The sequence below is a fragment of the Myodes glareolus genome, chromosome 3 (genome assembly GCF_982192425.1).
Source record: "Myodes glareolus chromosome 3, mMyoGla1.1, whole genome shotgun sequence".
NCBI classification, from domain to species: domain Eukaryota; kingdom Metazoa; phylum Chordata; class Mammalia; order Rodentia; family Cricetidae; genus Myodes; species Myodes glareolus.
In genome coordinates, this window is record NC_142028.1 from 102,275,949 (window position 1) to 102,348,037 (window position 72,089).

Consider the following 72,089-nt stretch of genomic DNA (forward strand, 5'->3'; position numbering starts at 1 on the left):
CAGAAGTTGTGATAAATGTTAAGTTGACGTTTTTAATGGTGACTGAGAAGTTACCACATTCCAGAAAGAAATGAATTATATGAATTTTACTAGATTTCTTTCCAGAGCTCTACTTCGTCTCTCTCTCTCTCTCTCTCTCTCTCTCTCTCTCTCTCTCTCTCTCTCTCTCTCTTTCTCTCTCGCACCCACACTAAAATATTGAGGCAAGTCTCAGAGTCAGTCTTTTTAGGCCCCAGTTCATACCCACAATTACATTTTAAAGTTTGTAGTTTTATCAGAGAAACAGAACTCCTCTTGATTTATTTATAACCACACTTGGAAGAATTTAGTTAGTTTTTTTTTCTTTTCTTAAGAGTGAAGTTCAGGAATCTTATTTCTTCTTTTTTTCCTTCCTTCCTTCCTTCTTTCTTTCTTTCTTCCTTTCTTTCTTTCTTTCCTTCCTTCCTTCCTTTCTTTTTTTAAACGTCAAACTGAAAGAGAAACTAAATCAGGAGAGGGAAGTTCTGCCCCTTAACTGCAGCTACAGACAAACCCGTCTGTGCAGCTGAGACTGTTCAAATACTTGGTTGTACTTTTTGAAGCATTGTAAACAAAATTAAAACTTACAAATACATTGAAATGAATACCATAGATCTATGGAAATCTAAGAGTTTAAACCTTTATATTTGAAAGAGTTATGTGAATTAATAACAAATCAATAAAACCATCATACATGGAATGAGAAGAGAACCGGGTATTTAAATAAAAGCAATAGAAGTGTTTTAACAAACAGATTTTTAAAGTTTTGAAATTCATAGTAGTTAAAATAAAAGTTAAGGCAAAGATATCTTTACAGTGCCTCAAAGCAATATGGGAAATTTTATTTGACTTTAACACATATACACAGGCATATGTTTAAATTTGCCAGGCAGTTTGATAAGGGAAGTTAAGAAATGTGTAAAACAAGCTTTCAGTATATGTTTAGAGGCAACATGAGGAAACATTCTTAAATACAAACAAATATTTACATAGAAGGGCCACCTCTGCACATTTTCTTCTTTCTTCCTTTTTCTGTTGTTGTTTGAGACGGGGTCTCACAGAGTCTAGGCTTGCCTTTCAGTTCTTATTCCCCTGCCTCTGCTTCCTTAGTGACAGGGTTATTGGCGTATGCCATCATGCCTGGCAGTCATTTTCCTTATGAAGTTAAGAACCGGAGAACCCTAGTATCCCAAAGCAAGAACACGTTGAAAGGATCATCGGATGACATTTGAAGATAGATACCTACGACCTAACAATAATAAGCTTCCATGCGGGCTATAAATGCATATGACGGTGGCTCCCAAGCACAGGGGAGAAGCCGTGTAAGTGATGTAAGCTACAGCCATCTCAGTCTGAGTCGTTATTTTAAGTTGTTTATTTCAAAATATTTTTCAAGTTCATATTTAGAAAGAGAATTAAAGAGAGGAAAACTCCACTGTAATCACAAATCTCTGATCAGATAGACTATATATAGTGAGAAAATGGAAGAAAAATTAATCATTTCTAAGTTCGACCTGGGGGTCTTTTGTAACTAAACTCTGTGTAGCCAACTAGGATCAAAATGCCAAATGAAAGCAAGGACTGGTTTTCCCTGACTACAGGTCTACACAGCACAATCCAGAGTGGCAAGCTGACCATTTAAGCATGAATCCTTAGGCTGTGACCATCAGTTGTGAAGAGCAAACACAGAGGTGACCCAGCTTATGGTGGACTCCTGGGGTCCTCTCTGGAGGCAGTGCTTGCTGCTGTAACCACTGAATCAGAAAGGCAAGTGTCTAGCCTCTAACCAGAACTGTGTGTCAACAATGGCAAAGTGTCTAAAATCTTCTGACTCAAAGCTTAAGTTTCTCCTCTGGTCTCCTAGTTTTATCCAGAGTAAAGCTCAGAACCCAGCACAGCCCTGATTCATCCTGGAAGACTCCCCACCCCTTGCTCCACACCGACAGTTCTTGGGTGCGCAAAGTTAATCCCATTGCACACAGATCCAGCTGACAGGATAGGATAATCTTTCTCGCGCTTGTATTTCTCACTTTGCTACAAACCCTACAATGACAATATTGTGTGTATTATCATATATCCCTCGAGCTTCTTGCAAAGCCTTGGCTCATAGCGTGATCTAGGTCATAAGTGAATGATTGAACCACGTTATTACCACATAAGTATGCGGCACACATTAGCTAGTGTAAGTGCTTCAAGATCTAAGATCACGAGGAAGAACTTTCTATAAACTAAGTCAAATGGGCACCTAATGTGCTAAGAAATGCTCTCCTGCGAAGAATGTGCATATAATCACAAGCTGAAGTTTCTGTGAGAGATTCCTGTGTTGGGAATTGGGTTTGAGGACTCTTGGTATTTTGCTATCTATCCAGTTCTGTGACTTCAATATCTCTGGCTGAAGAGGCACTGCCTCAGAGAAAGAAGATGTCAGACAAGGTGGGGCTATCAGCCAAGAAAAGCTTGCAGAAGAAGAGCCAGTGTAACACTGTCTCATCATTTGGGATCTTTGAGGCCAGAGTTGGCAGGCCTCCCAGAGACACAAAACAAAGCAACTTCACGGGAAAGAGACCAAAGCTGGGAGATGGGGATCTGATAGCCATGTGCCCACAATCATTGAGGACAGGGGGAGGGGGACCATAAAGGCAAGCTTTCTCTTCAGGGCTGTTTTCCAATTCATTTAAAGGCACACCTCTGAGATGACTGTCCTCAGCGTCAAGAGGACACTGCCCTAAATCCAGAATATGGGAGTTACTAGCCAGACTGTGGGGAGCTCTATGTGACCGCCTTCTCTATCTTCGCTATTCTTAACTCAAAGCTGTGTCATCGGTCTGGAATGGACAATGTCTGCTCAACAAACCCAGCTTCTCTCTCTCTCTCTCTCTCTCTCTCTCTCTCTCTCTCTCTCTCTCTCTCTCTCTCTCTCTCTCTGCTTCAGAAATTGGCCAATGGCTTTCTTACTCTCTAATCAAGGGAATTAATACAGTAATGGAGAAAAAACAGCTTCCATTCTGCTTAGAGACGAAGAACCACAAGTTTCTGCGAGAGTGCGAAAGAAAAACAACCGAGTGTGTTCTGTAAGCGCATCCCGTTAACAAGAGACGTTCCTTCTAACCGCAGCATGGGGACTGCTTGGGAGAAAGGATACAAATTTCTGATTTTGATCACTGCTCCAAACATTTACTATTTACAGGCAGCTCACTGATTCAGACAGAGAACAGAGTAATTAGAATACGTATCTTCCAAACGCCAAGAACAGTTTGGACAGAGATGCAACGATAATCTTTTTCCCAGTAAAGGTTAAAAGCAGGTGTGTTCCTTACTTCAAGTCTGCAAGAATCAGAGGAGAATATATATTTGTACATCACATGGGTTAGTTCAGCATGGCACAGTTATTATACGAAACCACAAACACAGTAATCTTTTTCCTTCTTTGCTCATTGTGGACAGAAGTGTGCCCAGCAAGGAAAATGCTGCTCATAGGTAGTGCACACTGCAAACTGTACTCTCTATTACTTTAAGAATTAGGACAGTGTGATGGTATTAAAGTTGTAAGCATGTGCATGTTAGTGGGCACATAGCCTACTCCTCTTCATTATTGCTCTCATCGACAGCATCAGCAGAACCTGGATCCGGGTTAAAGACTAGTCCTGTAGCTAACCAGCACATGGCTCTCACGAGAACCATGCATGAGACTGTAGTCAGGTATCAGTTGCTCGGCACACTCTTTTTCCAAACTCTCTATTATGTTGTTATGAAACTAGTTCTGTGGGAAGCTATTGCAAATGCTCATTACTTTGATGGCTAGTGAAAAAAAAAAAAGCACCCGGCCCAATAATCACAGCATCTTGAGCACAGGGAAGCCACGCAGCACGGGCCCCTCTAACACAGCAGCTGCTGCTAATATCTGTAGGGAAGGGGTCTTTTTGGCCATATCCAAGGCAAGGTCCTCTGCTCTCAATCACTGCCATCTTGCTCACACAGTTCTCCCACCTGGTCCAGCCTATTTTCCAGTGTTGTCCCTTCCTCCATTCATCAGTGCAGGATCACTTACTCTGAAGCTGGGTAATCTCCTTTAACTATCGTGTTTCCGATTGAGTCTCAGCAGAAGCAATTATTCAATAGCCCACAAAACAGGTTATTATATAATATACGCTGTCATGCATGCTAGAAATATGTAAATGAATAAGATAGCATCTCTCCCTAGGGAACTTAGAATACGATGGATCCGGGTTTCAATCTTCCAACTTCCCTCACCAACACCAGCTTGTGGGTGAGCCCTTACCTGGTCGATTTCTACTTTATAGAGGTGTCTGTCAAAGCAGCTCTCTGAGCGATCACCATGGAGGGAATTATGCTAAATTTCATCTTCACTAAACAGTTTTAAACAGTTCTACCTAGTGCATGCATATTTATAGATATAAAACAACTCTGGACACTTTTTAAGGAAACCAAACTCAGTGTGGTAGACTACCCAACTACAGTAGAAGAGAGATAAAGAATTCTGAATCAGAACTGATTGCATGCCCAGCATCCACAGAGGGAGAGTTCTTCTTATAGAAATGGCCTCCAATTCTGCAGAACATCTGTAGGAATCCATTATTTCTCTTTTTCTCCAACACCATTTCTCAGCCTTTTTAGTTGTTCTATTTTAAAAATGCTTGGCCACAGTGAACTGTTGTCTTCACTTTCAACAAATGCAATTTCAAAGGCGATTTAAAATTAAGCGCCATGAAGAAAATAGGGCAGTCAAGCCAGTTGTGCAAACTCAAAAACAGTTTCCTGGAACTAAAGGACTGAGGCTCTTTAGGCGTAACTGGCATCTGCCATCTCAAGATGCCATCACTAGAGGCGTATGGTTGCTGTGGTCCCTCTTCCCTTCCAGGAAACTGACTTCATCTGCCTTTCCCAGGCCTTCCTTTTATACTTGACAGCGAACTATGAAGCACACTGACATTGTACAGAGCTGCCTTACCTCACAAATTCCTGATGTTAAAGCAACATGCATGATTCAGAGATCAACCCCCAAAATAGAAAGGGACTTGATCAGAGTTCCAGCTCAAGTTCTGTTGGTAAAAATGCGTGCACAAAACAGATGAGCCTGCGTGTGAGGCCAGGAGGAAGCATGGGGAACAGCAGGCACCCCCAGCAGACGCACAGTGTTAACCAAAGGGTGAAAAACTCCAAATACCATCTGTCTGGATCTAGCGGATAGTGGTATAAATTCTGACCCAAATATGTAACAACTCTTAAATCCATTTAAATGCATGCAGCCTGGAAACATTTAAATATTCAAGCAGAATATGTTGGTTTGAAGACACTGTCTAACTCTGTGACCCTCAAAGCTCGTGGCTTTAGGTAAGCTTCTCTTCAATCTTTTTCATCTGGAAATGGATATAACAGGCACATCGACCACTTGGGGATGTCGTGGGACCCACTTATGTGAGTTCAGACAAAGCCATGGCTCACTGGTCAGATCTTAGCGTAAGCTCTGAAAGGACTGAGCGTGACTTCAGGCTCTACTGCCACCCATATTAAATTGGTATTCTTCTCAGGGACACTTTTCAGGGTACCCTTTATAAAACTTTCTGTCATTCTTTGTCCTCATCCTGCCTTATTTTTTTCCTTAGGTGCGTCACTTACACCATACTAAATATGTTTATTCCATTTTAAAACTTTATTTTGTTTCACGTGCACGAATGTTTAGCCGCCATGTACACATGCACACCACGCACATACATAGATAGCTCCCTCTACATTCAGAAGTCGGCATCTGATATCCTGAAACTGGAGTCAGGGGTGGGATTGAGCCACCATCTCAGTGCTGGGAACTGAACTTGTGTTCTCTGCAAAAGTAGAAGTGCTCCCGATCAGTAAGCAACTCGCCAGTCCCAATATCTGCTTATTTTTAATTATGCATATGAAGAATGTAAGGTTTTTGCTTGCCACGTGTCTTCTGTAGCTAAAGTAAAAGGTAGAGTCCGGGTAGGTGCCCAACAACCAGGTGACAGACGAGTAAGTTGCTTGTCCAGATCCTCTACTCAATCAGTAGCTGAGCCGCACATGAGTCCGGTTTTATAGCGTAGACTCCAATTTGAGCACTTTTCGCTATAACGTAACCTGAAATTTACAAATTTGTAGGTTATTTACACGGAGAGCATGTAATTTTAACTTGGAAAACACTGTAACTAGAAAGAGTGCCACGTACTTAGGAACCCGGTTTGCAGACGTGCAGTCTGGTTGGGCGCTGGCTGTGTGACCCAGCTCACGTCGTCGCATCTGATGGGGCTCTGTTTCCTCATTTGTGAGGGGAAGAATTTAAATACATGATTTCCAAGATTTCTCTCAGTTTTCTGATTCTGTTACAAACAATAAGAGAGTTGAATTGACAGTAGTGGAGTTTTGGACACTGGCATATTTTTATTTTCAGTAGCTATGAAATTTATATTGGGAATTTTACAGTGGGGAGCAAGCTTATTGTCCTATGGGTTATATTAAATTTTTTCATCTTTTGTAATTGTCCTTAAAAACCTAAGATATTCCAGATCAGTCACTCTGCATATATTTGGGTATTATAAGGGTCCCAGTGGCCAAGGACTGTTTGGACTGGTGGCAGGGACTGAAGACCCAGCACACTCTCAAGTCACAAGTCTGCACGCAGCTCTCTCTCTTTGAATTCTCTAACTTAATTCTGGACTTTAACACTGAACAAAGAACACTGTGCATCACTGTTTACCTAGCTAAGTGCCCTGGCAAGTTAAGTCCACTAACTAGATGCTAAGTGATTGAAGGGTGTTAGTTTACAGATCTATACTCAGAATGTTCTAGATGTCTAGGGGGTAAACAATCCCAAGTGATTGAGTGAGTCTTATGCCTTGTGTCCATCTGGGGTGTCATTTTGGTAACGCGTTCCTACACTCTCCTTTTCTGGTTCTTCATTTGTTGTGTTCTCCTTTGTCTTTGCCTGTGGATGCTTCTGGGGAATACCTCCTCTCACCTGCCCACTTACTCTCAAGGTCCTCTTTCCTTCCAGGGGTTGGTCGGACCCTTTGTTGATGGGAGTAGCGCCATTCTTCCTCTGCCTTTTTAATTCTGGTTCTTCTAAAGGAAACTATGCTATGCTTCAGATTTTCTTGACGGGGAGAAGGAAGTTCCACTGTTGGCAGTAAAGATGAAATCTTGAACAACACGTGAACTTTAAACACATTCCTTTGAAGTTCTGTCTCTCACTGTTTCTGGGTCCCGATTCTGTTCCATTTCCTCACTTAGTCATTGCACAGACAGTCAAAGCCCTCATGTCTCCATTTTATATCAGCAAAGAGTCCTTTCTCCAATAACAGCAGCAAGGAGGGGTGTGCACTCAGCACAAAAAGGACACTCTAGCTAATTACATTTGTACATTACGTTGGGCAGCAGAAAAGGAAATGGAAAAATATCCCAACTGTGAGAACTACTAGGGCTTAGGGTAATTTCTAAAATCCTTAAATATACAACAAAATAAACTCAAATGACACTGTTCTACACAGAGGAAATTCCATTTGGCAAGGGTTTGGTTGTCAGATGGTTGGGCTGTCCCGTCTCCATGTTTCTGCAATTCTCTAACTAGAAGTCTTTAACAATGACCTTGTACTGTAAATGCATCTTAAAAGATTTTGTTGAGAATAAGCTGACAAGGCAGTGTGAGGAGAACACATTTCCAAGAAAGCACTTAAAAACCAGCATTTGTATTCCAGTGGAGAACAAGAGTGATGTCATATTAGTTTAGCACGCCCTACTTTTCCTAAGTGACAGAGAAAGTGATCTCTTACTAAGAACACATTAAGCAGAGATTGTTGACTAGTATAAAATCAGTGACTCAATCTGATTAGAGAAAAGCTTTAACATATAAATTACAACATATTGAAAAAGACCAAAAAAATCACTAATATTAATGTTCCAACAATTACAGTTTGGCTGCTCAGATGTACTTAAATAAAATGGTGAAAAATTAGAGCTATTTTCCATTTTAGGACCTGTAGTTCTTTCTTGCCACAAATTTTAGAGCATTGATCAAGGCAGAAAAAAAAATTTCTTAAGGAAATATATACACTTTATCAATTTATACCCAGTTTTATTTTCTAACTACTTTGAAAGCGTGATGAGTGTTTATACAAAGCAGTATTTGTGTGTAGCAAAATTGGGAGCTTCCAAGAGAAATGAAATGGAATGAGTAAATACATAGTCTTAGTCTCTGTTGTTTGGAACGCTAGAAATGCCCTCTTCCTAAACTTCTAGGTTCCAATATAGCTCACTAAATATGTGAATCCAAATAAATCCAACCTGTCTCAGTTTTTGGGCTACACCTACTAAAGGTTCTCTCTATTATACAGATGTTCACAAATGTATAAAGTAAAATATTCTCTATCTCTGTTTTAAAAAAAAAGCTGTTTTACTTGACCTTTTTGTAAATGTTTACCCATACCATATATTCTGTCAGCTAGAGCTTACTAATATATTCTTAGCCCTCTTGGGGTACTGAAATACTCCATTATTAAAATGATATGTCTATGGAACATTAGCATTTAAAGGGCCCAGACTGATGGTTAATATAAATGAATAACTCTCTGAAAACCAAAGGGTTTCCCAGCTATCATCTTGTTTGTGCATCATTCCTGATTTTTATCTACAAATAGCTTGTTTGTGGTCATTCTTTCTCAAATGTCATGGATTCTGAAAACCATAGAGGATGTTTAAGCTCTTTATTGTTTTAATAACAGCAACCGTTTGCAAACAAGGTCATCGGTTACCTTCTTAGATCTATCTTTTTATCCTAAGCACTAACTCTATGTTCGCTCAGCTCGCAAATAGTTTGATCTTTTTTTTACCCCTCAAAAGAGTGTCTGACTTCTATTTTTTTGTAGCTCACATCTAAGAAAATAATCACAGATGATCTATTGCAGGAAAATGTTGTAAAAACTCCGCATCTGTGACATGAGTCTATGCCTGTTCTAAGACAGCCCACCCAGATCTAACAATATCCACTTGGATATCTCTATAGACTTAGCACTGCCTGTCAAAGGGGAAGCTAGAGCAGGAAAACAAGGGAGGCTCTCCTGATCTCTCTCTCTCTCTTACACGTGCAAACACACACACACACACACACACACACACACACACACATGCACGTGTGCACAAGTGGGGGAGAGGGACAGAGAGAAAGAATTTGTGTATTGTGTTGTTTGTGTTGAAAAGCCTTAAGTTGCTTCCAACTTTCATGACACGAATTTCACTCTTTTATTACATATGCAACATACAGTGAATTAACCTTTTAAAGAAGCACCAACTCTCATATGTATCAGGGTCCACTTCAACTCCCAAACCTACCTCAAGTATGTGGTAACTTGTAATAATTGTACAGTAAATTGTAAGCATATATTGTGCCTCAGTTTATCTCAGGGTGATTTATTCCAATAACAGTGATATAAGATAAAACTGAGTATTTATTTTAAATATTTTTAGGGAAATGTCATAAATTTGTTAGCAAAAATCCACTTATCAGTAATTCCTTTGCTTGGTGTCCTCTGAGTATCACAAGACCCGGATTCCAATCTCCACTTTGCCACTGGCTGTCATCCTTGATAGCTGCCCAGGATACTTTAGCTTTGGATTCTTCTCCACAATGGGCTTTTGATATCAATGTGCAGCGTTTTCCTGAGGTTATGTGTGAATAGATCTTGAATTCTACCTGGAAGTGTTCGGGTTTTTCTCTTCAAAGCTGACATGAAGACAGTAGGTTGAGGTTTCAAAGTGTAATTTAGATAGATTTTCTTTTTAAAATATTTTACTCATTTTTTGATAATGTTGCACATGCATATGATGTATTTTGGTCATACCAACCCTATCACACTCCTCCCAGACACCCCCTGCCATGTCCCCCTCACAACTCCATGTCCCCTTGTCACACACAGACCACTGAATCCTACCAGTACTGTCCACATGCGCATGGGCTCAGGCCATCTACTGCAGCATGAACAACCTACTAGGGGCCACTCCCTGAAGAACGCTGACTCTCCCTCTCCCAGGATCCTTACTGTCCTTAGCCAGTGATGGGACTTTATAGGCCTTTGTCCAATCCACGCAGGAATTTGAACTGACGTGATTTTAGACAGGCTTGGCCGTGTGCAGGTACCCACAGCTGCTGGGAGTTCACAAGTGCAAACAGCAACATCATCTCCAGGAGATGCTGTCTTGTTATTTGTTTGTTTGATTGATTTTTGGTTTTGATTTTTTTCTTTCATTTTTTTTTAAAGACAGGGTTTCTCTGTAGTTTTGGAGCCTGTCCTGGAACTAGTTCTTATAGATCAGGCTGACCTGAAACTCACAGAGATCCCCCTGCCTCTGTGTCCCAGGTGCTGGGATTAAAGGCGTCCGCCCAGCTAATGCTGTCTTGTAACAATTCTCCCCAACCTCTGACTCTTATAATCTTTGAGCTCCTTCCTCCACAATGTTTCCTGGGCCATGCATGCAGGAGTGTGATATAAATCATCCATTAGTGCTGCATATTTCACAGTTACTCATTCTAATTTAGAAATTACTTTCATTACAGAAAAAAAAACAACTACCGAGTGTGTGAATTCCTTTTGTTTTGTTTATGGCTGAGTTTGCAAACTCTCCATTACTCAAGAGCAGAAAATGTGGGAGAGCATCCAATAGGGAAAGGCATGGACTATAATGCTTGTTAGGATATGAATAAAAATCTGGGACTCGTATAGTATTGAATACCTTAGAAGCGTGCAAGGTATCTCGAACCTCTGTTTAGTTCTCTTCATCTTCACCTAAAATAGAACACTGAATTTGGAAACTAAAGTGCTGGACAGGATATTTGCTTCTGAACTTATTGAAGGGCTGTTTGAAAATGGGACAAACTAATCAGGCAAAGCAAAGTAAGAAAAAGTGCTTTTCGGTGACCGGCGAGCAGGGGACAAGCAAAGCAGCTGGAAGAGTTGTTTTAGTTTGTTTTCCAAATGCGAGATAACAGGAGAAAGAAACACTGAGCAGGAATTCAGAAGGGGGTGAGGACCGCTTGTGGAAAGTCCAGCTTCAAGAATGCATCAATGTGTGTGACAGGTAAGAGAGACTGATTAAACAGGCGGCACTGGAGGAAAGACTCCTGTTAGGTATTGTTTGTTTTCTTTTTTCCTCCCTCCATTTCTTCCCCCCTCTTTTCCTCCCTCCCTCCCTTCTCCCTCTCTTCCTCTCCCTCCCTCCCTCTTCTTCTCCCTCCCTCTTCTTTCTTTCTTTCTTTCTTCCTTCCTTCCTTCCTTCCTTCCTTCCTTCCTTCCTTCCTTCCTTCCTTCCTCCTTCCTTCCTCCTTCCTTCCTTCCTTCCTTCCCTTCCTTCCTTCCTTCCTTCCTTCCTTCCTTCCTTCCTTCCTTCCTTCTTTCTTTCTTTCTTTCTTTCTCTTTTTCTCTCTTTTTCTTTTTCTCTCTTTCTTTCTTTTTTCTTTGAGGCAGGGTCTGACTATGTAACCATAGCTAACTTGAAACTCTATGTAGATCAGGTTGGCCTTTAATGCACAGAAATTCACCCGCCTCTGCCTCCTGAGTGCTGGAACCACACATCCAAACAATAAGAATGCCTTCTGTCTCTGGATATCATCCCTAAAGACAGCAAGCTCACATTTTAGATAATTCCTTGAATGTGTGGGGATAGTGGCCATAAAGAAATATAGTCTGCACATTTCTCTAACACACACATACACAACGCGCGTGTGTGCGTGCACACACACACACACACACACACACAAACTTGGGGGGGAGAAAGAAAGAGGCACACACATAAATTTGTGTCCTAGTTGGATATCTACTTAGATTCTTGCTCTCTTCCCATGGCTGGACAAGGATTTAAGGAATGTGCCAGGTTTCCTTGGCTATGAACTTGTTTTTTCTTGTATTCAACATGCATATTGGCGTGGCCTTTTAACTAGTCATTCACTGGATGAGGAGTGGGAATAGAATGGAATCCTTGATGTGGTTCCAAATGTTGCTGGCTTTTTAGCCTTAAAACCAACAGCCCAAAGACATCTGAAGGCTTTGATGTGCTCCATACAGTACAGCACACTTGGGTCGCACAGCAGCACCGTTTTAGAGTCTCCTCTCTCTGTGTCTGTCTCTCTGTCTCTGTCTCAGTCTCTGTCTCTGTCTCTCTTTCTCTCCTTCAGAAACATGATTTAAACTCTGCTAAACAATTTACACACGGTATTTTGTTTGATTTTTGCAGTGATTGCAGAATGTCAGCATTTCAGTATTTTCACCATTCTTTTCCTGCTTGACAAACTAAGGGACAAGGATCTTGGGAATTTATCCAAGATTAGTGACATAGTGGGTCTAAAATATGACATCTGCTTAGTATGAGGCCTGACTACATTTACCACTGTACCCTGTAATGCCAGCATAAGAAGGTTCTTAAGACTCATTGGTGTATTCCTGGTTTAGTTTACAAACACAAAAACATTAATTCCTTCCAACATGATTTCTAGGATTTCCTTTTCACAATGGAAGCACCCAACCATCATTTATCCTGTTTAGAATGGTTCCAAGTACAATGCATTGCTTCTGTATTTTTTTATTTTGCAAATAACTGCATTATTTAAGTGAGTGATCATTCTTTTTGCAAAAAAAAAATAGTGAGTTGAATTTAGGGTGATATTTAGAAACCTTCAGTGACTGTCCTGACAGTATTGGAAAAAGCCCATATGTCCCTTGTTTTTGTCTTGGCGTATTTGTTCTCATGCATACATTAAGAGATGAACAATCCAACATTTTTGTGAGCTTAGCTTGACCATTTTCTAGTTCTTCAGAAAAGACTTCTTGACAGAAAATATTTTGTTCAGTTGAGTTTGAGGGGGGTTCTTAAGTGTCCTAAATATCATGCTACCAATAACCTGAGCAAAAGATTGATTAAACAGGCAGGGTTTTGATTGGAAATAAATAAAGCAAACGGTAGTCTGAGGATCGAGTTGATGATGGAGGGAAAGGGAGGGGATGCACGGCTCCTAAACAGGTAGCAATGGACCATTTCAGAAGCCGATACTTGATCCCTTTTTAGGAAAGAAAGCATTCAGAGTCACGCTATATAGTCAGCTGGGTTTCTCAGTCTCTCAAACCTGAAATAAACTCAACCCAGGATGTTTCATAGAATTCTGAAGGACTTGAAGCAAAATAGAAAGTTGTCTAGAACCAATAGCAAAGATCACATGCACCCTCCTGGCAATTCTATCTAACTAGCCCGTAATCCTAGCGATACAATTTTAGAAGACTCTTCTAAAACCCTTATCTTGAGAAATCTTTTACCATATCTGAGGCCTCACTTAAAAAAAAAAAACCAGATTTTTTTTTAATGGTATGAGTATTTCTCTGTTTTTCCAGTTAGAGATACCAGCAGTCAAAACATCAGACAGGCAACATTTATCTCAATTCTGTGATCTCGGCAGTCAGCATTTCCCAAACGTTAATATGCCGTCAGATTGAGCATCTTCTGGAAAGACCAATTTTGGCTCAGCAGGCATTTCAAACAGGTTTCTGGGTGATGCCAGTGCTGCTTGTCCTTGGTACACTCTTAGTGAGCAGGAAGTCTCTAGCTGTGAATCCAATTCTGTATGTCTGTTGCACAAAGCCCTTGCTGGCAGCCCTTCCCATTTTCTCTCCTATATATCCATAGGCCACTCTGTGTCGCCTCTCACTTAAACCTAAATCTAACAGACTGGAAGCCATCAGTAGGTTGTGGAATGAGAGCAATAATTCCTTTTCTTTGGAATGATCTTAAGTTTATTACAGTCGGGTTTCATTGCTTCTCTGCTTTTGTGATTCAGCGTTTGATGTCTCTGTAAGTTGTGAAGTGAATTACAAGTAGTGAATATGATGGTTTGCATCTGTAGCCGAGAGTCAGGCTAAAGCTATTACAATATTGCTTTCAACAGATGAAATCAGAGTTAGATGGTCCTGAAAATTATACTGTCATAGCCCAGTTAATAATTGATGTTGAGCCTGTGTAGATACACTCTTAGTTTTCTGTGTGTTTGGAGTTGAGAACTAACTACCTCTTTTTCTCTGTTCTTCTTTGTTAATTCAACATGTGGATGATTCAAAGATGAGCAACACCATGGATCAGAAAGATTTGTTTGTGAGAAAGATTCAGAGGTTTCGACATGTTAGCTACTGTGTGTTAGCAGTTGGTGCTGTTCGTTGTATTTTCAGTAAAGAGAAGTTTCCTGGCAGTTTCTAAAGTAGGAGCTGAATGAGCAATGCTGAGAAAGTCTGGAAACTAACAGAGCATTTAATACGTTTTGCCTGTCCAAAGGTAATCCAAAGATGTCATTTCAGTTTTTAAAATTGTTGCTACATCTATTTATTTATTTAGCGTGTGAGGTGTGTGTGTGTGTGGTGTCTGTCTGTCTGTCTGCCTGCCTGTCTGTATGTGTGTGAGAGAGCCACGGCACACTTGTGAAGGTCAAAGGACAACTTGCAGAAATCGGACTCTCCTTCCCCCGTGTAGGTCTGAAGGAATCAAGTTCGGGTCATGAGCCAAGTACCCTTATCCACGGAACCATCCGGACGGCCCATTTCATTTGTAATGAAATGAAACAAACATTTTTTGAACATGTTTTTATTTAAAAAAAAAGATTCATACAAGGAACAAAATTGGATATGGTTTTTTTTTCTTCACTCAGTTTATTTCAATAATTTATTTATTTATATACTATTCTTCTGGATGAAAACTAGATGAAACAAACTGTTTTTGAGTTACTGTTTAGAGAACATGACCTAAGTTGTGTAAAGTAACACTCTAAAACTCAGCACGGAATGAAAGATGCAAAGTCAGGTACCCCCCTCGGCTTGTTTCTATTTACCTGTGAGATTTAATGTGAAAAGGATGACATTGTCTCCACGAGGGGTTTTCATTTCTCACTGCACACATGACCCAAACCACACTCCTTCTGCCCCTCTTTTTATGTCTAATACTACTCAAAAGTAGAAGGCACGGGACTGGAACTATCCAAAAATTAAAACCGGAAGGTAATTCTTTCCGTTGTCTGGCAAATCCTTAGATTTTATAAACACAAACAAGGAACCACGGTTGTTTTTGAAAGATTTCCATGTTTTATTCATCGTTGTTACATTTTTTTCATTTTCTTCAATCTTAACTTTAATTGAGGCATTTCGAAAATACACTCAGATATTTACACGCCACTCAGTTTTAGCAGATGCTAACACTATGCACAGATAGCTATTGTGTTGTTCTTAGGTTTTTCCACTAAAGAGAAATATTTCTTAAAATCATGTCTAAAGTCTAATAAACTGGCAACATTGCCAATCGGTTGGGTGAATGACCAACACTGAAATCATTTGGCATGTTCCTTTCAGCCCATTGGAACTTTCCTATGCTTTGTTCAGCACTTTAATGTTCAAAATTATGATGCCATCAATTTCTATTTGTTTGGGGACAAACAACAGGTTTGCCTGGATCAGATTCCGAAAGACAAATTTTGTGTTTCTTTATGTTGATATTTATTATTTGAGATTTATTATCTCTTCTTTGGCTACTTTCTACTTAAAGTATCATGATACATAATTTTGGATAAGCAATTAGTTAATCTTATCTATAATATTATTTTAGACGTCTGTCTAAAACCTTTTTTAAAAGTCCCACAAATGAAGTGTTTGCATATACTTATCTGCAGGGTATGCTGTTGGATGTTGACACTCTTTCTTGGGGTATTCATATAAAAGGACTTTCTCCCCACTTCACCAAAACAACTGTGTTAAATGGCTACCTACATTTGATGATATCATGATTCAATAAATAAATTTAGAATAATACTTTTGCACTTCAAAGGACACTTTTGGGTTTTCTATAAATAGATTTACCTACATGCCCCCCAAAAAACGCTTAGCTCTTTTGGGGTTCACATTTTAAGGCATGCTCTTCACGATTTGGAAGTATTTGGTTTTCCTCTGCATAATGACTATAAACTTGAAAGCTTATTTTCTTTCAAAACATTTCAGGACGATTTTAACAGTGACAATGTCTTTAATTGTTGATTCTTATGTTTTGATCAAGGTAGTTGAGACAGCTTAAGGATTTTCAGTTCTTCAAAATAAGGTCATGATTTAGAGCTATCTCGTGTGTAATGGCTCCTACCATTGCGTACTGAGCACTATTAACTATTAAGATGACCTCCCAGCACCTGGTTTATAGAGAAAAATTAAACTTCAGTCTCATACATAAGTCTTGGGCTCATATATATGCTCAGGTTAGTGAAATTTGTGTAATAAGCCAACCCCACTTGACTTGTCTTTTCTAGCTAAGTAATGAGTACCATTTCATTAGCGAACATCTGGTGAATAATTGCCACCTGGGTTGAATAACTAATTTTTACACTGAGATGTTATCACATAATTAATAAAATATCACCGTGAATCTTGCTTGTTTCCTTTCTGAAACTCACCTGTATAATTTTAGGGGTGGGGGTTGGGGGGCAATGGAGCCTTTGCTAAAATGTAAATCGTATTTACTTGAACAAATACAATTCTACCCTCTTACATCAGGATAAAAGACCTCATGCTCTGCCTTCAGAGACCATAGACAAAAACTTGTTAGTGTGTATATAATTCTGCATTTATTTGAAAATTTCCAAGATGGGCAACTTAGCCTCTACCTTCAGGTAACTGAAATTTAGTTGTAAAAGATTAGGGAAGCATATATCTCTGCTTGTGTGCTATAGAAATAAAAATGACGTTCTTGGAGGCACTGGCAGTGCAAAAAGGAACATTCATCCAAAGAGAAGGCCAGTAGAGAGATTTAGAGCGAGCGTGGGTGGGTACCTGGAAAAAAACCATCCCGGAAGGCCTCCAGGCTGCCAGGCTCCGAATATTAGGGATGGGAGAACTCCCCTCTGGCCAGAAGGCCATTTAGACATCCCCCACCGCGGGGTGCAGGGGGCGCCCCCCGACAGGGTTTCGGAGGACCCCGGCCAGCATAGCCGTCAGCCCGTCCTGGGCGCTCTGTCTCACGCAGGTGACCGCGCAGTGGCTGAACAAGGGCGGTGGCCATCACGTCCCTCTCCGTGCTGCGGCGCTCGGGTGCTGCGCGGTGTGCAGCTCCTGCTGGCCCGGCGGAGGCGCGGCCGGGTCCCTCTCGGGGCGGGGCCGAGGCGGGGCGTCGGGCCGCGCGGCAGGTGTGGGCGCGCGGAGGTGGCACAGCCCGCTGCGTCTTCGATCTGCGCACAACGCGGGACGAAGACACGCGCGCGGGGGCCCGGGGAGGCCGCAGGTAAGCGGGCCTGGGCATGGGCGCACGGCGGGCACCCGGGCCACAAGGCGGCCCCGTAGGGCGCGTGGGGAGCGGAGCGCGGTCCCGCACAGCCGCCCGCGCTCGGCCACACGCCCGGGCCGCGCGCGATCCTCGAGCGCGCAGGAAACCGGAGCGCGATGGCCACTAGCGCTCTCCGCTGGGGAGTCCCCGCGCGGCCCACGCGCCACTTCCAATTCCGGGTGCTCGGAAACTTCCCGGGCTTCTCCGGGAGAGTGAGCAGAAGCCAGGCGCGCGAGGAAAACCCACACCAGGACGAGTCGTTTGCTTTCAGTGCCTACAGTAGGGAAAGGATGTTCCTAAGCCCCCACTCTGCTCTCGGTGACCCCATCTGCAGAGCCCTCCGCTTCTCTAGGGAGACAGCTGTTGCAGGGTTGCCTTAGGCAGGCAGTGGCAGCGCAGACGACAGCGAAACAGGCTCAAGTGGCCGCCTAAGAAGCTTCTCAGGGGACAGCTTTGTCCCTGTCCTGAAGCCAATAGGACTAGGAATGAGGGCTCAGAACCTACACCTAGTGTTGGAGCTAGTGTCTGTGGCTCAAGCCAGACACCCTCCTGCCTGGGGACATCTTTTGGAATCCGAAGCTGGCCTTTCAGCTTCCTCACTGAAATCTTGGCACCTTTGATGTGGAATTAGAGAGGAAAAAAATGCAAGACTTTCGTGCGGCGTTTATTACCTGTGGATTAAAATGCTTAGTAGACAAAAGTTTTGACTAGACTCAATTTTATAATTTGTTTCGAGGGAGTTTTGGTTGACTTGATTTTTGTTTTTAAGTGACTTAAAAGTGACGTGCAACTTTAGGTTTAGAGAGTTTGTGTTCGGCTGGAGTGGGCGCTAACTTTCTAAATTGTTTCCCGCTCTAATTCTCGTTATTTTTCAGTGTCTCCAGAGGCAATTCCTTAGACAAGGCCTTTATCTCGATTTTTTTTTTTATCATCAGGAAGGGTCAAAATAATAATGTTTAGTCGTTCCCTACTAAGAAAGTAATATAGTTGGCCCCCTTTTTCCTTTGTAATTTGTACAAAGCCTCTTGAAACCTAGGTTGGGCCCCAAACAAGCATTTTTGGTTTGTGTCTGTCTAATAGATATTTTGGGGGGATGGGCCTTATGGAAGTTTTTCTTTTCTTTACATCTTATTCGGTCTTTATTTTATATGTAGCTGCTGGTTTCATGGTAGATGTGAGAGAAAACAAGAACATTGAAAAGTACCTAGTTAGCCTCTGGTGACGTGTTCTAAGTTCTGACGCGTATGTACTAGTGACAAGATACTTGACCGACAGCACAGAGTCGGCGAGTTTTCAGATTTTACATACGTTGTCATAAGAAGAAAGCTACGAAATGTTTAATATTTGAACATCTTTATAAAAATGGAAGTGGAGAAAAGTGGAAAGCCAAAATAACTTTTCCGTGTTACCGTTTTCTCTCAGTTTAAAATCAGATTTAATTCAGCCCAGAATCGAAGCTGCAGTTAAAGACAGTTGTTAACTATTTAGGGTAATTTCAGAACACAGTTGATTTGCTTTAGTGATTCTTTTCATCAGTGCTAGGTTTTTGTAGGAGGTATTTGCTGGGGATATGGACATCCTGAGGTTGGATACCATTACATTTCCCCCAGTTGCCACAGTTCCTCTTCACTGCTTGTGTCTAAGTAGTTTTAGCATCTGGACATGGTGGGGGCTCTTACATTTAAACTGTAAAAAGGCTACAATGTAGTCAGTCACTGGTTATTCATATTTTAGGATAAAGTGTAGTATTAAAAGACAATTTAGAATTTGAAGACATTTTAGGACAGGTAATTCTCTAATCATAGATAAGAAAGGACTCATAATAAAACTTTAATATCCTCTTGAGGTATTTAATGACTACAAGTGGTACTTAAAAGTTACCCCCGAAGATTTCAAAAGTTTTAATGAGAGAGAAGTTCTGTTACAATGTAATTCTGTATTGTAGAAAAACAACAACAAAAAAAACCCTTTTGTTGAATGAGAGCAGATCCAGCTTAAGTAAGAAATGGTGAGATTTGATCTTTGAATGTGAGCTACATTTTCACTGGGGACTTTTAAACAATGGTAGCAAATGTGTAGAAAGATCAGCTATTTAATTTTTACGTGTAAGTGCCTAACATGCTTGCTTCGTTTGCAGATTCCCTGGCTGGTTTTCATTCCATGTTTTGCTATGTGGGAGACCCTAGGAAGTTAACAAAAAAAAAAAAAATTGGGAGGAGGTTTGAGATGAGGGGGAAAAAAAATCTAAGCATGGCAATGGGGAAAATGTGTGTTGGCTTCAGTAGCAAGGAGGTTAAAAGTGGAGTTTAAAGTCGAGATTTACTTGTAGAGTCTGTAGTATTTTTTACTTTATTGGAGAATCAACATTTAACTAATATATAGTTATTGAATGTATGACATCAGATCTGATAGGGGGGACCTCATCCAAAATCCTTGAAATGTTGATGATGGCTTTATCAGATACACTCTGTTCCTAGCTACTGAGCACTTGAAGGCAAGTTACACATTACACAGAATTAACCAAGTGACTTCCATTTTAAAGAAAACCTCCTTGGAGACACCATTATTTCAATATCACAAATAGCACCACCCTTTTGAGCAAAACAATAGCTCTAGTAATTTAAAAAATACACTTTTAGCAGGGGAAATACAATTTATGTTGCCTCTCAGTGCTCTTACTTTGAGTATTTTTGGCCCACTCTACATTTTTGTATTTGTGCCATCTCTGACAGATCAGTCCAGTGCTAGAGAGTACAGGGAAAAATTAATAAGACAAGTGATGTGTGTTGATCCTCTTTCTTCCCTAACCTGCATCTACATGCAGCGAGGACCACAGGAAGTCTTAGAGTTTAACCCATGGCCCTTTGCTGATTCTGGGAGCAGACAGTAGCAAGAGAAGTCAGCTCTGCCATTTGCAAATGGGCTTCGTGTTCTATCACAAACCAAGCCGATAGACTTCCTAGCCCTGTCCAACTCAGCTTCACTTCCTTGCCCTGGGCGTAACAACTGGAGTTTAAAGACTTAGACCCAAATGGAAAGTGAGTGCCATTGTGCCTTTGTGTATGTATGCCTTCAAACTAACTGGGAAAAAAATCAAGACATAGCCTGATTTAATTATAAGTCCTCCAGGGTGGGTAGTGTGTAGGAGTCTGTGGCTCAAGAATACATTTCATTTTTTCACTTCTTTTGAAATGTTTTTAGTTTGCATTATAGTTCACGTGTGTGTGCATGTGTGTGTGATTTTGCTTCATATTATACAATTTGGAAAATGAAAAAACTATAATGAAGTAGTACATTATAATTTTCAAGTGGGCATAAATTTTCTTCTGGGAGGTGATGCTATGATGGATTGTCTCCATTCTGTTTTAAGTTGGTGTTCTTAGGAAGTAATTCTGCTTCTGAACCAGGATGGCAACAAAAGGGGGAAACCCTAATCTAGCCTGACCGTTGATATCTTTAATCTTCTCTGTCAATTTCAGATAGACTTGGGCCGTGTCAATAAGTTGAATGTATGTTGAATAACTTAGAGAGTTTAGCCCTGAAAACCATACTCCTGAACTCGTGGGCTGAGTGTGTATGTGCGTGTGTGTGTTTCAGATTTAAATGTGACGTGGAATATCAAGACCAATATTGTTATGCATCTAAGCTGAAAACTGTTTAGAACCTAGGGTTTTAGTACAGGCACAGGACTGATAGCCCAGAAGTCAAGCTAACGAGATGCACTTCCTAACAAAGCCCGAGATTGTTAAATTATAGTGCACACTTCCTTTCAGAAATTCACTATTGACTCACCTGTGGGTTTTGTAACTTTTTCTTGGCTTAAGCCCGGCCATTTAGTGATTATCTCAACTCCATTAGCTTCTTTTTTTTTTTTTTTTTTTTTTTTTTTGGTGAGTCTTAAATAAGCGCAGTAAACTTGCTCTGCACCACAAAGTGCAGAGTCCAATCCCCAGCTATGAAATAAAACAAAACCAGATTAAAAATAAGACCCAGGAGCAGTAGGTGGATGGAAGTCAGAGCTCTTCTGCCCTGCATGGCGAGTGGGGCCTTTTAAACCAGGATTCCTGTAGCTTTAGACTTTCACATTCCTACTGGTCATTCTGTAGCCTGGTGTTTCCGGGACTGTTCTGTGCTGTAACTCAAAATGGTTTTCCTTTCTTTGTGGGTAGACGGTGGAACTCAACCAAACTTAAAAAAGAAAAAGAAGTCCACCCTAATTTTCAGCCTGACAGATAATTCAAAAGCAACGCCCTGTACTTAGCCCTCAGTGACATGTTAAAGCCACTAGCTCTGCTGTTATTTTTTGTCTTTGAAGTTGGGATTAGGGTGATGTTTTAGGTGCAACATGTGCATGCAAAGAAAAATATATTCCAAAGTAAAATTATCCCCAGATTGGTGTATGATGACAGTTTCTAATTGCTTCTAATAATTAAGTAGTTAAAATTTTATAGCATTTTAACTTCTGGAGACAAATTTCTAGTTTTATATAAAAGGAAAATCTCACTTACACCCTCTTGATCTTATTAAACATTAAGTCAGATTATCCCAAAGATGTTTTCTTCCAGCCATTTGTCATCTCCAACTGGCAGTAACTGAAAATATTTTGATAAAAATAGAGAACTACACAAAAATAAGATGAGAAAAATGTAAAATAAAGACCAAATGGACTAATTTTTAAAGCACTGAATCTTTCATATGATATTTTCCTATTTGTGTGTTTTCATGTTCTGGAGAGATAGCCATACCTCTAGAGTAGTGACGGAGGATGAATTCGAGAGACCCGCTTCCCTTTAAAAATAAATGGGTTTGGTAATTGCTCAAAGCAAATGTCCAGAATTTCCCTTTTCAATTAACACATGATCAAAACAATAAATAAAAATGAAAAAGCAAGTCTCAGTGAAGAAACACATTTAAAAACCAGTCAAAATGAAGAATTCATTTTTGCCAAAGTAAGTGTTGGTAGGTTTTTAAAGAACTATGAAGATGGAAGGGTTTGGCACTAATTAGCTAAGCTGAAAAGAATCATGCTGCAAAATTTAAAATATAAATACAGTCTAAGTCATTATTATTCACTTGTAATCTAGAACCTATCTTCAGATATTAATTGCCTCCTTGACTGGTCAGGGAATCAACTTCATGCAGACCTTTTTGTCAACACCAAATAAAATATGTGCCTCACCTGTCCTGTGCTCAGAGCCGTCCCGACTGCAGCGGTTGCCTGATCTGTCAAGGCTTTCCTGTACACATTGCTTTTCTGCCCTGTGGGAGACCAGTCCATAGCTCTCGTGTGTTAGCTGCAGGGACTGACTGTTTTATGGACCAGAAAACTGGCCTGGCAAGATTAGAGGCACCAGAAATCTCCTAAATGGTGCAGCCTCATCTTTTGAACCTGTGTGCTTCCTATCCCATCTCTGCTTTTGATTTGCTGCATATCGTGATATTTAAACAGATTATTTGTGAAGCATAATTTTTTTAAAAAAATGGTTTGAGAATCATTATATCATGTTCTTTTTTTTTTCCAATAAAAATTGGTTCAAGATCATGTCCACATCTATCCAAGATGCAGGAGATAGACATAGGTAATTGCTTTTATGACCAAACAAAGTTGAACCAGTATGTTAGGGAGCAAATAAATTTTCTCTGGAGATTACTCCATGAAAACACGTGGAAAAAATTTCCCCCTGAACCTTGACAAATGAATAAAAGAATAACTTTTTTTTTTATTTTGAAAGTTCTAATGTTTCTGTGGGTTGTCGTGTAGTAGCCCAGCTTGTGAGATGGCTCAGTATGTAAAGGTGCCTGCTGGTGCCAAGCCTGGAACCCACATGGGGGAAGGAAAGGACCGAGTCATGCCATATGTGTGTTGATGCACACACCGACACACACCTGACTCTCAGGTCCTGCAGGAGTTAGGGATTTAAGTTTCTTATCTTTAGCTTCCCGCTGGTGTTGATCTGAGACAGAGTGGTGGTTGTACAAGTACAAGTTAGTTCATATTCTGTGGTGGTTTAAAGATCTTGTCCAAGTGCAGAGCCCGCAGTCAAGGCTAACTAACACTTTGTTGTGTCTGGAACTCAGTGTGGGGGACATGGCAAAACAGCAGGAACATCCCACTAAAGAGTGCACAGAACTTGCAGGCTTCATAAGACAATGATTACAGTGCAGATAAGTCTCATAATGTAAGATGGTAGTTAGACAGCAAAAATACTGAGAACTTTAGCGTGTTTTTATTTGAGCACCTTGTTGATACTCTGCCTCATAATGGCTGTTTCCCAGGAAACCATGCCTCTGTAAGAGCTTGAGAGCGGGGTTTTAGAGAAACAAGTTCCAAGGACCCCCAAACCAAGCACAGATGATTCTGAAGTGGTTTGCAATGGGAAGCCATTATTTCTTTTTGTGTTTGCCCTTGGATATGAAAGAAAACACTGAAATAGCCAATATTATTATCAGAAATGGAGTTCCCAGAGCACATGGCGTTCTAGAAAGTGATACGAGGCTATGCCCGTCATTTATGAGGATGAACAAGGAAATCATTTGCTACCAGGGTCGCTCAGTCTGAGCAGCAGTCCAATTAAAAAGGTTGCTGGGGACAGAGCTGCCTTGGCATGTACCTAAAGTCGCTCCCACCGCCCCTCGGAGATTTCAAATAGAAGTTAGGGACTAATCACAGACATGAGACTCTGACCATTGGATTCCAGTCCCAGCTCAGCACTTAACTTCCTTGTGTATTAACTTGGGTAAGACTCAGAACTCCCTGCCTTGCCTTCCTCATGTGTAAAATGAGATTAAGCTAAACTAATGTTCTCCTCACAGAGAATATAATAAGAGCAAAAATCTGCAAAAACTATATACATGCACAGTTTTGCTCCAATGAAAAGAAATGAGACAGGGCAATGGATCTGTGATTTTGCTCTTTTCGTTATTCAAAGTTCTTGAGCCTTCATGAAATCATCTGAATTCAAAGTTTCCTACCTGTAGTCCGTAGATGATGGTGGATTGTGTGGATAGGATTCAGGGTGGTGTGAGGTTGGTAGAACTATAAAATTTGTATTGATTTTTACTAGTCCCTAATTTGAAGCTTAGCATTTTTTTTCAGTACTCAGTCAGATTTGTCATAACTGTGACTGTATCATGAGTGGACTAGGATACTTGGATATCACATTATAGTTGTTCCTGATATTTGAAATGATTTGTGCATCACATATCTTTGACATTATGGTAATCACGAGAACTGCTGTTAGACCTGTTTTTAATCTATTAAGAATTCCACAGAGAGACTTGAGAGATATCTCCGTAGGTAGAGAGTGCTTGCTTTTTAAGCATGAGTACCCGAGTTCAAACCCGAGGACCTACATTAAAAAAGAAGCCAGCCATGATCGTACATACTTGTAATCTTAGCCCTTGGAAAGCAGAGGCAAGGTGATCATAAGTTCAAGGCCCGTGTGGACTGCATAGTAAGATCTTGTCTCAAAATAAAATTTAAAAAATAAATAAAATCTCTTGGTTTTGTAATATAATAAGAACAGTGCGTTGTGTGATGTAAGGCGTAGCGTCTCATTCTGTAGACCGGGAAAGCACCGGTGCTGTCATCCTGGAAGGTGTAAGTCCAACTGTGCCAGCCCACTCAGAGCGGGGAGGAGCGTAGTGAATGCCAGGCGATGCACACAGCCTTGCATTAATACCTAGACAATGCTGGGCCATCAGGGAGATCATCTGGAAACACGTACAAAAGGCAGATGTTTGCATTTCACTTTTAAATTTCGTGTATTTGCCATCATACATTTTAACCTTAAAAATGACAGTGACTGAGACTGCCCTACCCCCTGGGACCTTTGCTCAGCCCTCCTCGGAGCACACCCTGGGAGCCCATACGTGCGTCTGCCCATAACTGTCTTGGTTCCTTCGCTTCTCACTCTGGTGCCATACTCTCTGCTGACTGTACTTGGCACCTAACAACATAAAACTGAGAAGTTTATTCCGGGGTATCTTTTGAGTCTTCCCTCCTAGTTTGACTTTGTGCCTGAAAGATTGGGATCCCCTTACAAAAGCACAGCAAAGAAACTCGTATTTAATTTCGACATTGCGTTCATCTCCATTTCCAGTGTTGGCTATTTGAGCTTCCTTCATCATAGACATTTAGAGGAATGATCTTCCTGGGAATTGACATTGTTCTTCGTTTTATCTGATCATGGTGACCTTACCAGGGAGTAAACACATGTTTAAGGTTTTAGTAACATGCAACAACCTCGTGCACCAAAGACTTTTTTGTACGACTGAGGACATGGCTCAGTCGGTAAGTACACTTGTTACGAAAGCAGGAGGACATGGGTTCAAATCCTTAGCATCCACATAAGAAGCCTGGCCTGGCTGTGCAGCCTGTAACCTCAGTGTTGGGGACAGGGGGATCTGAATAGGATTCTGGTCAGCCAGGCTCGTCTAAAGGCCAGTTCGTGTTCAGTGGGAGACCCTGTCTTTAAAAATATCATTAGAGCCGTGTGGTGGTGGCAGCACACACCTTTAATCCCAGCCCTTGGGAGGCAGCGGCAGGCAGATCTCTGTTAGTTTGAGGTCAGCCTGTCTACAAGAACTTGTTCCAGAACAGGTATCAGAGTTACAGAGAAATGCTGTCTTGAATATAATAATAATAATAATAATAACAACAGAGCAACAGAGGAAAATACCTAACATGCTCCTTTGCTCTGTGCATATGTGATCATGATCACATGTACCTGTACACACATGTGCATCACCCGTACACACATGCATGTGGAGACAGAAAAGAGAGAGGAAGGAGGGAGAGAGAGAGAGAAACTTTCAAAAAGGGTAAATGATAAACTCAAGAGTTTATGACTTTGTAATCTTGCCTTTCTACAAAGTTCTACATAGGATTCACCGGCCACATCCCTTGTAAAAATGGGATGCAATATATTTCACTGATTAAAGATTTTAAATAAAACTCAGCATTTAGAAGCACTTGGTGCCCTTGTAGGGGACCTGAGTTCAGTTCCCAGAGCCCACAAAGATGCTCAGAACCATCTTTTTTTTTAACCTCCAGTTAAAAAGGGATCTGGTGCTGTCTTCTGACCACTGTGGGCACTGGGTACACATGTAATGGCCAGATAAATACTAATAAACTTTAAATAAGAATAAATATTTTGATAATTTCCATGGTATATTTGTCTGATTTTTTTTTTTTGCACACCAGTTTCAAAATTCATTTGACCACAGAGTGCCCGCCCCCCCCCCCCCCCCGCCAAGTTTCCCTGATAAGTAGGTCACACCAGAGAGTACCTCTCTGCAGCGTCCTGCACTTACATGCTGGAGATGCAGCCACAATAGCACTCGTTCATTCTTTACAACAGCAAAAGGGACTCTAAATGCTTTCCATCCAGCAGACCAGGGCTCACAACAGCTCGTCCATCTAAGCGGGCGCTCTTACCGCTCGGTTTACAGATGGGAGAACTCCGCAGCATAGGCTCCCAGCCTTGGAACTCTTCACATGTGGGCCATAGCTTGTTCTAAGGAGATGTCCCCTATGCAGTGCACGGTGTTCAGCCCCGTTCCCTTCCTTCCCTCGTGCCCACCAACAGGACTTGAGCTGCTCCTGGCTGAGAATTGCTGTTGTCAACTTGTACCAGAAATACACTTTCTTGAATGACCTTCTTAGTGACGGTTACAATGACTCATGGTCATGACTGGGCAAATTGCACACTGCAGACCCTGTGTCCGCACCAGGCAGAAGGCGCATGCGTGGGGCGGATGGGCGTTAAACTTGACCCATCCTCCTCTATCGTGCAGCATTTCCACACCTTGCTACTCGTGAGAGCCAAAGGCTACAATTCTTGATTCTGCTTTGAACTTCTTTTAATTGCCCCATGCACACAACCCCAGTTCACGTATTGTTTCTTTTCCATACTTTCCCTTGGACTTGACCCATCATCCACACGCAAACACACAGGCAATCTTCATGTTCTCTGTGTAATAGAGAACTTAATATATCTGAATTGCTTCACAGCAAGAATTCATGTCTCAGCCAAGACTCGCAGCTGCCAAGAAAAACAAGCTGGGTAATGAATAACTCACAAAGATTTGGTAAAGAGAAAGGAAAGTTATATGATGAAGTATATTACTTAGATATTGAGTTTTGTTTATTCAGTGTGATAACTTGTTAAATTCACACAAGTCAAACGAGTTTGAGGCTTTTTGGTCATTGTTTCTTTGTAATTTTATATTCTCTTTTCAGGAGTAGCTCCAGGGGGCGGGTAGGAGAGAGAGAAGGTGGGGGGGACAGGGGTTGAGTTTGATTGATTTAAATCCTAGTCTTTCCAAACATGCTAACCATATGACTGGTGTCCTTTTTCCCCCTAAGGGTTTGGTTCCCCACCAGCAAGATGAGGTAATGATGTGAAACTGATCACATTGTTGAAGAGTTGACATGAGAGAATGTGTATCAGCATCCAGCTCAGGTCCCTGCCTGTAAGTTTCCCATTTTCCTTCCTGGACCAGCTTTTCTGATGACTTTATGTTTGTGATCGTTAGGTCTAAAGCAGTTGTTTTGGAGAGAGACAGAGACCGTCGAGTGGTGTGCAGATAGCTATTAGAAGGCATGGCCCGGAGAATAGGGGGATACACAGGGCTCGAGGCCACTGAACTTTGAAAGATTTGTATTTAAAGTTAGTAGGGTGGCCTAGGGAGGGACAGAAAGGGGCCGCAGAGGGTCTCAGTGGAGCCAGACCTCACCCTCTGATTCCACTTTGAGCAGACATTTGAACGCCTGCTATGTGCTGAGCACTGCAAACCCTGGCAGTGGAAAGACAAAAGTTAGCTCTTCTGTCCTTGTCCCGTGGCTCCTTAGAATTAGTGGTCATGTGATGTCTTTGTACCGACTCTGTCCAAGCGATCTGTGCTGCGGCGACTGCTAGCTTGGCTGAACTCAGAAAGAATGTCTGGCTGCATTAGTGCTGTCTGCCGTGGGAAAGAGATAAGGGCAGCGGCGGCAACACGGGGTTCGGTAGACTCTGCTCCAGGCTTTCAGCGCGAGGGGCTGACTGACCCATTAGGATATCGTGAAGTCAGCTTTATGGGTCACCCTGGGTGTTATTCAGGAAATGAAAGAGGGGAGCTAGAGAAACGTGCAAGTGAGTTGTTCATAGCGACCTATTGCTTTGTGAAACCTTGGGAGGTCGTGCACAGGCTGGGTAGCAGGTCACAAAAGTATGCCTTTCTTATAACGAGTCCCATAAAAGATGTAACCACGCCCCACTTTTGTTTTTTGGGAACGGCACACACACTTAATAGTTTCAATCCTATTAATGAAACACTGGACAAATGTTTATCCCGGCAGTCGTCCTTCAACACATTGAGTCTGCTTTTGTGAACACATCTGTGTGGAGAATGTGTAACTCGGTAAGTTCTTTGAGGAGGCAAGCAGACTTTCTGATTTACAGCCAGAAGGTCTGATTGTCCTGTCACACGGCAAGAATTTATAGAAAAAGCATCAGAGTTAAGCACGGAAGGTAGAAGCACCTATATCATGTGCTGGGAACGTGCCTACCATGAGGGATTAGGAACCGCGAACGCCATTTTACCGGTTGACCTAGTTGTTGGTCCTGTGTATTCCAGAAGAATAGAGAGAGAGAGAGCAGTGAAACCCAACGATGAGGATAAGAAAGGTGCTTCTGGAAGGGGAAAGCGTCTGGAAACCATGAAGATTAAAGGCTCAGAATAGGAAGCTTAGGAGCAAGGCCAGAAGGGCCATCCTGTAACAGAACTGGGTTCAAACTGGTTCCACTTTTCTGGCCTCTGTGGCCCTTGGCAGAACACTGTACTCTTAGACCCTTCATTGTCTTACACGTGAAATGCACGTGACAGCATGCTTCACAGGGTGATTATCCAGATAACTAAGATAAACAGAAAGTTTATATTTAAAAGTATCCATTGCATCATGAATGGCCAGATGCTTTGTCCCCGAACGCTAACCTAGTTAGAGAAAACCAGTGCCTTACTTGCTGTTGTAGTTGGGCTTACAGTTTCCGAGGGTCAGAGTCCACAGTGGTGGTGTGAAAGTGTGGTGACAGGAACAGCTGAGAGCTCACATCTCCATCCACAAGGAGGAGGCAAAGAGGAGACTGGGAATGGTGTCTTTGCATCTTTTGAACCCTCAAAGCCCGCCACAGTGACATACATCTCCCATGAAGGTCACACCTCCTAACCCTTCCCAAACAGTTTCACAGTCTCAGTGCTGAGTATTCAAATATACAAGCTTTTGGAAGCATCGCAACAGCGATTGGATGTTTCCCAGACCTTGGGATTCTGTAATCCATTAATTTCCTATTTGGAACGCTTTAAATAATGAAAATTTACAAATGAATACTTTGCCCTTCATGAGCTACTGGCTTTTAGAAGCTGATATTTAGTACATGTATGCAATTTTACATATTTATTGGCAAAATATTATAATTCTGAGCCCTTAAGGAATAAATTTTTTGGTACTTTATTCCCCTAGCAAGCTCTGACTGTTTCTGTGCTGTTCGTATTTCCTCTCTCAGACTATTATGTGCATTATGAAATTCAGTGAGTCTCTGAACAGTTATTATAATTTTAGGGACTACCACCAAATATAAAGAAAAGTAAATAACATAAAAAGTTGAAATTATTTTTTAAAAAATTCAACTAACATTATGAAATTTCTTAAGGCTATTGGCCATTCTTAAGATTAAAGAAAATAATTTTCTTTACTTTTTTTTAATAATTCCATGCATGAGTACTGTATTGACATCATTTCCACCCCTTCCTCTATCAAACTCTTCCTATGCCCTTCCCCATTCCCTCTCAAACTCATGACTTCTTTTATAATTATCATTTTTGCAGATGTATGGGTACATGACCTGCTGAGTCCATTCAGAGTTGCTCCTATGTATAAAGTTTAGGGCCGTCCACTTGTGACTGGACGACCTCTTATGGAGCTCCTCCCTGGGGAAGACCGGTCCTTCCTCTCTCTGCCGCCACCCCGGTGGGGCCCAGTGACGTTGGCGTGTTGTCTGCTGTCACCATGCAGGTCTTGCTTAGGCAACCAGACTGCTGAGATTTCATGCCGCATCCCTTTCTTTAGAGCATCCTGCGTGTTGAGAAGATACTGTCTAGAAACAGGCATCCTGGTCCTCTAGTTCTTCCAATCTCTGTACAGCATCAAACTGAGGGAAACTTAGAAAAATTACGTGTCTGCCATGATAGTAAGCATTTTTTACATGCTAAGCTGAAAGACGGTCATGAATGTAGCTAACTAAACATCATTTCCCGCAAAAGCCAAGACTCCGAACAATTTTCTAGAGTAGGCTTAATTTATTTGTATTTATTACTCATGACCCCTTTTCACCTGAGACTTTTATACATATGTAACATAGGTATGCAAATAACATTAGCTGATAATAAATTACAGAGAATTATTTTAAAACCATATAATCTTGCCACTTCACAGTACATACATAGTAAATTTTCATGCTAATGAGAAGGGTATGTTTATTTCCCTTTATGTACAGAAATTTGGGCTGGTTATTTGATACTGCAAAAAGAGCACATACTCACTTTTCAGAATTGATCTGTATTTTGATTTTTATAATATTTAGTGGAGATGCCCCTTCACATACTTACAGAATTCACATAAAGCATAAGCTTCCTCAGAGCCCTTTCAGAAATATTTGGAAAGAGTGTCATACTGTGTAGTGACTTGACACATTAAATAAGTGGATGGATAAATAAATAAAAAGACTAACCCTCTGGAAGGCCATTCAGCCCAAAGCCTTCTACATAAGCAGAAGCCCTGGAGAACGAATGATTGTGTCCCCTCAGCACAATTTAAATTTGAAATATCATCTTTTCAATGTCCTTAAAAATTCAGGTATGGTGGCTCATCCCTATAATTCTAGCACTTGCTGAGACAGGAGGATTACTGTAAGTTCAAAGTCAGCCTGGGCTATACAGTGAGTTCCAGACAAGCCTGTAGAGTAAGACCTGTCTAAAAAATATTTAAATTGACTTACATGATTGATCAGCTTCCACTGTCTGAGGGAGTCATGGTTCTTAATGATCTGACATATATACAGTAAATCGAGCTTGTGGCTTAGGAACCACAAAGAGTGTGCATAAAGGGAACTGGAACAGGGGATGCGGTCTGCCTCTTCTGATTTATAGTTTTGGGAAGCAGGGTTGGGATAACAGACCCTTGAGATCAGAAGGAGACTTCAAATCATACCTGGTCGGTTTCCATTTTACTGCCTGGTGATTCAATGTCCCCTCCATGCTCAGAATAGTGTGTTTATATGTGCTTGGGCCCTACAGTTGTGTGTTGGGGGGTAATACAGTGTCCAAAGTACATTCGGTTTTTCTTTGGTCTTTAGACTGACCTTACATTTACCTGAAAGAAAATTCAGATTTCACTATTTTATATTTACAGCGCCCTATGATTTTGAGGTGATTGGATCATGGATGCGAAAACAAAAGTACTGTCCTGAAAGGTTATAGGTTGCAGCTCCTGTGATTTTATTTTTGCCCTAAAAAGTAGATCTGGGGATAAAACTTGGTGGTAGAGAGCCTAGCCAGCATGCACAAGGCCTTGGCTTCAATGCCCATCACAGAAAAAAAAAACCATAATTATTCTAGACACTTATATTTTATCTTCAAAGTGCTTGCTGAATATTAATTAACTTTTCGAAACTTTAAAGGAACTCTAGCCAGCTTTGCCTTTTTGTAGTGAATATCTCACTGGAGGCAGGTGGTGTAAAATTGAGCTATAATTGAGCTAAAATAGAACTATTAAAATATCCTTATTAATAAGATGCCTGGGCTTCAAAGAGGAATGATCTGAGTGGGGTAAAGTAATGTGCTTCTAAGAAAATAATTTGGTTCATGCTGAAGAAAACTGACTCTATTGGCTTGGCCAAATAAAGTACTTTAATGGTAAGTAAAATAGACCTGTTAAGTTTGGTTCCTGCATTATTGAGACTGTGTGGTGATCCTTGACCTGATATGTGCTGTATTTCTAGACTTGGGACCTTAACTTTTTCCACACTTAACTTGAGAAATAGCTAAAGGTAATGAGTAAACTCAGAGTTAATCCATCCCACTGACTGGCCTAAAATAGCAAGAGTTGAAATCAAAAATATAAATATATGTTTAAAGTTTAGAATATATGTTAACTTTTAAAGTGATTTCCATGAACTTCGGACACTGGGTTTCACTGATGGGTTTCCTTTTTAGGCGGTTATCCTAACGCAGTACATTATTTCCTTAATTGCTCCTCTCCCTGCTAACACTTCCAACCCCTCCTACACCATGGACTGATACCAAAAGTGAGTTAATATTCAACATTGTGGTAATGTGGAAGTAGATTAAATACCAATTACATATGTAACTCTTCTCAATTCCTTCTGTGTGGTCAGGAAACTGCTAGAATATAATGAAAAGAAAGATATTGCAGACATGTGCAGAAATGATCTGCCGTAGAGGAAGGAACTAACCACCCACAAGAGTATAGTTCAAGGAGTGCCGTGATGGCTCCTTCCTACAGGATCCTCGGGTTTCTCGTGTGGAGTCTGGTCTCTGTCAAAAGCAAGTTCATGCCTTGACCCATGGTGTATTTTCCATAGATGCTGCTTCCTGCTGTCAAAGTCAAGATCTTTGCAAGTTACACTTTCAGGATAAGGACAACAGAGCCTATTGTTTATAGTTCCTGGCTGTCTCTGGTGCCTGAGCCGGTGGTGTATGGTGAGTCTTCAATCTTCCCTAGTGAAGCTCCATCTTGCCGCCTCTAAGGTTTGTTTGTTTGGACCCCTTGTGTCCCAGGCTGACCTTAAACTCACTACAGACTCAAGAATGGCCTCGAACTGCTGATCCTCCTGCCTCCACCTCCTTTGAAAAGTGATTTAACATTAGTTATACAAATTAATGGGGTTCCGTGTGTTCTTTCATTTACAAATACAATGTGCACTGATCAAACTCATTCTCCCTATCTGCCCGCCTCTCCCTCCCAGCCTCTGGAGCCATGCTTCTCTTTCCAGTGTTTGCTTGTCCAGCCCAGCATCTCTCCTCCTGGGAAGCCTTCCACGACCCCCTTCCAGTCAAACAGTTCCGGTTTTCCCTCGGTTTATTTCATCATAGACATTTCTAGCTTTGCTTATAGTGCTGTGTTTATTTTTTTTTTCTGCTCACCTTTTCCTTGTAGTTGTTAGCCATCCATTGATGAGCTGCGTGGGGCTCATCTATGCCCTGGTATAGAAGAGTGAAGCAACAAGACTTTATTGAGATGAAAGATGAAATGAAAAACAAATACCACAATCACTGAGCGTTCTTAACATCCAGTTTCAAACATAGGGCAGCACTTTTTAAAATGGGGTTCCAGTTTTTAAAAGCAGTTACTTGGGTTTTTTTTTCTCTTAAACTTTCTGTTTGTTGGCAGGAAAAATTGAAAGCACATATAATGGACGTCTTACCTTTATCATACGGTATTGCTTTCCATAGTTCCAGTTAGCCATGGCCCACTGTGGTCTGAAAATATTAAGTGAAAAATTACAGAAGCAAAGAATTAATGATTGTCAAATAAGCTTTATGATAGTAGACGCCTGTACATTTTCAGTATTGTTAATCTCTTACTTGCCTACTCTATAATTTAAAACTTTACATTGTATGTGGGAAATAACAGGATGTATAGAATCCCATAGAATCTTGGAATGTATCCCTGACAAACTGCTATACATTTTTAAATTAAAAACTAAAATTAGTTCTTATGGCACTACTTGTATATACTTATTCCAACAAAATTGGGATTTTACAGTTGATGCTCTTTTGAAACTGCTCTTCTTTTTTGTCAAATAGTTTGTTATTTTCACATACCAGTAAATGTGACATATTTTAGCGCAGCATTGCATTCTGCCATACAAACATACCATGTTATTATTGATGATATAATTTTTTGTTTTATTTGGTCTGATTAATCATTCTGTGTGATATCATTGCATACCAGTTTACCATTCAGCTGGGTTAGTTACACTGCTAAGTATGGAAATAGTGGCTTACTTAAGGGGTCCCATCAGCCCTTCTGTCCCCCCACCTCTCCTCTGGTCTGCTTATCATCCAGCACTGGCTGAGGAGCGGGTTCCTGGTGCAGGAAAGAGCAGGTGGTCCAGGTGTCATCCATTCTGTTTTGTCCTGGTGGTGACTTATCTATCCAAAATAACGGCACCCCAGAAACTGGGTTTCTCAAAGCCGTGAAACTCTTTGACCAAGAAATATGTGTCAAGATCCTCTCAGAAAATAGCAACTTAGGATATTTTATGGGGAGTTCAATAAAGGGGTGGTTTTAAAAGGAAACTAGAATGTGGAAAATCCATAACACAGTCTGAAAAGAAAAGGGTTTCACCCTGAAGCATGAGTTCAATAGTTGCTGGAACCTGTAAGGACAAAAGCCCTTTTGAGAAACAGAGAAACTTGCAGTTGAGAGCCACATCCATTGGACTCCCCAGAGAACCCAGGGACTGGGTACTCTAACTTCCTTCCTCTGGTCATTTACCAAGGATTCTCCTAGGTGGTCCCAAGAAGTAGTCAGGGAATTGTCTCTGCAGTTTCTTTTAGGCCATCCTTCATGGTAGAACATTAATTTGGAGGGAGAAGCCTAGAGGACCCTTGGTACACATTTAGCTTTTTGTATGTGGAAAAGTATTTTGGAGCCTCAAGTGTAGCCTATAATCGGGAAGTAAGTTGATTATATTTCCATGACAGGTAGGTAACCTGACTGTAAACAAATGGAATGCAGCCTGGTGCGGTGGTGGAAGGGAAAACCACAGGGACATCAGAGTCCTGAGAGATGCAGAGAGAGGGAAAGCCACGGCAGATGTGGGGGGGTGGGGCACCTTGCGTAAACACCTCCTGGCCACAGAGGTCAGCAGTGACAGGAGTGGGTGTGTAACCACAGAGAACAAGCTTCACCCTGATTACCTTCGGTTCTCTCTCCACAGGACCTGTGGGCCAACTCCTAGATTCATGTGTGTTCTAAATCCACCTCAGTAGTGACGTTGAAGAACATCTCGGCTATATAACTCAGCTAGATAGCACCTGAATCCTTTCATGAAATGAAATTTCATGAAGAAGTTCAATATAAAACTTCTGTGTTTGGGGTGGTGCCCCTCCTTTTCTGATGTGTACCATGGACACTTAGATGATGTGATGAGGTCATGTTAGGTTGTACAGTCTCGTGATTGTAGACTCTGTCTTCCATGTTTATAGATGGAGCCTTATGGTAGTTCCCAGGTTATGGAGGCTTATGCTTTCTCTCCTCTATACTTAACTTATTAGCTGGTTAATAATGAATTAGTAGTGATGTAACTACCCAGCTATCTGAGAGGTGAATACCTATGGTATCTACCACAAATACACATGTAATCTCCGAACGTTTGTAACTATATTGGTGTTCTCTGCAGAGTCTGAATTGCTCACTGTGTTGGATGTGTATCCAGTGCACCAGTTTTCAAACACTCGGAGATTCTAGTGCCTAGCAAGGACTGAGGATTTCTGATCTGGTTGGGGCCTAGTGAGAGCTGCAGTTCCCAGAAAGAGCAGGTTCGTTTTGAGTCCAACCCCGGGCAGCAGCAGGTGTAGTCTCTGCTCTACCAGATTGTAGAATCCAGGGGAAATGAAAGCACGCTCCATCTTGAAGGATTCTGGTTTTGTGACATGGAAGTTACATATGCTGCTTATGATTGTGTTGTTTTTATGAGACTTTGTAAATTAGAAATAAGCTGAGTAATAAAACTCTAGTGAGACACAAATACTGTGTGCACATGTGATTGGATGTACAGAGTTATGCTTCCTGTGATCCACCGCTGACATCGTGCTGTACACTTAAAGTGATTACTGTGTGTTCTGCATGCACAGAAATCAATATTTATAATATTTATGTTTCTTGTGGAGAAAGTGTATTTTAACCATGGGCAATCATATTTTTAATGTTTTAATTTTTAATGTTTCCAAAGTGACTCAGCTAAATTATTCTAAATTGGGCAGTAAACTTTAATATCTTTTCTAGGTATAATTTCAAGAGAGTGCTATTTCTAAAAGGACCCATTTCTCTCATATAATAAATGTCCCTTGGTTTATTATGTAAAGACACGTGTATGGCTTGTCTAAATAAATAGTAAGTCATACATCTCTTGTATGCACTTTCTTTGTTCCATTGTAAAGCTTGTGCATTGCTAGTTCTGGGCTGAGCATCTCAGTGGCCTGGGGAAGGGCCTCCTCCCATGTCCTCTGCTCTTTGGTGCAATATCATTGATACCATAATAAAGGCATGGCAGTGTCATATCGCCAGGACTGTGCCTCGTCCTCCTGAACGCTGCACCTGAACTGAAATCACTCAACTGATGCGCCCTTCATCCTTCTTGCCGAAATTCCCAGTTGCAGCTGCACAAGAGAAAACGAGAGGGTAGCCTAATTAAAAACGTTCTTTCCACATTTATGTTGTAAAGACAGCAACATGTTTATGAACTCTATCAGTGGCCATCGTCAGGAAATGAAATAGCTTTGGTTCCATGCTGCCCTTCCAGAGCGAACGTTTACTACCCTGACATCATCATCAAGATGTAATGCGTTAGAAAGAAACAGCCCTTCTCAATACAAGCAAAAAACAAACAGAACGAAACAAAAAACCCCAAACGAGAAAAACAAACAAACAAAACTAAGAGCATAAGAATGGCTTTTCATGCTGAATACAAAAGAAAGCGATCAGATTTGTAGTAATGTACCAGATTCTGCCCATGACACATGTCAGAGGCAGTGGCTTCCTCGCCCTCTGCAGAAACAAGCATTTCTCCCTGGGCTTTGAACATTGCTGGGTATTGGGAGAGAAATGTGCATTGAAGGGTACTGATGGCAGTGCCAGTGTTGCCTAACCTTGTGGGGCTTTGGGAGCCTTGAAAATTATTGAACAATGGTGCGATGCCTGCATAGTGTGGCACAGAGGGCAGCTGCTGTGGCTAAAAGCACTTCTCTCCTGCGGAGTGCCAACTAGTCCACTACCCACCATAGGTCAACCCAGCTTGTTTCTTTTGACTTCCTTCCAGAATATCCCTTAAAGAGATCCCTTAAAGAGACCAAGTTGCATTCCTTCTCGATACCCCATTTAGAGTCAGCTCCTCTGGACAGTGTGGGAGTCTTTGGATCTGAATAGTGTCCTGTCATGGCCTATGATTCACAGTACCAGTTTTTAATAGACCGAAAGCTGTGAACACAATGGCGATTGGACCCAAGTTGCCGATATGGCTTCATCCGTGGTATCAAAATGCCTTGCAGGGTGGAACAGCTGAGAACATCCAGAGTGTTCTAAGTCCTAGTCCTTAGTGCTCTCAGAAGGAACTGATCATTAGTCTGTTCGGACTGCCATTTAGGAAAATGGTGTAGACCAGCTTTCTCTCAGCTCTGGTCTAGAGTTCCAGCATCAGGTCTCCAGCTGAGGATCTGGGTTCTGATGATGCAGCTTTGTTGGCTTTCGTGCTGTGTCTTCACAGCCTTTCCCTCACGTCTGTTCCGTGGGGCGGGGTAGGGGAAGAGGACCGCAAACATTTCGTACCAGGTCACAAGTCCTGTTGGATCAGGTTCCCCCCCCCTTATGACATTAATTTCTTTAAACTTAATTACCTTAGGAGCTCCATCTTTAAGTGCAACCCCACTGAGGTTAGGAAGGGTTTCAATTTTAGGGTACTGGGAAACATAAATATTCAGTCCACAATCACCCCTTATTTGTTAACATTTATTTTTCCAGAAGAGTATAAAATGACCAAGGGCTATCTATTCGGCTGTAGTAAAGAATTTTCATAGGCCAGACATTGTTGAAAACTTGTATATACGTCGTGTTTGGTTATTATGATCTTCATTTCTCTGTCGCAATGGACCCTTTCTGTGACCCCAGAAGGTAGATATCATTTGTCTTTGGTTAGCAGCATTACACAGCTTAGATAGATTAGGTAGTTCACTACTTATGAAATTACCTGTATACAGGCTGTAATGAGATTATAGGCTTGTCCTGGGAGGTGTGTCACACGTTGATTATGACACTTGTGCCGTAATCTGTCTGTCTAATGTCACAGGTCAGTCGAAACAAGTCCTACAGCTCGCTCCAGGCCAGGACGACTACTGCGGAGTCATAGGGGGGGGGGGGGGGGGGAGGCGGGATTTAGAATTCATCATAATGGCGTCTTTGTTCCTGTTCTTTGTGAAAATGGTTGCCAGCGCTATCCAGCCTGTGCTATGTTAAAGAGCCTTTAGCCAACTCCCACTTGGGAATTCATCGTGACCAGATACCCAAACCTTACAGCAGAGCTTCACGTGTCACAGACGTTCCGCAAGTGTTGAACTGGTGGAATTGCTAGCCTCCTTGAGATCACAGGACCCTGTCAGCATCATCCTGATGATGCCACTACCATTTTCTGAGGATCGTGTACGGGAGTGTTCATGCTGTCTACTTTAAAAAGCTAATTGTAGCGCTTCCCCTGTTTCTCCCTGGGTTTATATGAATTTAGGCCAAAATTGCTTAATTTTGGCCGCCTTTACTAGAGATCCTCCTATTGAAATATCTTTCACGTTTTCTACTGGTCAAAAACTAATTCTATATAGGATTCACTTAAAAATTAAGATCTTGAGGGCTTAAATTTATCATTTATGCTTTGTCTTGAAGTCTCATCATTCTAGATGCATTTCCTCTTTCTCCGCCTCTGAAAAGAACATACACAAAAAACAAAAGAAATCAAGAATGAGTAGAAGGTGTAACATTGCTAAATGGAAATCCCTGAGAGGAAACAAGGCTGAGAGTACCACAAATGTGTACTGGGAGAAGGAGAGTATTGGATGGGCCGAGGGACGAGCTGAGGTCATTCCACAGACAAGAGGGGGCTCCATAGGCCAGTCAGGGAATAAAGCTTGTTTGAGAGCAGTTCTTCTGTATATTAGTACTTGTAGCAATTACACAAATATTCAGTTGAATCTCACAACTATTCCTAAATTAAACAATTCTATCTTTAGCAATTTTCTTCCATAAAAAGAATCCTGTAAAAATTAAAATTATATATGTCATGAATGTGTCTGTGTACATATAGAAGCAATGCTATACAGTCCTTCTACTGAAAAGGGCACTTTGAGAAACCTAAGTGATATTATTTCATTTTCTGTTCTATAAAGTGAATTTTTACTCTTTTAAAAGAGCTCGCGTTTAAGGGTTTTTTTTTTTCAACAATCATATGACTGAATGCTTTAGTACAGCAACGTGAAGCTTCTTTGTTATTTTACGTGTTTATTTTTATCTTCTCTGTGTGTCCATGTTTGTATGTGCTTGCATTTGTTCATATGTGTGTGTGTGAGAGAGAGAGAGAGAGAGAGAAAGAGAGAGAGAGAGAGGGAGAGCTGATTACCCCTGCCACCTTGTAATTTTTCCTCTCGTTGGAACATTTTTATATGTAAACGCACAGTAACTATACAATGTATGACATTAATACATGGGGTTCTCTTGAAGGTTTTGAGCTCTTCCAGCGACCTTTGCATATCATTGCCTATATTTAAGAAATGGTATTTTTCTACTTTAAACTATATATACATAAGCATATGTGTGTATATAATATATGTATTTTTAAGTGTGTACATATATATATTTTTCTCCTTTTGCAGCCCACCAGATGCAAAGCAGACACACATCTGGCTTCTATCAACTAGGGAGTAGCTTTGAGCACATCCTGTTAAATTGTCTGTTCCCAAAAGCAATCCCAACATATTCAGCAAATGGTATTTTTCCCCCACAGTTATGTTCTTGATTGGACCACAAATTTTTCCATAATGCTGTACTTAAAAAATAATACAGTCTACTCTTTATTCATAATCATCAGTAACCCCCATCCCAGCCTTCTTTAGGGAAATATTTTAAACGTGACACATTAAGTAAATTGTATCTTGGTTCTGGAAAGAGACATCAAGAGTCTCTGGGCCAGCTCTGGAGTCACGTGGTTGAGCTGATTTCTTCCTTATCATTGCATAGGAGATATAGCGCGTGTAGTTGGCTCTCTCCTGGCTCGTGTCTCGGGCATGCTAGATGCTAGTATTGCCCCTAGAATGGTTTCAAATCAAACACTTATAAAGGAAATCAGATTGCTAGTTTCAAAGTTAAAATTAGCTTGAATTTTATTTTGATATTTACACTAATAAAAGTTTGAGATGTAAGAGAACTATTTCTTTAGGATAAAAATATTATAAATGTTCCATGGATCTTCTTCGGGGCATTTTTTTCTACAATCATTGTTCATGATCCAGCTGTAACTGCTAAGGGCTTGTAATCAGTATTCATCACCCATTTTTTGTTTTGTTTTATAATTATAATTATGGTTAAACTCCACGTTTATGTCATGAGGGGTATATATTACCAGTAGTCACTTGGGGTCCTTGATTCACTGGGTATCAGAGAAACAAACAGAACCCCAATGTATAACAGTGGTAGCAACTTCCTCAATAGGGGTAGTGTGATCGTTGGAATGAATTGTCAACTTGACAGAATACACAGTCACTTGGGTGATGTCTCTGGGGATGATTGTGGGGATCATCTTGTTTCCATTACTTGATGTGGGTCGACCCATCTTAATTATGGGTAGGAGCTTCCCCTGCACGTATAAGAGGAGGAGAGCTGAGAAACAGTACAGTCTTTACAGTCTTCTGATTATGGACAGGACGTGAGCAGCTGCCTCTGGCTCCTGTTGCCGTGACACCCCTGCCCTGGTGAACTGCTCCTTGAACTAGGAGCTAAAGTAAGCACTACTCCCTTGAGTTCTGTGAGGTTATTTTATCAGAGCATCAGGAAAGAAACTAAGACAGGGTGCAAGCTATATTATTCTGGGGTTTGAATCATAAGTTGAGGCATAAAGTAGTGCCTGTGCTCCTTTTCAGATATGAAGGGAAACAAGGAGTGGAAGGAGGGCATGAATTACAAAGTTACCCTGCGTCTCCCCAAGTGAGCCTCATCATTGACCTGTGAGCACTCAGATGATTACGGGTTTGGGTGAATCAAATCATCAGCATCATTCATGTTTCTTTGCAAAATGAATCTGGAATTTTCATGTTCTGAAATGAATCTGGGAAGGTCACAGAGAGTGTTTCTGAATGTGTAGCGTGCACTGCCTAAAATGATGTAACCTGTGTTTGCCTCACAATCTCAAGTCAGGGATTAGGAAGATGAAAAGGACAAGTGGGTTTGTTTGATTTTTTTTGAGACATTTTAGTCCTTGAAATTTTCATATTATGGTGTATTTTGTTATCTGATCTGTATTTCTTTGGCATTCGTGTTTGAACCATGTACCATACCATATGAACCAAGATCTGTTAACTATCCATAGAGTAATTAGTGTCTTCTCTTAAATACTCTTACATTAACTAGTATCTTTCCCACTCGGTACCTGGCTCCAAGGCAGGACTGTAAGGGGTCTTGTGTAGTAGATCCTTCCTTGCCTCCTAGCTGACCAAGACGACACACACCATGCACTTCTCATGTGACACTGAATGGCTGTGTACAGTGCTGATCTTTGGTTTCTAGAAAACACAGTTGATGTTGGCTATATCCACATGACTAAAATGCTTCATCCCTGTAGACTGGAGATCCATCTCACACTTATTTATTGCTTGTAAATGATGTTTTTAACACAAATCCATTCAAGCCGAAATAAAAGGATTTTGTAATTCTAGTTATTTCAAGTAATAAATCACCATCTAAAATAATCACTTCTGTAACCTTCAAGAAAAATGTTATAAGAATACACTCATATATATATATATATATATATATATAGTATATGTATACATTTCACACAGAAATTACCATACATAATATTATTATGCCTTAATCATCTATGAGGACCAGGAGCATTGTTTTATAGCTATACCATAGTTCATTTATGTGGTGTCTGTCATGTTTTGAACCTTCATAATCTTTCTAATCTTTCACCATTAAGACCAATACTGGAGTGAACATCTTTGAACACTGAACTTTCTCAGTTGAATTTGTATAAATATTCCACCCTGAGAATTCATGGTTCAAAAAGCTTTCTGTTTAAGAGTCCATTAAGCAATGAAGTAGCCACACACTGTGAGGTGACAGCTTAATATTGTTAAGGTGCATCCAAATGGCTGACATTAACCAACAGAATATGAAATACTGTACTGAGGTCACCGTGGTGCTACGGACTGTGACTATGGCTGTAGTCACATCATCACCAGTGTTTATGACTTCATGTTCCTTCAGAACTGCCTTGTCATTCCGAAGCAAGCAGCAAATATGCTGGGATTCATTTTATTTAAGGGACATTTAAAAGAGGAACTGACCAGGACCTCCCTGTGCAGAACTGCCTTCAAAGTTGTTCCTTTAGGGAAAAGCCTGTATTTTTAACTAACGGGTGTGTTTTCCCTCCCTCAGGTGGAAGGAGAGACTGTGGAAACGACAGAGAGGCGCGGTATTGCTCCTATAACTTGGAACTGGAGAGGAGGCAAGATGCTGGCATAGCTGTTGAACTGAGAGCCTGCTATGCCAACATATTGCCATCTTTCCTGTCTGACAGCAACTTGGCCACCTCTATGCTGTTTCTCCGTATCTTGCTACAATCAATATGTTACATGTAGGGCTTTCATGACTTGGTCTGCCTTACCCCGACTTCTCTCCAGTCATCTACCAAATCATTCACTCCATTCTATCCACACTGGCCTTTGGGGGCCATTCTGAGACATACCAGGGATGGTCCTGCCTCTTCATTCACGTCATTTGGCTGTCAGTGAAGACATCGTGTTCTTGGAAAACTCTTTCATGGTGGCCTTGTCTATAAAAGCTTCCGTGTTCCCAGCCACTGTTCATCTCATGACCCTGCTCTGTCTTTTCAAAAACACTGGTCTTTATCTGAACATGTTTGCTTGCTTGGTTGCTGCCTTATTTCCTCTGCCAGATTGTGAGTCCTTTAAGGAAGACCAGTCTTGACGTGCTTATTTACTGTATCCCTAGAGCCTGACACTTGTAAGTCCTCAATTTGTGTTTTTGAAAATCTACCCTGAACTTATTGTGCAACAGAGGTGTCAAATAATTAGATCTTATCATATCATGAAGGATTCTGACGAAACACTGGTTTATAAGTAACAAAGCATAAGTAAGTAATATTGATTTCTAGGCCTGCAACCCAGCATCTTATCAACCCAAGCTACAATAAAGTTATCGAGTCTACTAACTCAGAAGACAATATATTGTATTGAAAAGACATCATATTCAAAATAAAAGTTATTTTCCCATCTCATCATGGCTGTTATTTCTGTGTTCTTAGTTTAACCATGTTTTCTTTCTGCTGTAAGATAATACTGACCCCACAGGATCCTTGAAGTAAAGTTAGTGAGATTATTCTTAATCATGTCTAAAAGTCATTATCTGGAAAATTTATGGTGTGTTCATACTGGTAAAAATGCCATGAGTTTTAATTATTTTACTCCCCAGAAGTCTTTGCTTTGAAGCAAGTGATCTTAGGGGGAAATTCCAGACCTATAGAGCACGTAGCATTAAACATCAAGACCCAGAAAAGTTGAGATCAAACATTTAATTATCTTGGCTCTCAAATGTTTCTTCTAGTTCATTCCTCTTCCTCGCCTTCCTTGCTTCTGGAGTTTACTCATTGTCTACCAACCTGTGCCTTAAACTTATCCTCTATCTCATTAGAATAAGAATGCTTGCGTATTTAATATTCACATTGTAAAGCTTTAAAAATTTAGTAGGAATTTTTGCTGTTGATGCGCTAAATTTTATATTAACTTGATGCTTTTCCAAGGAAGAAAGTAAGAATCATTCTTGGCTGGGTGTTGTTACTACTGCATCCAGAAAACACACTCATTATGTCTTGCTCATGCCTCTGAGGGTATCCTGAACAAAGCCCTTAATTTCACAGGTGTGTGTGTGTGTGTGTGTGTGTGTGTGTGTGTGTGTGTGTGTGTATAATATATAAATGTTCTGTTTATACAAGGGTAATTAACATTTACAAGGCAATATGATAATTAAGTGACTTCAAAAATGCTAGGCACTTTTTCTAATCTTAGGTATCTGCAGATTTGATTCTCTTGGTGTTTTGTGAATTTAACACCTTGTTTTGTTCTTTGAATTCTAGAAGTTATTAGCCAGAAATAAAGATAAAGAACAACCGTCACTGACACTGGGAGGTCATGATACATGCAACACTTTGCATGAAGACTTTGAGGAACCCACTTAACAGCTGAAACCTGATGGCCATTTTGCTTTGTTTCTTCATTATTTTGATGGGGGAAAATGTGAGGAACCAATAGGTCACACATCATAATAACATACATCTTATTTTAAGAATGGAAACTTGGAAGATTTATTTCCACTAATACTTAGTCTGTAAAAGTTGCTGGTGCTTGGGGTTCCTTTGCCCTTTCCATAGTTCTGGCTGCATCAGTTGTAGAGATATCCACTGCCCTCTTGACCTCAGTGCAACTGATAAGCTGGGGTCATTGTGGAAATGAGCTTGAAGCTTAGATAAGCCCTCCTCATCTGAAAGGGCTGGATTGTCATTCATAAACACCTGCCCCCTCCTTTTTATGCCAACTGAACAGTCACAGAAGAGGGCTTAGCACAAAGAAACATCCGAGGGAGATGCTAGCAAGTCAGGATTCTGAGATGACCAGCAGATCTGACCTGTTCTGGTTGCTGTATTTGCAGTGCGTTTTAAAACGCAGACTCCCAAATCATCCCTAGAGAAGTGAGTTGAATGAAGTGTTCATGAAGACTTAAGAATCTTCGTTTTTGATGAGCACCCTGTTGGCCTGGATTCTGTTTGAGAAGGTGCCATACTTTGAAAACTCTCAACCTAAGTCCTAACTCAGAAGGCAAGTATTTAAAACCGCGGACACCGCCATGGAAGAGCCTGCTTTCCCACTGTGGCTGTGCTTAGGAAAACTGGAACAATGTGTTGTGATCGTGATCCATCCTCCAAGGTCATTTACGTAAACAGCCCATATACCTGCACCCTGGGCCGCAGCACTGCCGTGGAGTTGTTTTTAACTTCCATCCTCTTTCCCCCGGGGGTTCCCGTTACAGCTTCCTCGCTGTATTATTTTCTTTACTGATTGACATAATGTTGACCCAAATCTTTCACCTCTAAACAGTCCTTCTTCTCTAGGGTTTCTGTCAAAATGTATGTGATGCATGAGCTCCCCCAGGCCACAGATGAGCTCTAATTGTGCAGAAGGGGAATTTCCAAGATTTATAGGACTCTTAACGGTTGTAAATCTGTCTGTAACCCAAGGGGGTCATATCTTAATTGATCTATTTCTTAGGTTCATGGTTTTGTGGATTTTTTTTTATATAAATTAGGACATCTTTTCATTTTCAGATAGAGTTGTATAATAGGAAAAGCTTCAGATAGAGAGGTAAAAAGATTTGGGCAGGGCCCAGACCTGTTGTCTTCTTGTACTGATCATGATTCAGGGTGGATAATTTAATTGACTCTCTTAATTGTAAAGCAGATAATGGTAGGAAAGATTATGTGAAATATGAGAAAGGGGAGAAAAGGAAAATAACAGCTGTAAAAACTGCATATGCAAGATGGAAATAATCTATAAAAAGAGACTAGTTCTGGATTTCAGTAGGAATTAACTTTATTTAAAAGTTTTCAAAGCCGCCAAAATGGCTCAGCACATTGCTGGACCTGACAGCCTGTGTTTGATGTCCAGAACTCTCAAGGTGGAAGGAGAGACCCAGTTCACTCCGATCGTCCTCTGATTTCCATGGTCCCACTGATGTATGTATAGCATACAGCCACACAAATAAATGTAATTCTGTTTCTTCAGTGTCTAATTGCTTTGTCCTATTGCCCAGTTTGATAAGAAACTAAATAGAGTTCCGAGGCAAAGGCAAATAAATGGCTTTTGTTCTCGTCCAGTGTAAGGCACTTCTTTTGTATTTAACTTTGTCCCAAGGGAAACTCCTGCTGAAAACCATGGAACTAGGGAATAAGATGTAACTCAGCAGTAATGTGCCAGGGGTTCAGTCTGCAAGTAAATAAAAACAAACAACAAACAAAAAGTGTTGAAACGGAGTGTGGCTGTGCATGGCTCTAAGGCCAGTACTCGAGGCTGAGGCAGGAGGATTGTTATTTGAGAAGTCAGTATGGGCTGTATAAAGAGGTCAAAGCCAGATAGTGTAACTCAATGACAGAGCACTTCCCTAACGTTCAAGGCCATGGGTCCAATCCCTGGCTATATAACAAATAAATAGGAATCAAGAGTACTTTGATAATGACTCATAACTCACACTTCCTGTATGATTGGCATTACAAAGTGTCAACCTAGAAACAAGATCTAAATTGTAAGTTTATATTGTTTATAAGTTCATCCAATTCCTTTCTCCAATCCTACAAAAATTTGCTTTGGAAGTAGTTGAGATATTAATAAAATTATTTTATCTTGTCTACATGAGATCCTATTTGTTTAATTTTGGTGTGTAGTAGAGAGGTCAGAATGCATTTGTACGGTAGCCTCATCTTGCTTCAGTTAGGTCCTTGAGAGGTACAGAGTAAACATAATAGGAAAGGTTGGGGTTGTCCACCATTTAGTGAACCCCCTAAAGAATAAACTTTTTCCAGACCACAAGAAACACCAATGTCCTGCTTTAATTTTCACTGCAATGTAGACAATGTTTTCATTCCTGTTAAACTACTTGAATGTATTCATAGCAGAAAAGCACACACCAGTTTCCTTTGAAAATGCAACTTTTCTTTAATGTATTGAAAGTAATTAAGTTAAATGTTAAGAAGCATATGGTCAGTGAATTTGACAGATATTAGGAAAACATTGTTCAAACTAAAATTTGGATAAAGTCATGCAGAGGAACAGCTGGGGAGAGCCTCATGAAGAACATGCTGTTTTTACCTGAAGTTTCTCCACTGTGTGGCTCATTTTAAGATATGTGTATTTGTATGCAAGAAAAATTCTTAAAGAGATGATTAGTGTCCTTTGCCCAAAAATTATACACACACTCAGCACCATGCCCCAGAGTTGCTGTTAAGGGTTAGTTCCACTTCTCAGATAATAAGGGAAGTGTCTAAGTCAAGGCATTGTTGGTAAGTGATAAGTTCATTTAGAAGCTGACTAGGCAATTTCGGAGTGTGAGTAGGTCACTAGGCATTTGTACTGTCAAGGTAAGATGAGCTTCGTTGTCTACCTGGCCTTTTACATCCATAGAGATGCATGATCTGCAATATGCAACAAAAGCAGAAACCCTTTCCATGTAGTCTGGAAAACTTGCAACATCTTAGTTTGCATGACAAAAAAACCAATAAGAGATTTGCTTTTTGATGCCTGTGTATTTGATGCCTGTGTACGTGCCATGAGACCCATGGTTTAGAAAGGTATTGCCAAAGACAAGTTGCCCAAACTTAGACAAGAAGTCTAGAAATCCCTGCAGAGAGAAGAATCAAGTATGCATGAGGAAATAAAACTGGGGAAATGGAGTGACTGGGAAATGAGCCATGTTTTAGCTTAACGATTTGCATACTTTAAAATGCCTTGTCTGATTGCTTAACTTTGCAGAACGATGAGTGACTTGATTTGCTGATTCCAAATTAATTCCACAAAATGGATTTCAGAGATTTAGCATTAAAAAACCCTCCGTCTCACCTGTTGCTGGGCTGGAAGGTAGGGATAGTTGTTGATATCCAACTCTAGTTCACTGGAAAGAAAGAAAGACCTCCCTAGAGAGGTTTTGCAGTGATAAAGTACAATAACACAGTTTCAAGCTGAAAAATAAAAGAAATTCCCACTTCAAAATGATCAGTCTTTAGGTGAATATTTTTGAAACATTTCTCTACACGCATCCCAAATAATCATGCTGTGCTTATAATTCCTTTCATATATATATATGTATGTATGTATGTATATAATTTCCTCAATACTTGAACTGAACATAAAAGTTCTAGCAGTAATTAATTTGAAAATGTGAAAAACCCTCACCCAGGGCTGGAGAGATGTCCCAGTTGGTAAACTGCTTACCGTTCAAGCTTGAGGATCTGAGTTCACCCACGCCCAACACACACATGTGCACACACACCAAAGCCAAGTACAACAGCTCCAGCCTTGAATCCTAGCATTGGAGAAGCAGAAACAGGAGGGACACCAGGGATTGGGGGCCTAATATATGAACTCCAGGTTGAATGAAGCCCTGTCTCACAAAATAAGATGGAGAGCGAGCGACTGGGGGAGACTCTTGATGTTAACTCATTGCCTCTCTGCTCACCTGCACGCACACGAACACATACGGAAAGAAAACCTTTGCCTAGCTTCCTCTGTCATTAGGATCTTTCAGTAGTGTACCCAAAAGCTATTGATCCATTCTCATCTAACAGATACACAGCACCTTCTCATTACTTTCTGTCTAAGAAAACAGATAAACAAGCTATGTGAGGAGTTTGAGTGGAAACACTATGGGAAATACAATCCAAGGGAAAGGTCATTTTTTACATTGTTAAGGTTAAGTTTAGAGGTGGATGGTGAGTTTCATTATAAGGCAGAGTGTTGAGATCCCTGAGGCTGCAGGTTTCATTGTGTCAGGACCATCTGGACTGTTCGTGATAAGGAGGGAAAGAACACATTGTTTAAGATAGACAAGCAGGGACTGCTCAGGTCTCCTGACCCTTATTAAAGAGCACAGCTTTTATAAATGGAATGAGCAAAGAAGTGTCTAAAGTCATTGCCCAGAAAAGTGAAGAGGTTTATAATTTGTTATTGCTTTGCTTTGATTATGAGATAAGGTCTCACTACGTCGCCCCGCTTGACCTGGAATTCGCCATGTAGCCAAGCTGGCCTCAGACTCACTGGTCTGCCCAACTCTGTCTCTCGAGTTCTTGGATTAAAGGCCTGGGCACCATGCCCTGTGAGGTTTGTTTCTTGAGTACTCAGATTATCTCCACAGGCCCATTTGCTTCTTCCCTCTCACATGGCCTAGAATTTAAACTCCTCTTGAAGCTGGAACTCCTCTCTGCTTCAGCTGTTCTTCTCTTAGTTTGCTAAGTTCTAGCAAAAAGAACAAATGCTGGCTCAGCTTCTTCATGATCTGTTACGAGCTTGGCCCTTTGCAGTCTGTATTCTGCTCCCCCAAGTAGATGAAACTTCATTTTCCTAGCAGCTCATGAAGTAGTAGTCTTGAGCCCAGCAGCCATGCTGGCCTTGTCCACCAGGTTCTTGGCCTCCACATTTTTGACTTCTGGATCACTGTGCTGGATATCTACCACTTTTATCTGCGGTGTCTGTCTCCTCGTGGCCTCTCCTTCCCTGCCCCTTCAGACATCTTTTAAATTACTCCTTTCCTTTTTTTGCATCTTGATTTCTTGGTCTCCCCTCTGTAACTGCATCATGATTTTCAGCTGCTGCATACACTAAACACATCTTTGTAGCCAAGACCTCTTTTGTTCCTGCTTTGCATTTCCAGTTGCTTTTTATGTCACTCTACGGGGCTATGCAGTCAGGGCCACCAGCTCAACTTGTAGGAAACCAGAATCCCACTCCACCCGAATGACATCCTCTTTCATCTTGATGAAAAGCTTCATCACGATTATACCTTGGGAGCCAAATGTCCTCTCTCTCTCTCTCTCTCTCTCTCTCTCTCTCTCTCTCCCTCTTCTCTCCCTCTCTCCCTTCTTCCCTCCCTCCCTCCCCCTCTCTCTGTCTTTCTTGTCCTCAATTGCCTAATTCTAGTACGTGCCACATTCTATTAAGGCCCACCTCAACAGTCTCTCTCACATATACTCAGTGATTCCCATTCCTTCTGACATTTCCTACATTCACACCCAGCATCCAGTTCCACACTCTAAAATCATCCAGTTCTTCCAACGTCTGTTCCACCATCGACACAACCCTAATCTTCACACCCCTGCAAAAAGTGTCCTCCTAAAACGTGTATTTGATAGTCTTAATACATGGCTGATTTAGCCTGTTAAAAGTTCTCTAGCAGCTTGAATAAACTCAGGCATTGGTTGTTTTTCTTTTTTTCATTGCTGTGCCTGAACTTCTGACAAGCAGCTTAAGAGTGGAAGCTTGTTTTGGCTTGCAGTTTAAGAGGATACCGTCCATGATTTTGGGACAAGCGTGGATGCATGAGTATGAGGTCTGATCATGTGACATCTGCACCTAGGAAAGAGAGAGAGAAATGCAGCTACCCATGTCTTTCTCCTTTGTGTTCCCTTCAGAATCCCAGCCCAGGGGATGGTGCTGTCCACATTCAGGGTGGGCCTTCCTACCTCAGTTAATCCTCTCTAGAAATAGCTTCATAGCTACACTGCAGGTGCATTGCCATGGTGATTATAAACCTAGTCAATTTGGCCTTGAAGATTAACCATCTTGTGATTAGATTTTTGTCAACTTGACCCAAACTAGACTCATATGGGAAGAGTAAATGTCATTTGGAAAAAATGCTTCCGTCGAATTAGACAGTAGGCAAGTCTGTGAGGAATATTCTTGGTTAATGGTTGATGTGCAATGATTGCTGTAAGCAAGTTCAGCTCACTAACGGCAGTGGCAGTGCCAGGCTTTATTAAATAGCAGGCTGAGCCAGCCATGAAGAGCAAGTCAGTAAGCAATGTTCCTCCGTTGTTTCTGCTTCAGTTCCTGCCTCCAGGCTCCTGCTTGAGTTTCTGCCATGACTTCCTTTAAAGATGGACTATAAGTTATTAGCTGAAATAAACCCTTTTCTCCCCAAGTGCTTTCCACAAAGGTAGAAAGCAAGCTAAGATACCACCACAACCCCATCCCTTGTCAACTAAAACACATTAAATCATACCATTCTGTCCCTTGCCCATACGGTCTCATTTTTATCTCATAATGCAAAATGTACTTAGTCCATCTCTGAAATTCCTCAAAGTCTTAGAAGTTTGCACATTGTTCAAAATTCACAGGTCTTTCTGTGAAGATCGCAATAATCTGTTAACTGTGTGCCCGTATAGAGTCAAAAAATAAGTTCTCTATTTGCAATATGCAGTGTCATTGAACAAGCAATCCCATTCCCAAAGTGAAGAACAGGAGCATAGCCAGTTAATAGCTGACCTTTCACAATAGAGTCTTACACTCTAGGCCTAGAGAGCTACCAAGAGCAAGGGCAATCATCTACATTGTTCTAGGACCTCTGGGGCCTCTGTGACTAACCACTCATACGAGGTGTCCTGTGCCTGGCACTGAGGTTTTCGTTTAATCAGCCATGTTTTGGGGAGCAGCATTATTATCACCCATGCAAAATAGCTCTGTTTGAATTACTTTTATTTCTTAATTATAATTTTAATTAACTTACAGAGTATTGAGTTTTCATAAGATATTTTTCATACATCCCTAGTTTTGATTAAAAACACATACATGTGTGTGCACGCGCACACACACACACACACACACACACACATACGCATACTTCTCCTTTCCCTCCTACCCTATCCCTGTTTACACTTTTTAACTCCCAGTATTCTCTCTTACTAATATTTCACATTACATGTTCTACTATCCCCTCCACCACTCAAGGCTTCTTGTCCTCTTCCTCGTATGGCAGTTTCTTGCTCCCTGACTTCTACAGCCATTCCAAGTTGAATGTATAAATCTGAACTGTGAAGCTAGGACCCACACAAGAGAGAGAATGTGCTTACACTGCATGTTTTTCTTGTCTTTCTGCTTCACTTGGTCCCCACTGTAGACTTGGATAAGAGCAATGATGGGTTGGACTCCATGGATTATAAAACAAAAAAGAGGATACAAGTTTGGTTGGTAAGGTGCAGGGGTGGAGCTGTAGGTAAGGGAAGGAGCAGAATTGAATATGGTCAAAATATAGGGTGTGAAATCCTCAAAGAATTAATGGAGATATTATATTTAATCTTTCTTTTGAAGAAGAAAGTGTAATAAAGAAAATTATCAGTAACCAGGATAGAGCCTGCATGTTTTCCTGTCTTGAAAACTTCTAAGCAAAACGAATCAGTCCAATACTTTTGAATTCAGCCCCAACTCAAGTTCTTAGGCTACAGACAGAATAAAAGCAAATTCCATGGCAGACTGTAACACAAATTACTTCTAGCCCAGTTCCAAAGAGATTCCTTGTTCTCTCCACTGTTTGCATTTTTTTTTTTTGAGTATCCTACACTTCCAAAATCCCACAAGAATGGCCCACTGAGATTTATTTACCAGGACTTCTCCAGTCAACAGTTCCAAATTCTTTACTTTCTCTTTGTGCATGGGCCCCAGAGACATAAAAGACGTGGTCAGGTCTTCTCCCACAGCAACTGTGTGGTTTCCACATTTGTTCACAGACGTTTCTGTCCCACCCAGTCCCACAGTTTGTCCCAAAGAAATACACAGAGATCTACTACATTAATTATAAACTTGTTGGCTTATTAGCTCAGGCTTCTTATTAACTAATGGTTACAACTTAAATTGGCCCATTATTCATGACTACACTAGCCACATGGCTTGGTACCTTTTATCAGTGAAGCCTTCTCATCTTGCTTCCTCTGCAGCTGGGTTCTGTTCTTGTCACTCTGCCTTTACTTCTTGCCTGCTCACCCCACCTATAGTTCCTGCCTGGCCACAGGTTTGCATTATAATATATTTAGTCAGTATCTGATAACCAAAAATTCTGTTTAATATATAAAATACCTCTAAGGTTGGAAATCGTAGAAACACCTTTAATTCCAGTACTTGGGGGAGGGGCAAGTCAGGCAGATATCTATGTGTTCGAGGCCACTCTGGTCTACATAACAGGTTTCAGGCCATCCAGGGTCACATAATAAGACCTTGTCTCCAAAAGTACTTCCAATATGAACACGCATGCACATGAAATACTGAAGCTACTTCCTTGGCCAGGCTCTCCAAGAGTAGTTTCTTTCATAAGCTATTTTAGTTATATCTATATAGTTTAAGGATCAGATACTGTCTCAGGCTTCCTTGACAATAACATAATCAGTGTATGAACTCATAAGACATGCAAGTAGAAGGCATCAAGAACCAAAGCGACATCTTTAGGATCACTGATGACGCAGAGCCTTAAATCTTACAGTCATTGTCTCTCTCCCTTACATTTCCCAATAGAACCCACATGATTTCCCGATTTCATATGCTTACCATTTCTTTCACCACCCTTTGCCTGATCACTTACACTGTTGATAAATCATGTCAGAAGAAAAAGAAGCCTTGCATCTTCTCATAGGACGCCTGGTCAGTAAGGCATGTTCTTTTGACTCAAGCTGCAAGTGGAGTTTTGTTCTGTGATCTACTGGGTGAACAAGTTAAAGAGTCTTTAAAGAAGGAAGATTTCTCTAGTCGATGGGCTTCATATTCTGTGATATTTCTAAAATTTTAAAATTTTGGTCTGTTCCATTTGTGCAACACTGAGAATCTCATTAGGTTACACTATATATGCAGAGGCTGCCCTTAGAATCAGATCTTAGCATTCCCTTACTATCTTCACGTTTTAAACATAGACTGAGCTTTAGAAAGCAGTGGTGAGCAACAGCCTTTATTTGGCATTTATTTTGTCTCCAGCCATTTTTTTTATAATCCCTTGCTAGTGTGTTCTGATATGTGGGTTTTATTCCTTGCTCCTTTTAGGACATGATAAAATTATAAGAGAATCTAAAAGTTAACGACTTGCTTGTTTTCTCAGCAAGACCAAGAAGAGTGATAACTCTTAAAACTGGTTTCTTAGGGATAAGGTCACTGCTGTTAGGTCTCTCCCCTCTACACACTGTGGTTGAAATGACGATCAGAATTTTTGTCAAGTAAAATAAGGATTTATGGCCTTTAAAACTTTTTTTTTTACTAACAAGGTTTTAATATAACAGTGCTGTGGGATAATGCTCTTGTATACTGTTAAAATTTGTCACTTGTATTAGTGTAATGAAACACTGATATGCCAGTAGCCAGGCAGGAAGTATAGGTGGGGTGACCAGACTAGGAGAATTCTGGGAAGAGAAAAGGCAGAGGTGCAGTTGCCAACCAGACACAGAGGATGCAAGATAAGAAAGCCTTACTGAGAAAAGGACCAAGCATAAACATAGACAAGAATTATGGGTTAATTTAAATTTGAAAAACTAGTTAATTATGAGCCTGAGCTAATAGGTCAAACAGTTTATAATTCATATAAGCCCCTGTGTGTTTCTTTGGGACTAAATGACAGCAGGACTGGACCAGGTGGAACTGATACTTCTGTCTACACACTAAGCTTTCTAAAAAAAAACATGTTTCTTTTGGGCAGAACATAAAGAGGAATTAATGGTAGCACGGTAACACTGTCTTCCAGAAAAGTCTCCACAGTCAAGCAGTGAACTGAGTTCCTGGAGTTCAGTTGAAGAGATGGAGGGATCATATGAGCAAGAGAGGTCAAGATCATGATGGGTGAAAACCACAGAGGCAGCTGACATGTATTAGTGGGAGTTCAAGGACTCTGGACTGACAGCTATGGAACCTGCATGGGACTTAATTAGGTCCTCTAAATGTGGGCAACAGTTATACGGCTTGATCTGTTTGGGTGCCCTGGCAGTGGGACCAGGACTTATACCAGGTGCTTGAACTGGCCTTTTGGAGCCCATTCCCTATGGTGGGATACCTTGTTCAGCCTTGATATGGGGCGATGGGCTTGGTCCTGCCTCAATTTGGTATGCCAGATTCCCCCTCTGAGGTCTAAGGAGGCCTTTCCCTGCTCCAAGAAGTGGATGTGGGGAAACTTGGGTTGGTCTATAAAATTAAAAAATTAAATAAATAAAAAAGTGTCAAAATTAATTGTGTATCACACACTAAAGCGAGACCTTCATGCGTGAACAGTAAGATGGCTCAGCCAAGCAGTCTTGGCAATCCAGGTTTGATTCTTAGAACCCACATGAAGGTAGATGGAGAAAGCCAGTTGTCCTCTCACTTCCACATGTGTGTCATGATGTACACACGCCCACATAAAGGCTGCACAACCTCACACGCCATGCCTCTGCCATTCAATAGTAAATATAATAACAATGATGCTATAATACATAAATATAAAAGAAAGAAAAGAATACCAAGGACATGATGCTCTTTAACTCCGTGGATGACATCCAATGGCCCTCAGTTTAAGTCCCAAGTGGAAAAGCAAGCCTAGATACCTTGCTTTTTCTTCCAGAGCCCTATGTCACACTCCGGCCAATAAATCAATTTCCTCGTCTGTTGTCTTCTGGCTTCTTTAAGGGAACGAATACATCCAGCGGTCATGGCACTGTAAGCTGAACATCATGAATTATTACTGTGACACACTTAATTGTATGTTATACGCAAATCAGATATCACCTCAAGAAGCCAAAATTTACGAGCCATTGTTCACACCAGTGGCTTGAGACAATTTTATGCTGGGGAATGCTCACAACTTACACAGCTCTTTCCATTAGCTTATTTGTATACGATCTAGGAAAATCCCATTATTTAATGTCAGCAGAAAAAGCACTTAGCTTGGGTTTATAAAAGCTTTGCTCCACTGAATCTGAACCAATGGTTTTAATAATGCAGCATCTGACCAACAAAATGACAAATCATCTAAAGTTTCAGGCACTTAGGATAGTTTCCACTGCCTTTCTTTTAAAAAGTGATTGATTGTCCTATACTCCAAAAACTTACAAACTCCGTTGAACCTACCACCTTTGGCTTTAGTGGTACTGGATACGGAACCCAATGCATCATACATGGGAGGCAGATATCCTACGACTGAGCTACAATCTCAGCGCCTCCCTTTCTAGCACCCATCTGGCTCCCGTGCACATGAGTGTCTTTTCTCACTGGTTGTATGGATTTCTAAATATGAACGGGTCTGCCAGTGTATTCCTTAAAAGGAAGAGAAGGGGGTAACAGATGACTATAGTCTTAGGTAGAGGCTAGATAATCAGCTAGTTAAGGCTACCTCAGCTACATGGGGGCCATCCTGGGCTAAATGAGACTGTCTAAAAGACAAAGGGGAGAAGGAAAGGAGAGGAGAGAAGAAGAGAGGGGAGGGGAGGGGGAAAAAGAGGAGGGGAAGGAGGGAAGGAGATGAAATAATTAGGGAAGGGGAAGAAAAGAAAAGAACAACGAAAATAATCACTGGGGCCTGAAAGATGGCTGAGCTGGTAAAAATCCCTGCTGCAGAAGCATGTGCACCTTTGTTCAGAACCCCGGTGCACACATACAAAACCTGAAATGGCAGTGAAAGCCGTAATCCCAGCCCTGGGGAAGCAGAAACAGGAGGCTACCTGGGGCTTTCTGGAAAGGCAGGCTAACTAATTGATGAACTGCAAGTAGTGTCTCTCAAAAACTATGATAAAGGCTCTCAGTGTCTGCTTCGGACCTCCACATGTATGCATGCACGGACACTCGCCTATCCCAACCTTCCCCCCCAACACATACAAAAACCACCTTTCTTTTGCCAGGTGGAAAGGTAATGAGAAAGTCCAAAGGATATGACCATAAATGTGTTAATTACACCATCTGAGAAGTTTGCATGACAACCTTCAAAATGAAGTGCTGCGATAGTTTCTATTTCAGTACTTAATATTAGCCATTGCATAGTAACTTCTTCCTGCTCTACTTCTTTATTTCATGCCTGTGCATGTATGTGTGCATGTGCGTGTGTGTCATGCCTGTGCATGTATGTGTGCATGTGCATGTGTGTGTGCGTGCATGTGTATGTGAATGTGTGTATGTGTGCGCATGCGCATACTGCCCATTCGAGGCTAGCCTTCAATTCAAGATCTTCCTGTCTCAGCCTTCCAAGTGCTGTTTAACAGGCGTGCGCCTCCATGCTCAGCTGCTGGTTCTACAAATTATTTTCTTTGGCGGTTTCATTTTCTTCTTCGTGCTTCAGTATTTACACTGCTGATTCCAAAGGGGAAAAGAAAACCCTGAGGCCTGAAGAACATTTGTAAGCAAACAATCTTGAAAGTCAGCCGTACACCTCCAGCTAGGAGCTGGTTTATTTCAGAGTGATGTGAATCTTGTTTTGACCTTCAGGATGGGTGCAATGAATAGGAAGCAGCTCATTTATATTCCCAGGGCGTATGAATGGTTCCATTATGGGGCCTGCCTGCCTGTATCCTCTACACAGTCACAGTGACAAAGAAGACATTTGTTTCCGTGTGTGAGATTTTGTTAAGAACCTTTATTCTTGCCCTACAGAGGAGAACCTTATTACCATACAAGATGCTTATCAACGACCCTACAGCTTCCCAGCTTACTCTACCCGTGTCCCAATTACTGCCTGTTGTTGGGTGTGTGTTACCATTTCTACGCCATCATCTCTTGAATTTCAAGAGGGGCCACACTCAACAGCAGTCTTTAGAATGGTCTCCTTTTTTGCCTTTCAATGTGACTAGACGCGCACAGATTGGGTTTCATGACTTCCTAGGCAAGTCAAAGTAAATCTGATACCAACCGATGACATCAAGCAAGGATGCCCTTAGGAAGTTGATCATGAAGATAAGTTGGCCCAATGTCAACAAATGCAATTAAACCCAGTATAAAAAATGAACTTGAATTTAAATAACTGTGTTCAATCACTCCTTCTGAAAGCTCCAGGCACAGATTTGTAGTGGTCACAAAGACATTTACAGATTAGCACTCTACCTTATTAAATTCGTTGTAAGTTTTTCAGTAGCCATACCTTGCCTTGGCTCTATTTGCATTTGTTTGTGTGGAAGGGTACCTTGTCTATATGATACAGGAATTCTGTTAGTTCACAACAGTACCTGGTGTTCACATGAGCTTGGGCTCCTAGTATGGTGATCCAAAGGTCATTTGGACAGCTTCCTATCTGGTCTGTTGATAAGATACACATGATCTCAGCGTTTTCATTGACCATTTTAGGTCATAGCCTCCACCCCAGTCAGCCTTCATCCTGGCTGCTGATTGTGCCAAGAAAAAGGTGTGACCAAGTAGTCAGACTTCGTTGTTCAGCAAACTCATTAATCTCTGGGCCAGGTCAGGTACTGGCCTTGCAATCTGATTTCCAGTGGTTACACAAGGTATGCAGTATTGGTTTTAGGTGTCACTTGGTCATTGCTTAGAACCTTGAAAAATCTAGCCTAGTTAAGAAGGTAAGGAGCAAAGGTCAGGACTTTTTAATATTTCATAGTCTGCTCTGGGGTTTTTTTTTTGTCTTTTGTTCTACTAACAAATGCAGACAACTGAGTTCTTTCTTGAAGCACACATTAATGAATCCCAGATGTGACAAAGTGCTCAGAGGTTCCAGCAATTTCTCTGTGGTTGTCTCTCTTAATTCCTCAAACGTCTTTTTTTTTCTTTTTCAAGAAAGGAAGAAGTCACACACACACACAAAAAAAAGCATCAGAGGCTGGTGGGAAATTTATTTAGTTCCTCCCAAAAGGAGGAGTAAGGGGTACAGGAGAAAGGACTCTACAGGGTGGGGGTAAGCATTAAATTACCAATATTTGGCAATGAATAGGTATTATCTCCTTGTGTTTGTATTGCAAAATCATTATAAGAATGTTTTTTGGTTTTTTGCTTTTTTTTTAAACAAAGCCTACTAAAGTGTATGAATTTTCCAAATGTCTGAGTGGATTTCATGAATTTTGTGTCTCTGTAAAAGCCAAGATCTTTCTGAAGTATTCTTATCTTTCAAAAATAAAAATAAAAAGTATCCATCCCAGTATAAAGTTGACTGTCGTTTTTTTTTTTCCAGGTAAACTGACATACTCTACATGGCTCCCACCTAGAATGCTTGCCAACCTCCTTATGTCAGAAGAGTCGTATTCATCCATGTATACCTTCCTTGGGTCATCAAATCTGCTGGCTTTATAGTGATGTGCCCTGATACTTAGACCAGAAAACCCTCCTGGCAGCTAGGACCACCCGCTTCCTTCAGAAGGCACTACAACTTCTCTCTGAGCCTGCTTGTCAGAGATACACACTTGCTTCCTTGATTTTATTCGATAGTTTCTGCCCCCCCCATCAGCTATTGAGAAAGATTAATGGCCATATTACCAAATGGAATAATATCTCTTTCTTCCCTGCGCACTCCATCATCACACTGGTTGTGAGGTGGTCCTTTCTATTCCTTTTTGTTTTTCCAGATTTGTGCATATTCACTGAGGTATTTTGAATTTAAAATCATTTTTCCCTTTATTGGTTTATATATGCCCCTCTACTCCTAGCCCCTCTGACTGGCTGAATGAGTACTTTGTTGGTGGCTGTAAAGTTTTAAATAACCCTGTAAAGTATGAAGAACTGTGGAAAAACAAAAGACTTTAGAGTTCATGGGTTTCCATTCTACCTATGGTCCCATTGTCTCTGCTGCATTTGGCTATTAATCCTATCTAGCAACATGTTCAGATATTCCACTTTCCAAATCTTAGAGTTTCTTCTTGGTTCTTTGTTAAAGTTTTGTTTTATGTTTTATTTTTACGTGTATTGGTGTTTTGCCTACATGTATATATGTGTACCACATGCCCTTGGAGGTCAGAAAAGGGGCATCAGATGCCCTGGAACTGGAGTTACAGATGATTATCAGCTGCTACAGGGTGCTGGGGAACTCACCCAGATCCTCTGCAAGAGCAGCAAGTGCTCTTAACCACTGAGCCACCTCTCAAGCCCCTCACTTTGGTTCTGACTAGTCAGTTTCCATTCCTCTTTTCATTGTGTCTATACCCAATTTCCTGTTTGTTTTTGAACATTTGGAGTACATTTGTAGACGGGAGAGTGGAAGGGGAAGAAGAGAGGTGAAGGGGTGAGGCGAGGAGAACTTGAGGGAAAGGGATAGTTGAGATGGAAGAAGGACAAAGATGAGGGCAAAGAAAGAGGTATTTTGATTGAGAGAGTCATTATGGGGTTAGCAAGAAACCTGGCTCTAGAGAAATTCCCAGGAATCCACAGGATGACCCCAGCTAAGACACTAAGCAATAGAAGGGAGGGAGCCCGAAATGGCCTTGCCCTGTAGTCAGACTGATGTATATCTTAAATTTCACCATAGAACCTTCATCCAGCAACTGATGGAAACAGAGGCAGAGCCTCACATCAGAGCACTGGACTGAGCTCCCAAAGTCCAGTTAAAGAGTGGGAGAAATGGGAATATGAGCAAAGAGGTCAAGACCATGATGGATTCACCCACTGAAACAGTCTACCTCAGCTAATGGGGGCTCCCCAACACCAGTCAGACTGGGAAGGAACAAGCATAGGACCAAACTAATGTGGTTAACAGTTGCATGCCTGGGGCAGACTGAGGGAGCCACTGACAATGGTACCAGAATTTATCCCTACTGCATGTACTGGCTTTGTAGGGACCATCTCTTTGGATGGATACCTTACTTAGCCTAGATATTGTAGGTAGGGCCTTGAACCTTCCCCCAGAGCACCTATCCATCTCTGAGGAGTGGATAGGGGTGGGGTGGGGGGTATGTGGAGGGAGTGGGAAGAGGGGAGGGAATGGGAACTTGACTTGGTATGTATAATGAAAAAAAAACATAGTTTGTTTTATTTTTTTTAAAAAAAATAAAATTAAAAAAGGAAGGCAAAATGGCACCTCCCCCAAAGAAAGCTATTTTGACATTGCAGTGTGATAAGTTCATCATTTCTAGCACACACTCTATTAAGTAACTCTCCTGATTACAGGTCACATTTTATTTTCATCACAGTTCAGTAGTCTTTATTATGCCAGGCATTTAATAAACTAAACTTTGATGTTTTATGTGCTAGACTTTTTTTTGTAATAAAATGCTAGCTCTTGTTCTGGTAGGCAGATATATTAGCTGTGCATCCCTGGTTCTGTAAAGTATTGGTCTTAAGCCCTGCTAGGACAGTGTTAGAGTAGACTTTATTTTAGGATTTAGTCTCACACTTAATATGTTGTTCGGGGAATCTTTACATAATTCTCTCTGTAATCAGCAAGATTTCTTCCCTGTGGCTGTGGGAATTTGAGAAAGCTCAAAATTGACTGTGTTTATCTTAAAATTCCCCTAGAATTCTTTTCTTTGAAGGTTCCATTTGCTGGGTTCTGTGTCTCTTCCCTGAGGTGTTGCTGCATTACTGTCCTTTGGAGAACCACGGAGGCACTGAGGAGGGTGTTGGGAACTCTCCTCATAGCTCCCTCTCCATCGGGTAGTCTAGTTTCACCTCCCAGACTCTTTCACTCTGTGAGGGATGTTCCTCCTCCTGGCACCACAGTCGAGAAATTTCCCCAGGCAGATAGCCTCACTGACTTCCATCTCTCGGGATTTCTGTCTTACCCTGGCTACTATCCAATAGCTGAAAATAGATACGTCCTATATTTTGTCTGAGTCTCCATTTGTTTAGAGTGGGAGTATAATTTTTGACCTGTTGGTTCCTCATGCCCAGAATGAGATAGAAGAACCAGCTGGCTCTTTGAAACCACGATTTAGCTTTTCTAATCAGTGTGTGTGTGTGTGTGTGTGTGTGTGTGTGTGTGTGTGTGTGTGTGTGTGTGTTTACATTTTCATTTTTAAAAGCAATCATATTTTCATAAGGACTATCTTCCAATAACATCATAAGATTTAGAAATAACATATGTATTCTGTTAGTAATGCATGCAGTATTTGGATTTATTATGCTTGCATTTGAGTTTCTATATTTGTGCATAGGGTAATAATCATCGTTCACAGGGTAGTTGTGTGGATGACATAAATAAAAACTTATAATCGCTTTATTCTTGCATAAGTATTAAGTGTCACTTAGTTCATTTGTTCAGTCAAGATGAATTGTCGACTATGAAAAAGAAGACGATCATCATTAAACACTGGATGCAGCTGGTGATTGAAAGCACGCAGACAGTTATTAACTTTTTTTTTGATCTACTGAGAATCCATCTTAAGCTGTGCCCAGAGTCTCATTCCTCTCTTTTCTCTACCTCATTTCACACTGTCTTCCTATTTCTCTGTGCATCTCCCTATTTCACTCCTGGCCATATGATGATGTATGCTCAGACCGTAGTGGACATGTTTGCCTTTATCATTTAGTACTTACATCTTTTAACAGTTGTCTTTTAAAAACTTGGCTCTTTTAATTTTTCCAGGATGGAATATCTGTTGAAAAAATATTTTCCTTAATATCTGGGCTACTTCCAACATAATTCAGATATGTTAATAGAGTCTGTATTGTTATATTGTATTCAACTGAAGAATTCTAATGACTGGAGGGAAAATAAAAGAAGTGACAGATACCAGAGGCATAAAGTTCTTTGAGAAGTGTTTAATTCTAATATATTCTATTAGTAATATATTCTAATGTCTAGTAGGTAATATATTCTCAATTTTGGCTATTATTTTCATATTTTTACTTGAAAGTATGTGTGTTAGGAAGAAAATAATCTCATCAACATGTGTTTCCTTTCTTCAGACAGAATTTTGACCACTATGAAAAATGAAAATTAGAGCTGGAGAGATTGCTCAGCGGTTAGAACACGGGCTGCTTTTCAAAAGGACCTGGGTTGAATTCCCAGCACCCACCCGGCAGCTCACAGCTGTCTGTAATTCCAGTTCCAGGGGATCCAGCATCCTTACACAGACATCCATGCAGGCAAAATGCCAATATACATAAAATAAAGATAAATAATTTTTATAAAAGAAATCAAAGGTTTCCACTCCTGCTCCCATTTAATTTTTTCCTCTGTGCAGTGATCAAAGTTTTGTTTACATAGCCTGTCTTGTTCCATTTCTTTTTGTAAACATTGAAATGTGACTTCTACCCTTAATATTCTAGAAAATTCTATTCATCAGTATCACTAATGATGTCTATGTCATTAACTCTAAAACGTCTTCAAGCACTTCTGATCCCTCCAGTCTTAGTATCCCGCTTTCCATGAGTAATGCTGCTTCCCAGTGCTCCTCAAAGGCTAATTTTTCTTAGCATTCTATGAGTGGGGAATTTCACAGCCAGGAGCTCGTGACTTTGAAAAGTAAAGGTGCTCCCAACTATTCTGGAATATTTTAATTTTTAATATGCTGTATAATTTGCTTATGCTTGACCGTTTCCACCCTCTGACCACTATCGTCTAGTTAGATTCCATTTAGAGAGCCCTGTGCCTAACTCACTGAAAAAACCTGGAACTGAGCCAAGAACATAATAACTAATCAGCGAAAGTTTGTTGCATGGTTTAAAATCATGGGGAACAGTACAGGTTTTTGCTTTCTAGTTCTGGTCCTTGTTTCTTTTGAATGATATTTACTGAAAGAACTGAAATAAATAGACATCCTCTTAATTCTATCTGTGGCTGATTAATAAGGGGATGCTGCAGAATATGTGGAAACTAATTATTCATAGCTCAGTGAGAAGACTGCTATACTCTACCAATAATGTCACGGTTAGCACAAATAACATAATAGCATTAATTAAGCATGGGCCATGCACAACACTATACTCGAATATCAACTGGGTTGTCTTAGATTTCATAATCATTCCACGAGATACCACCATCGTCCTTGTGCTAACACTGATGCTATCAAGACACAGGCAAGTTACGAGCTTGCCCAAGACGGCATTCAAGCAAGTGAAATCTGTGAGACTCAAACCTCACCTGTCACACGCTATAGCTGACACATTCACACATCGTGTTATACTTTTAATGGAGAGTGGCGGCCTTCATCTTCACTCTGTGTTTGCCAATCTTGGCCTAAATTAAAACTGCTGAAAGGTGAGGATGATAAGCAGTGTAGAGAAAAAGATCCCCTAGCCTAGTTGGCCTCAGTGATCACATCTCCAATAGCCATTACTTAGTTTAAAATCTATACACATACCCTGTGTTCAATTTTGAAGTGACTACAAAAATCTGAACATACAGCAGAAAGACCATTCTTTTCAAAACCACTTCAGTGTGCGCACTGGAGGTAATGTTTCAATACTACCGTATATGTGTTGCCATCAGGCTATTCCCCCATATACAGCTGTGATGACTCACCAAATTGGGAACTTGGCAGTGACCCTGGATCATGCAGAACCAGTCTCCATGTTTACTTTTATCTCTCTAGTTCCAGGGCATTCTGTGCAGCGTAATGGTTCATATCTGGTTGTCACATCCTTTGCTTTTTAGTCTGAGACTGTTTCTGGGTCTTTGTCATGACTTTGAAAGATTACAAGACACCCGTGATCTATGATCGATGGTCCTGCTGAAGGTATCCCTCCACATGTGTCTTGTTCTTCTAAGGCCCTAATGTCTCGTGACTTGTTATCTCTTCATAAGGACTCTTACCTCCCCCTTTTTGAACTCCAAGAGTATGGGCCCCTCTCCAACTTCAGCGCAATATTTTAAAGCATGACTGAATTTTTGAAAAAGGGAGAGGGAATCAGAGATCAGATGTCATTAAGATCACTTCCCACTCTGAAATCCTACAGTAGATAAATAGTTAAATATTTGCAAGTATTTGCTCAGAAAAGTGGCCTGGAACGCATTGACATTGTTGGCACAAATGACCATGCTTAAAATGATTACTAAGACTAAGTAAAGGTGAGGTATAAATAGCTTTGAGTGGGGCAGTAGATGTGGCACAGATATGAATATGGTTGGAAATGCAAGCTCTGAGCATGGGCAGAGACGTCAGGATATGTTTAACCACAGCAGCTCCCAAAGGGAGAGCAGGTGATAATGAGTGGATGGCCAGAAAACAGATAGCTGTCAGTGTTGTTCAGGATAGAAATCGAAGTGTTAACTAATGAGGATCTTAATATGTGTCAAAGTGATTAGTGATTGTTCAGGAACCAACTCATGCAGTGTGTTAATGTATTGATTACATGACATCACCCAGTTTCGTAGATGCTAAAACCTCATTATTTTACTTGTCCATTGAGGACCAGACATTAGACTCCAGGTAACATATGCTATGCCACCATCTTTAGGCTGAGTTTAAATGCCTTCTTCACCAATCAGAACTATTTTTCTTATATTTTAAACACAGAGCATATTAGAATTTTAATAAAAACCAGTATACTTTTCGGTAAAAGGTAATGATAAGTAACTCATGGAAATATTGAAGTGAAGTATAAATATAATTATATAATTGCTGTAGAGATTTGCATTGGTATGAATCTTGGTTTATTGATACAAATTTAAGATCAATTTTGTTATTTGTATATTTCTGCTCTTGATTAAAGTATTGATTTTGTGAAGCTCTTTTAAAAACATAATGTATAATTAAGAAACACAGGTTACTAGATAATCATCTATAATAGTCAAGCTTGTAGTCATGGAGTTAGATTTTCTAGATATATAGAGATGTATTTTAGTTAGATGGGTATTCTTCAAGTCTTTCAGAGACCTTCAGAATACAGCATTTAAAATGTTTTAATAACTTAGGACTTTTCATGACAGTGAGACACATCTGCTTCTGGCAGCACCAATTACTTCAAAAGGAAGATGGGCATCAAAGAGGCTCCTTATGGAGTTTGCTAGCCATTTGGGCAAAAAACTGCTCTTGCCTGAACTATTTGATGATATGTTATGTGAACTGAACATGTAGGACCCACAGAGAAATGACTGCTCAACTTGCCTAAAGGTGAGATGATCCTTCAGGGTGCCTGCTTCATGAAAGAGTCTACCAGACATTCTGCAGTACACAGAAGAAAGTGACTGGCAAACTGCCAATATAGGTGGAGCTGTCTTAAAAATTTTCTGTTTCATGGAAAAGTCTGCTGGATACTATGGGCCTGTAAGCTAAAGATGAATGTCCCAATGGTACAGAAGAACTTTGGGTAACTGTCCAGGCAATGAGATGTCTGTGTCAATTCTAGAGCTTTGGAAGCTGCTTACAATGCACTTCCTGTTAACTTAGGTAATATTATATCCTTCTGGGGTCTTCAATGGAGTTAAACAATAAATAGTTGTAATTATAGTTTTTCTTAGTTATGATAAAAGATAAAGTATATATAAATATTGTAACTGTAAATCTTGCCTAATACCTGTTTTGTTATCTGTAATTTTACTATGTTGAAATGAAAACTTTCCTTTTTTATTTAAACAGAAAAGGGGAAATGGTGTGGGAGGTCCTTCTGTCTATGTGTTGCTTTTATTGACTAATGAATAACAAAATTGCTTTGGCCTATAGCAAGGCAGAACTTAGCTAGGCGAGGAAAACTAAATGAATGCTGGGAAAAAGAAGGCAGAGTCAGTGAGAAGCCATGGAGCTGCCAGAGACAGACATGCCAAAACTTTGCCAGTAAGCCACAACCTCATGGCAATACAGAGATTAATAGAGATGGGTTAGTTTAAGATATAAGAGTTAGCCAGAAATACACTTAAGGTATTGGCCAAACAGTATTGAAAATAATATAGTTTCTGTGTGATTATTGCAGGAGTCTGGGCAACCGGGAATACATAAGCAAACACCTACTACATATAATAAATTAATTTAGATTTTTAAGAAGAAATTTAGGCCCTGACAATGCTGAAGCATGCATGGGCTGCCCATATATGGTGATTTTGTTGAACTTGTCCATATTGGGTTTCATGGTCTAAGTTGATGAGGACGACTGACCAGGTCTCTTCCTCAAAAGGGCACCAGATCTCTTTACAGATGGTTATGAACCACAACATGGTTGCTGGGAGTTGAACTCAGAACCTTTGGAAGAGCAGGCAGTGCTCTTAACTGCTGAGCCATCTCTCCAGCCTCCAACAAATTAATTTAAGGATATATAAAAATTCATGCTAGCTAAAGACAGGCTACCATCATTAATTCTGTACTTTTATTAAAGATCTTTGTCATATTCAGTAATGTTTAACATCACCCTTTTCTGCATCCTCACTATTGTTCCTTTCTGGGTGCAGTTTAAGTGTGTAGCAATTTCTCCTAACAGAGTCCTTACATGGGACAACTGGGTAAGTCCATTCTCAAGGCCCTGAATGTCACACATGATCCTCTATGCACACACATTTAATTACATGCAAGCATATGTGCACACGTGCCCACACACCCATGCTGCCTACGTGTATCAGGTGCCCAGTACCCATACATGGTCTGAGTTCTCTAAACATGCCTGTTCATTAGTGACTTTCTCTGCTGCCAGTGGAGCCCTCCCAAGCCACTACCATGTCTGATATCTTGTAGAAAACAGTACTTTCAAGTAAGAGAAACTTGAGCTTCAGAAGAAACACACAAAGGCTTTGAATGTACTAAGTGGAAAATAATGGATTCTTATACAATCAAGGATATTTCGCCAATTATACCAAGCAAGTGTATAGTCCCTGCTGTATCTATGTAACAATTAGACATTCTGGGAGATAGCTTATTAGGTTGGCATTATAATATTAAAAATCTGCATTTATTTTTTTCTAGATATAGTATGCTTATATTATCATCCATTTTGGATTTTTGCAATGTTCTAGCCCTGACTAGGATACACAGCAAGACTCTGTTTTGAAAAAATAAAGGAAATAAAGAGAAGATAAGAAACCTTCACTTGAACGGGACTTGCACACACAATACACACAAACACAAAGATAAAAAAAATCAAAGGCTGTCAGATCAGACAAAACAGGAAATTCAGTATATGCTACATAACAAAAATCACTTCAAATATAAACCGATCAGGATGTTTACAAGTGAAACACAGAAAAGAGAGTCATGAAAACATTAATCAAAACAAAGCATAAATATACATCAGGAAAAAAGGTAATTACAGAATCAGAACAAGATGAAGAACATTTTAATTTAGTCAGCTCATCAAGATTACATAATAACTGAAAATGTGTTATACATAATGCAGTTTTAAACACATTATGTAATTGGAATGAGAAACAAATCTAAAATCACAGCTGGAAATATCATGATGTTTGTGAGGAAAGGCTCTCTCTCTCTCTCTCTCTCCCTCTCTCTTTCTCTCTCTCTCTCACAGACATGCACACACACACATTCATGCAGGCACTCTCTAAGATTTCTTTCTTGACAACACGACATCAGGAAAATATGGAAATTCTCAACACTTTAAATCACAAGAACGTGGTTTCTCTGACGTTTATAGAACAGTCCCAGCTACAAAAGAAGAATTGTTTCAAGTTCACCAGGAACACCACCAAGGTAGATCATACTCTGATGCATACAACCAATAACCTCAAACTTTATTAAATTATTCTTTAATCACAACATTCAAATTAGAAATCAATAACACAAAACTCTCTGGAAAATCCCCAAATGTTTAAAAATCAGCATAACATTAGATTATTATTGTAAATTGAAGGGAATCTGCATGAAAGGAAATGCTTTAGCACAGTTGGTGAGAATATAAATTAGTTTGAAAATAGAAAACAGTGGGGGGTTCCTCAAGGCATTGAAAGTAGAACCCCCATGTGATTCTGTAAACTTACTGCTGGGTATAGCTGAAAGGAAAATAAAATCAGGCTGCTGAGGCAGTGTCTTCATTCTTATATTTACTGTAGAATTACAATAGCCATGGGACAGAAACAAGCGTCCCCACCACCAGATGAATGAATGAGTAAAATGTTGTGTATGTGCTGTCAAATGGTTTGGCCTTATGGAAACAGGAGGAGGTGCAAAAGAAATGGTTCAGGGGTTAGGAGCACACACTTCTTTTGGAGAGGATCCAAGACCAGTTTTCAGCACACATTTCAGGCAGCTCACAATTACCTGTAACTCCAGTCTCAGGGATCCAGCGCCCTCTTCTGGTCTCCACAGGCACCTGCACTCACACGCACAACTCCCCCTACCCCACCAACCACCCGAACACAGGTAATTATTTTTTATTTGTTTGTTTAAATCTTTTTTTTAAAGAAAAGAAAGTTATGCCATTTATGACAGCATGAATGGAAATGGAGATAGTTATGCCACCTGAAATAAACCTGGTCCAGAGAGCCAAGCACCTCGGATGTGGAGGCTAAAATTGCTGCTCTCAGAAAGGTAAAGAATAGAACGGTGGTTAGGGATGCTGGTGGCAGTAAGGCTAGAGGGAGACTTAGAAACAGCTACTGACCTGCAGTTAGGCTGGAGCAGGGGCTTGGTGTGGTAAAGAGCAGGGTGGCAAAGAACAGTAATGGATATTTCTGAAAACTCGAATAAGAGGGTTTAGAATGTTTTTACCACAAAGACACAATAAATGAGAAGATAGATTGGCTTACCCTGATTTGATACATGTATTAAAATATCACATGGCACTCAACATACATTGTTTATATTGTATATATGTGTGTGTGAGTAACATTGTTTTTAATATATGTGTGTGTGTGCATATATATATATGTGTGTGTGTGTGTGTGTGTGTGTTACTTTGTTACTTTTCTCATAGTGACAAGAACATTTGCGACCTAGCTAGATAAGGGCTTCTGTTTGCTCACAGTTCTGCGTATCTCATCCATCCTGGTAAGAAAGGCATGGCAGTGAGGAAGGCATGGGGGCAGGGGAGATTGCAGCACAGTTTCATCACATCCTGGCAGCTTAAAAATACAGAAGGGGCTGGAAACAGAGCCAGGTTATAACCCTCAGAGCCTACTCCTGGTAGCCTGTGTACATCAGATAGACCCCAAGTCTCAGAGGATCTATGTCCGGTCAAAATAGTGGCACTAGCTAGGGAGACAGGTTACATTCAAGCCACAAAATTGGCTAAAACAAGTTAATTTTAGAATGAAGTATAAACTGCTAAAAGTTAATTTTTATCTGTTAGGACAAATAAATTATTAAAAGTAATAATGAGAAATATTATATTAAATGCCTTGCCTGTAAATAAAAGCTCATTGGCATTTAGTATTCTTTCCCCCCAAAGATCCACATCAAAGATTTAAAGGTTTGTGTTGAGACTATTTAGCTCCATTATCCAAACATTTAATGAGACAATAAATGTTTAACAGGTGTTTGCTTTTAGCACTTATTGTTTCGCCCAAAAATTGCCTTCAGAGAAATAATCAATGATTTAATATTCTGTATTATTTTATGGTAGGACACATTGCTTCACTCAATGTATATTTACTAACATTTACTATGGTAATATAGGTAATAAAGACACTCATTTGTTTTATATTCTTAAGAGGCTTTTAATTTGAGAAGGTTGTACGATAGGTAGATGAAATGCTTCACATCAGTAGATATTTTAGAGGGGATACAAAATATGCAAGGGGTTCAGAAGACAGAGAGATAAGAGCGAGACACAGAGAGAGAGAAAGAGAGAGAGAGAGAGAGAGAGAGAGAGAGAGAGAGAGAGAGAGAAATGAAGGAATTTGGACCTCGGGTAGACCATAGTCACTAAAGAAGCCCTGGGGATGCGTCAGAGAGCGTCATCAGCAAACACACTTGTGTTACAGTGTCCTGAGTCCTTTTCTTTTTCCAGTTTATTCAAAGTTGCTACTCCTTGGTCACAAAACTACGAAACACAGAAGTACATCCATATTTGCACTGTAGTATACTTTTTCAATTAAGAATTTATTTTTTTTTTAAAGATTTGTTAAAGATCCTGAGTCTTTTAAGTGCTACCTGTGTTACTGAGTACTGAGACTTTCACTTCCTCTGGAATCTGGTTCCCTCAACTACACTTTCTACAACTGTGTGTGGGGTGGGACTAAGAAGGTAGGCTGGAGACTTCCTTTCTGGGACATGCACTGGCTGTTCTGCATGAGATCCTCCAGCAGATCTTCAGTCTTTTCCAGACACATGTGCTTCTGGGCGTTTGGGAGGGAAACCATAGAGGGAGTCCTAGCTGCGCTACACCAACAACTGAGATGCATGGAGGATCTTAGCAATGGGGAACTGGCTATCTGTAATTCAAGAGGTATTACTGTTGTAGAGATGTTCTCATTGGTTTACCAGGGTGACAGCTATGCTAGGGAAAATGGACCAAACGACTGTATCCATCTCTCCTCACGTATTTCATTACTTGCCAGTTTCATATGTTCATAGAGAAACAACACATTGTAGCCATTAGATTGGGCTTGTAGATTGTTACACTCTGCTGCTATCATGAGACTATAACCACATGGATAATTTTTACTTTTATCTTATTGTATAAGCTACAATATTAGATATTAAACTGAATGGATGAGAAACAAAATAATCCAAGATGGTTGATACATATTTTTGCATCAATTTGCCCAAATACATGTGTACATTTACAATTCTACCTGAAGTTTTAAAGTTATCAGGCTGTGGGTTTTAATGTTTACCTCTGAATGTAGTCTAAGTACTGCTAAGACTTTGATAAATAATACTCCACAAAATAATTCTGCTTTTAAAAAAAGCTTACTCTCAATAAGAGAACATTACTAAGCCTGACTAAACATTTAGAAAACACATTGTGTTAAGTGAAACCTTGTATGCAATGAATAATGAGAGCAATAGAGGTTCAGACTGGACAACTGTAATTGTCTCAAGAAAAGTATACAGTGGGGCCAACTCTCCCATTACTTCCTCAAAGAGCCAACACAATGGGGAAAGCAAAGGAAGTGTTCCATAAAAACCCTGAAATGGGAGCCAGAAAACCTCAGACATAAACTTGGGGAAATGACACACAAGGAAGCAAAGGCAACAGAAAGAGTGTCCTCCACCAGAACCGGAGAGACATGGAAGGCCAACATTTCCTAGAGCTGGAGTCTCACCAGGTGAGCGCAGCCGTCAGCACTCCTGTCCCTCACCATGATTCACCTACAGCTCCCTGAAATGGTGCTGCTGCTCTTGGCTCCTTCCACTCTCTCCTCCCTAGAACCGAAACTG

At 40.6% G+C, this 72,089-nt stretch overlaps 1 protein-coding gene and 1 long non-coding RNA gene across 2 annotated transcripts in view; both read left to right on the plus strand.

Annotated features, from left to right (window-relative positions):
- Window positions 1–17,260: 17,260 nt before the first annotated feature.
- LOC125412589 (uncharacterized) lies at window positions 17,261–36,559 on the plus strand. Its single transcript, XR_015737376.1, has 4 exons — window positions 17,261–17,322; window positions 27,734–27,840; window positions 33,009–33,126; window positions 35,373–36,559. It is a non-coding gene; the product is annotated as an uncharacterized LOC125412589 (long non-coding RNA).
- Window positions 36,560–71,807: 35,248 nt separating this feature from the next.
- The window catches only part of Ifne (interferon epsilon), a 3,713-nt gene continuing 3,431 nt past the window's right edge, over window positions 71,808–72,089 (plus strand). Inside the window, exon 1 of the mRNA XM_085686242.2 lies at window positions 71,808–72,089. This exon is cut by the window's right edge and continues 3,431 nt beyond it. Coding sequence (XP_085542368.2) covers window positions 72,012–72,089 — 78 coding nt within the window. The 5' untranslated portion in view covers window positions 71,808–72,011.